Raw genomic sequence first — 52,525 nt, 5'->3', positions numbered from 1 at the left:
CTTAGGAAAGAAAATGGCTAATGAGGCGTACTCCATGGTGCTCTTTTCTCTGCGTATTATACATCACTGTGTGGTACTTGAAGGGAAGAGTTGTATAACCCTTGCCCAGTAATTGCAAGAAAACACTGCAGCTGCACTGCATATGTTCCAGCTGAGCTTGTCATCTTTGCATCCAAGAGCTTTTAATTGTGAGGCCCCTTGATGTAAGCCTCCCCTTATTCCCTCTTAAAACCCATCACAGCGGAAGGTGGCATCTAGAATTAATATCCTCTGAATGCTTCAAATAAAGATTCCTTCGCAAGCTAGCCTGAACTGGCATAATAACAATTGATAGAGCTTGGAGCGGCTGTGCTTCTTTATGCCAGCTGGGATTTTGAGTTCCTGTTTCCTTAGATACGGGATCATCTTTTATCTTTCCAGCAAGGATCTATTATGCAAACTGTGGGCATCATCCAGCCAAAGCGAAGGATTTTTAAGTTCCATTGATTGGAAATAGAGTTTTGAGCATGTGCAGATCTAGAAAAATACCTGTTTTTCAATTCTTGTATATAAAAGGTTGTACATTGCAATGATCCCTAGGGGTACATTCTATACACACTTTGTCAGCTTGCGAGCAACAGTGAAAGCCAGGTTAAACTTATCTTCTGCCTTGGTGATCCCGCATTTGAAAATTGCCAATTCATTTGCACATTCCCTTTCTGAGTTCTATTTCTTGGTCACACTGGAGTGTGACAGTATATTGGAAACATATAGACCTGCAGAATGCTTGTTATTTTAACTGAGACTTCCCATGAAAATGCCACTGCTGCCGAGGTTTTCAGCTGCACGCTTTCCTCTGTTTAGTTGGAAAGTCCTTATCATGCTCCCTCTCAGAGCCTTTATCACAAGTTGTTGCTCTCAAAAGTCTCAGTTGCAAGAACATTTGTTGGCCGCATCTTTGAAGCCATTGCCCGGAGCTCACCATTGCTTATCGGAACTGTTTTGTATCACTCTTCACAGCTTGTAGCACTTGACGATGGCTTCCTGCGAAACACTCTAAGCTTTGCCTTGCGATGGAATGCTTTGTGTTATCACAACTCCAGGAAATAACCCCTCCATATTTTATTTAAAAACCCTCACAGCATAGGGAATCATTCAATTAATGATTCCCATCAAAGCAGTCCACCAGCCCTGAACTGGGGAAATCTGGATGCAAAATCTTGGGCTTCCTGTCTGCACAAGGTGGACACCCATTTGTATCTTCTGGCTCCACGATAGCCCTTGTGGTACAATTGCCTTTCTGATATCACCATGGAGGAGATGACTAATATTCTCATGATATTGTTGACAACCTAGATCTGTGATTGATTGACCCCATCCATTCTCATCATTCCGCTCCCCACCCAGGCTGTTTCCTTTCATGGCAGTTTTAGTTCTTCCTGCCATCAAGACTGGGATTTATTTTTGACTTGAGCATGTAGAGCCTTCATTCTTTAAAGCAGACGCCCAGGGACAATGACAGGAACCATCCCTTTGCCAGAAAGTCATTTTCCTTATCTTTGTCTCTGCTCCTGCTGTGTCTTCTTTCCTTCCAAAGTATATTTCCCCCCAAAATGTCCAGAGTAAGGGAACTCTTTCTGCATCAACTTCTCTGCCAAGCAGAACTTGCATACCTGCAGTGGAACCATTGTGTGCTGCAGAGAGTTCTGGGACATGCCCTAGGATGTACATCCAAACTGTACATCCACTTGCATAGCTCATAGTGGTATATATCAGCTGTGCTGTTGCACAGAAGGGGGGGGGAATGTAACACAGGAAAGTTGCAAACTAGCCAACTCTTCATTATTTTAAAGTCGCCACTCTTATCACTTGATGAATGCAAGCGTTATTGTCATGTGTGAATGTGTCATCACAGATTTAACACCAGAGACAAAGCAGACACTAGTCTGAAGCTTGGCAAAGAAGCGGGTGCCCTGCCTACATGTGTTAATGGCTTATCAGCGGTGGTGGTAGCGCTGTGATCATCACTAGGTGACTATTATTTTATTTATTGAACTTAAATCCCAGAGTTTTCTCTAAGGAGCTGAAGGTGGCATACATGGTTCTCCCCTTCCTCATTTAATCCACACAACAACCCTGTGAGGTAGGTTAGGTGAAAAGACAGCGATGGCCCAAGGTCACCCAGTGAGCTTCATGGTCAAGTGGAGATTTGAACCCTGGTCTCCCAGATTCTAGTTTGACACTCAAACTACTGGTTCTGAGTTTACATTTAAATTTCCCATAATGCCCCTGCAGCAGTGCTGTTCTGGAGCATTGCAGAAAATTTAAATGGTGGCTCACCATCCACTTGGCATGTGGGTTCAGGACAGGTGTCAGTGCATTGGCAGGTCCTATGCAAGTACTGGAGCCCATCAGCTGCCCAAGAGTACAAGATGGGAAAAGCAGGCCTATCATTCCAAAGACAATGTTTTTCAGTTGACACGTGCAGCTACTGGAATGGAAGCCCCCTACTGGTACTAGGGATGGGGGAGAATTTACGGTAAATTCCATTCACATTTATAGGTGAACCTAACTAATTGCCACTTTCCAAAACAATGTTATATTCAAAGCAGCCACCCTCTGAAATTCATCCTTGTGTGTAGTGGATCAGGCCCTAGTGAAGTATACTGTGTAAGTATGCCAGCGGGAATTATCATTTCACTCAATGGTGGTCTGTTATGAAAGCTACCATGAAGATTTGGATGCTGCATCCAACACTTCAAGTGCTAGTCCTGTAGTGGTTGGCAGGATGTGGTCCTTAGGTAGCAATGAAAAACGGTGTGTTGCTGATTATTAGAATTTTCAAAATGGAAACGACCAAAAATGATAAGGGAAGTGATAAATGATGCCTTTATTTGAACCAACCAGTGCTCACAAAGAGATGTGCAATGTTTTGAGAAGCATTTGCGGACTGATGAATTTAATACATTTGTCAAGTACCGCTTGTGACTAATTTAACATCCAGTCTAAGAAACAGTCCTGTGGAGCTCAAAGCTTGATACAGAAAGGTGCCATTGGACCCTGCAATCTATGCAATATCTCATCTTGTAATCCCTTTTTTATGTGGCTCTCTGGAGATTTTATAGATAAAATTCATTTGGAAGATTTATTGGTGCACATCTCTAATAGATGGTCTGTACAAGATCTGAGAGTAGAAAGGAAGACAGTGAAGGGATTTAAGCATGGGAGTCACATGATCTGAGGAAATTTAGTGGCCACAGTGTGCAGCTGTATCTCACATAGGTTCATTCTGTTTTGGAAACAGAATATGCTGCTCACATTCTCTTTTGATTTTCCAGCCCCATTGCTCTCTATTCTCTGAAGAAGACATGAAACTGTTTTTCAGGAACAAATACATTTCCTTGTATTGTATACGCTAGTTATATTTTTACCTTCCTCAAGTGGAATGCTAGACACGTATTTGGCTCAGCCTCTGTGTATAAATAGAATAATAAATCGGCAATCATGTCATGCTCTGAAAATAAAACGTAACCATGATGTGACCTAAGTGTGGGGCATTTGCAGAGGTGCTGCATTACAGACTCAGAGCTCATGTGATCTGAAATGCCCACATTGATAAAACAAGCTATTGCCAATAAACTAAATTTTGGCTATGGATATAGGTTGAGAGGATAGACATCAGAACACACAGGAGATAAGTGTATGAGGCTACAATTCTTGCTAAGTTGAAGCTGGCAGCATTTTCCACGGCTTGTTGCATACATCACTCTTTGTACCATGTCAATGGTTAGTAGATTGCAAGAGATGGTGCCAAAAGGTTGGTCTCCTGCAGGTTGGTCTCTCTACCTTAACTCAGAAGAAGAAGAAGAAGCATTTGGATTTGATATCCCGCTTTATCACTGCCCTAAGGAGTCTCAAAGCGGCCAACATTCTCCTTTCCCTTCCTCCCCCACAACAAACACTCTGTGAGGTGAGTGGGGCTGAGAGACTTCAGAGAAGTGTGACTAGCCCAAGGTCACCCAGCAGCTGCATGTGGAGGAGCGGAGACGCGAACCCAGTTCACCAGATTACGAGTCTACTGCTCTTAACCACTACACCACACTGGCTCTCTCAGGTTAAGCTTGTGGTCCACTAAGGCCTTAGATCCTTTTCACAAGCCAGGTGTCCTCCATCTTATATTTGTGTAGCTCATTCTTCCTGCCTATGTGCAGAAACCTGACATTTGTCCCTATTGAAATTCATTTTGTTAGTTTGGGCCTGGTTCTCCAATTTGTTAAGGTCGTATTGAATCCCAATTCTGTCCTCTACCCCTCTCAGTTTGGTGTCATCTGCAAAATTGGTAAGCATCTCCTCATTCATTTTGAAAGATGTTGAACAACAATGGGCCAAGGACAGAATCCTGTGGCACTCTGCTTGTCACTTTTTCCCAGGATGACCAGCCAGGGCCATTGCTTGGGCTGGTTGTAAGGAAGATGGCAGGCGGACATGGAGGCTGGATGAAGGCTGACTGAGGTTGGTGGAGCGGTGCTCTTTTTGCCCGAATGAACCAACCTTCGCCAGCTATGCTCGTGGCTTGTGGTTTATCTCAAGTGTTACAAAATAATTTAAAGATTCTGTGAGAGGAGCAACTTGGGAAGGAGGGTGGTAGCAGTTGTGATGAGAGTTAGGTGCTTGTCCCTGGTTGCATGCTCTCACACTGACACTTTTAAGCTGTTGAGAATTAGCTGGGTTTCCCTGACCTGTGTCCATATACAACTTTGGGTTCCACCTTAAACAGGAAAGGTGTATGCATAACCCTGAGGTTTTATAGCTATGGAAATTTGGAATGAATCCCAAATGCAAAACAAGAAAAAGGAAATCAAACAAAGGGATCTTAACTGAGGAAGTCTTTTATTCACAGCTAAATGCTAGCATTACAATCTGGCTATCTGTTTTTAGAAGATTAAAGGGGAGGGGAGAAGAAGGTTAAAACAAAACATTTATTAAAAAATTAGAAAGGTTTTTTTTTTTTTTGCAAAGCTTGACTAGAACCAGCTTACTGGGTCTGCACACCAAACTGTACAGATATTCTAGCTGAGCAAGTAAGCAGTTGAGAGAAAGGAGTGAGATTTCCCTCCCCATGCATAAAATGCAATTGAGAAGGTGGGAGAGGCAGCAGCATTGTGTAACGCAGTCACCCTTTCTCTCCTGCCCCTCCAAAGACAGTTACTGTACACAAAATAAATACCTTTTACAAGAGGCTCAGTACAATGCTACAGTCCTTCACTGAAGGGAAACATATATACATATAAATCCTGTATATAACTTATTTTACGTACATCACCATCAATGCTACATGTTTGTTCGTTTGTTTTTATTTGAAAAAAGAAGGGCTAATTCAGGCAGGCATTCCAAATGCAAAAAAGATAATAGCATTACAGGAGTGGGCAGTGCAGAGTCAGGAGGATGGGGTTGAAGACAAACAGCAGAATTTGAATGGAATGATCTCCAAGGAAGCATCTTTATGCTACAGACTTAGGGCCCTTCCAGACTGGTGTTAAGTTTGTTTGCGTTGGTGGGTGGGGGCAGACATGTATTCTACAACATGTCATTGACACAATAACAGTGCATGAGTGGTGGAATTATACTGGGCAGTCCACACATTATTTTGCTTTATTATTTTGTGATACTTCCCCAATGTTACCACATTATTGACTTCTGGAGGAGCACCCTTGTGCTGTAGTGCACCAAAGGCGGGACATTCTACCACATAAAATTTGTGGTGTGAAAAGTTACAAGATTTCAGCAGAAGGCTATGGGACATGCACTGATTGGAAGCAAAGCGGTTATGTCTGTCCCAAAACCTTTATAGGCACAAACAGTATTGGATTTGGATTTGATATCCCGCTTTATCACTACCCGAAGGAGTCTCAAAGTGGCTAACATTCTCCTTTCCCTTCCTCTCCCACAACAAACACTCTGTGAGGTGAATGGGGCTGAGAGACTTCAGAGAAGTGTGACTAGTCCAAGGTCACCCAGCAGCTGCATGTAGAGGAGCGGAGACCCGAACCCGGTTCACCAGATTATGAGTCTACCGCTCTTAACCACTACACCACACTGGCTCTCTTTTCGCCCTCTATTGAAAGCAGAATCATGTATAACTACCCAGATACCACCACCACAAGCACAAATGACCATAAATGCACAATAAAAAAGGACTCTAGAGGGGTCCCTAAACTACCGTATTTTTTGTACCACAACACTCACTTTTTTCCTCCTAGAAAGTAAGGGGAAATGTCTGTGCGTGTTATGGAGGGAATGCCTACGGGTGGCATGCCTATGGATTTTCCTCCTCTAAAAACTATGTGCGTGTTATGGCTGGGTGCGTGTTATAGAGCAAAAAATACGGTAGTTTAAGTTGGGATTGTGTGAAACCCTTTTGAGAAATATTTAATCTTATCGAATTTGTTGGGGTGTGTGTATCCTCTGAGGTTTCTTAGTTGTTTCACCTAAGAAGGAACCTCCAAATTTGCTGTGAACGTCAATTCAGTTGAAATCCAGCAATAACCTCAGGCATATGTGGACTCTCCCAAGTATACATCTTACTGTTTCTTTCTTTTTTTCAGCAAAGCATAACAGTACGAAGAACCAAATTGGGCTTTAAAAGGAGCAGCTTACTGAGTATGGTCTATTTTTCTGTATAAGGGAAAACCAAACAGCGGGCTGCACTGACAGTACTGATAGATGAGATGTTGCTCTCCCCAATTCCAAGACTAGCACAGGCTTTATGACAGCATACATATCTCTAACACAGCCTCAGGAAAATGTCAGGCTAAAATGCCGGGCATATTCCAAAGAAGTGTTACTTACAGCCCGACAGAAAAGACGCACACAGTGACCTTTTGAGTTTTTGGAAGTGCATTGCGAGAGAGAAGAATGAATCGGGGAAAGGACAGCATCCAGCATCATGTTAGAGTGACTGGAATTTCACTTCCGGTAGATGACCTCATACATGGGGTGAAGACACACAGAGGATTTTAAGCATGGTAGATGTGGTATGAATGCACTTTTCCTGCCTTGGAAAAACATGTCACTTCTTCCAGTGAGTTGGGGAGGGAACGGTTTTGCAAGTTTCTGATATGTTGGAGAAAGGCTAGCTTAAGTGGGTACCTCTTGACAAGTGCCCCATTAGCCTGGGCCTGTGACACTGGCCGCATACCTCTTCCCTTTCTCCCAATCTGCTGGGAGTTCATTATTTTTTTTGTAAGGCAAAGGATGGATGCATGGAAGAACAAATATGCATGTGCTGCTTTGATCTAGCATTTGACTTACCAGGCAAGACAAGATGCAAAGTTTGGCTGGCTAACAAAGAACTCACAGATGTTAAGAATGTTTTGACTAACTGGATAGCTCAGTTAGAGTGTGGTGCTGCTAACAGCAAGGTTGCAGGTTTGATCCCCATATGGGATAGCTGCATATACCTGCATTGCAGGGGGTTAGATTATATGATTTTCAGGGTCCCTTCCAATTCTACAATTCTATCTTCAGAATATAGCACAACTCATTTTCACAGTGCTCCTGCTTTTGCCTGATCTCACAATATGTAAATATAAATAGCTAGTAATCTCCCCTTTCTTATCTACCCATTCTATTTCTCAAAAAAGTCCAGATATTCCCCCTGATAAATGAAGTCTTCCTGCAGTTATTAGAGATAGGTCTGATTTGCATACAGCAGGGGTAGAATTTAGCACTATACCAAATTTTGCAGCTGGCCTTGACTTTTTTTTAAAGGGCACATTAGAAAATCTGGTGCTAGTCCTACATATACTAGACACATTAAAGTTAATGGACATGACTAACTTAGGTTCATTAACTTAAGTGGGCCTACTCTGAGTAGAATTTAGTTGTATACAACATCCCAGAAGAAATAGTGTATGGCTTGGATTCATCTTTTGTTTAATGGGAAAGGTATTATACCAGTAAAACGATTTATACTATATTTTTTTTTTAAAAAACTGCAGTTTAATGCAAAACAAGAACAAAAAATAGTGAGAGGAATATAGGTATTATTTCTTACAAACAAAGGAGAACATCCAGGGATATCTGAAAGAATGTGAAGTGCAAGACTTGTGGTTTGGCTCAGGAAAACTAACCCTCGGTCATAAGGAACCCTATCTTCTCTTCAACCTTCTTCATAGGGTAATAAATGTTCTTGGCTTCTATAGGAGCTCTCTGCATCCTGCAAAAAGGGAGAGTGGGACTGTTGTTGCCAAATGTCTTGTGTCTACAAAATTAAGATAGCTGTTTGGCAAGGAAAAGCTTTCTGGCTAAGAGTTCCAGTATTTCCTGTACTGGTCAGGTCTCTCAAACTACTTTTTGTCCTCCTGGTGTTTAGGAATTTCTGCTTCTGGTTGCACCCAGAACCTTGAAATGCAGTGGGAGCATCCAAGGTTTTTTGACCAGACAAAGTTCAAATTGATGGTTAAAGACTGAGGGAACCCTTTTTCTTTCCTATCAAAAGTGGGATCTAAAACTCCAGACCACCTTGCTCCCTGGTTTTTAAATAAACCCTCTACTCCTTTTTTGTCCCTCTAGAGGATTTGCATCGCCTTTTATGGAGAAGGGCTGTAGCATGGGGTTTTTGTGTGCAGGTAGCCCTAGGTTCAACGCCTGGCATATCCTGTTAAAAAAAGCAGGGCTGGGAGCATTGGTGCAGTAGTCCAGGGTCATGGTGGGAAATCAGAGACCCCTTACTCTTTCTGTAGCAGAGTCCCAGTATTCTACAGCCACCCTATTCAGCATGAAAGGGGAGCTTTTTTAGTCACTGTGTACTTCAAAGATAAACATTTAGAAACACTGAAAACAAGATGCTTCAGTTACTATGCATATTAGATAATTAGGTATATTAATTGTATGAAGTAATGTGCATATTAGGAGAAACCTGCACTAAAATGCTGCTGAAGTTTCAGGATTAGAGAGAGAGAGACCATAAACAGATGTGGAATGTGGAGATCTGAACTTAAAATTGGAAAAGTGAGAAAGTGAGAGAAACCTACATTGGCAGATTCACCCATCCCTGATCACTACCAACTATATCTGTTTCAGCCTGCAGCTGTTCCCTCCCTCTGGCCGTTCCAGCGGGAGAGCTTTTAGGCAGTCATTAACTGGCTCCGTTCAAGGGGAACAAAAACAGCTTCCCCTTTATTGTCAAAAAGGTGCTGAGGGTCAGAGCCCTTGCGTAATAGTGGATCCTCTGAGAAAAGTTCTTTTCCTTTTCATGTAAGCAGAATGAAGCTGCAGCCTTCACACAAAGCCGAAGCAGCAACAGCTGAGGAGCCCATCTTAAAACCTGCACCCACTGTGCAGAGTGGCTTTGTTTGAAAGGTTGCCATCCGCAGGAAACAGGGTCATCCTTGCCTTGGACTCACCCGTCTCAAAGCTGCCAGAGCACATTCCGCACTGTTTCAGCCCCGAGAGGGAGCAGCCAAGTAGCACCATGGAATTCCATTGCTTTCCCCCAAGAATGCACCACATCTCCCAATCTCCCAACAGCCAGATGCCGAATGACCTTCAGCGCTGGCATCAAACATTCTGCATGTGCTAGGTACAGAAATCTGCCTGTGCCTTGTTTCCACAAGAAAAAGCAAAGAGGAAACAGGCAGCAGCTTTGATCACACCAACCTTCTGCTGATGGATGTTGCCCAGCAGCAGCAAAGAGTTGTTCCATGCGTTACGCAGAACGAGTTGGCAGACTTCTGGACTGTACCACTGAACAGTAGATGGGGTCATTGCCAATGTTCCCTCATGTAAAGAAACTCTCTGTACACCATGAACTAGCACGTCAGGGAGAAAAGAGTAGGGCAGCCCTCTCTGGGATCCAGGAAGCTTTCCAAGTGAAGCATTTCAGGAAAATATGACCCCTCCATCAACAGTCTGATGTGATTCAGTCTAGCATTCTACCACCTCAAGGTTTGCAATCGGTAGAATGTCTCTAAATCTTTGGCCTCCATCCGCATTATACATTTAAATCCGTATCATAGCACTTGAAACAGTCACATATTCCCTAAAAGACTGCTGGGAACTATAGTTAATTTTAAGGGTGCTGCGAGTTGTTAGGAGGCCCTTGTTCCCTCACAGGGTTATAGTTCCCAGAGTTCCCTGGGAAAAGGAATTGACTACTGAACCACTCTTAAGAATTGTAACTCAGGAGAGTTGAGATCTCATAACAAGCCTCAGTGAGCTTAACAAACCGCAGTTCCCAGGATTCTTGGGGGAATCCATGCCTGTTTAAAGTGGCTTGATACTGCTTTCAGTGTATAGTACAGATGGACCATTTGTCTACATGGGAATGGGCATTACATTTCCAAAGCAGGAAGAGCCAAACTATCCTATTTTTGTCCCCAAATGCCCAGTGCTTTCCTTGGTCTGTTTACATGAAGAGCAGCACGGGGCCTTACTTTGAGCAAAGATGCCAAATGTCATGTTAAGTTACAAGGTGGAGGCATTTAATTGTGCGGAGACTCCATGCTGACCCTTTTGCCAGACGTGTCAAGATGGAACTTTAACAAAGTGAATCTGCCTTTCTTAAGGTTGAATCCAGCCTAGTTTCTCATACAAGTGAATTCTTAAGTAAGAAGATATCCCCCCTCCTCAACACCAAGTTAATTCAGGATATAATTCTGAGTCATTTGGACATTGGGGGCCTTAGAAAAGAAATTCGAGGACCACACAAGTTTTGATGCAGGAGGAAGCTTGTTATAAGCCCATTGTGCACTAAATGTAAAGGAAGGTGTTGGGCCAACCTTCACTAAACTGATGCACTGGATGGTCTGATGGGAGTTGTAGTCTGAAACATCTGGAGGGCACTTGATTGGCAAAGGTGCATTAGACAAACAAGGACTGACCTAATGGTGTACAGACTACTACATGGGTAACCAACACCATGTTGGCTACCCTTGGAGTACTAACTCTTACAGCAGAAATGAGCAGGCTCCAGGACTTGAACGTTCCACTAAAATAGAGACTGGGTTTTTGAGTGCATCGGTGGATAAAGGAATAGGCTGCCCCTATATTGGTTTGCAGGTGGCGCTGTGGGTTAAACCACAGAGCCTAGGGCTTGCCGATCAGAAGGTCAGCAGTTCGAATCCCTGCAACGGGGTGAGCTCCTGTTGCTCGGTCCTTGCTCCTGCCAACCTAGCAGTTTGAAAGCACATCAAAGTGCAAGTAGATAAATAGGAACCGCTCCGGCGGGAAGGTAAACGGCGTTTCCGTGCGCTGCTCTGGTTCACCAGAAGTGGCTTAGTCATGCTGGCCACATGACCTGGAAGCTGTATGCCAGCTCCCTCGGCCAATAAAGCGAGATGAGCACCAAAACCCCAGAGTTGGCCACAACTGGACCTAACCCTCAGAAGTTCCTTTACCTTTACCTTTAAGCACATATTAAGCCCAGGATTTTGTTGTCAGTACCACATCACTCCTTGCAACTACTGCTTGTGTGTTTTTCTGAGTGCATACGGGGTGGAAAGAGGAAAGTATGTTGTATGTTAAAGCCTTCTCTATATAAAAGAATTTTACTGGGAGATAAAATGTTCAGTTGATAGACAGTACATCTCAGGATGGTCCTGATTAAGCAGAAGTGAGGAAGGAACCACATGTTATGGAGGCACACCCTTGTTTCACAAATATGTACACTCCAGTTAACACAAATTCAAGGGTGAGGAGGAGCATGTGCAGGAAAGAAGTGGCAGCTTGGAGGGATGCATAACTCTCCACACCTACTAGCTCTCCACTGTCATCTGCTTCCAACCCCTGGAATATTAGCATGTGTGATCAACATAAGAAGCTGCTTTATAGTACTGCTCCAACTAGTATAGTCCTGTCTGCACTAGCTGAGGGCAGCTCTCCAGGGTTTCAGGTGGGAGTCTTCTTCAGACGTACCTGGAAACTGAACCCTGGGACTGTTCACATGCAAAGAATGCATTCTGCCATTGAGCTATGGCCCTTCCCCAGAGGTCTGAGAACCCAGTATTTGCTCCCCAACACACATGCTTCTCCTACTACATGCTGAATCCCATTAATTTCAGAGGAATCCAACTCTCAATGCTTAGGAGACAGGGTGTAAGTTTACATGTGCCTCCTGCACTAACTTGTTCATTGGCTTCCAGTATTTAACCACTGGAACAACTAGCAGGATCGTGCCTGCTGGTGTAAGATTCAGAAGGAAATGTGATATATAGTTAGGGCTGCCGGATGGTGTTACTGCCAAGCATTGGAGCAAAGTGCGCATTACAATGGATAGCGAGGATAGTTCCTGGAACTCAGTGTAGGTATTTCTGTCCTCTTGAACAGGAACAGTTGACTAGAGTATCCACTAGCAATGCTGCATCCTTCAACCTCCCTTCCTCCTTGCAACTCTATTCTATAGAGCTGAGGTTTGCTTTCTGAAGCAGCTTGTCACGCAAGCTCCACCTGCTGAAATTTCTTCTGCACAACTATTAAAGGTGCAGGAGTCCTGTCCTTTTTTTGCTTCTGGCCATCCTAGTTCTCTTCTCACTGTCCCTGGAAATGCCAGAGATTGAACTCAGAACCTTCCCCATTAAAGCATATGCTCTGCTATAGCCTGGTACGGCTCAGTGCAAACTTGCTCTAGTGAGAGATGGGAAGGTGTCAAGCTTAAGGCTTGGGTGCTCACTTTTTACTACCAGGTAGCATGGGGAACTAGATTCCTCCTGCTTTCGGCAGCAATCTATGTTCTCGAGCATCTCCTTTGCTGCCAGGGAGCATGGGAAATATTGCTCATGATGCATTCCAGTTCAATTCACCAAGACAAGCAAGGACTGGGAACTCCATTTTCCATGTGTCCCAGTGGCAACAATAGCACTGGGGCCTAAGCTTGAGGCCTCTCCAGTGCTTTTTATAAACTATATAGTGATTTGAACTTTAAGGATGGATAAGCCATTATGAAGAATGTAGGGCTTTTAATTGGTGCACAGTAATTAGAGCTACAATCCTAAGCACAAAGTCTTGGGTAGAATTGGAATACAAGGGTGATATGAAAGATTTAGCAAAATAACAACATCTGCTGGATATTCTCTTAGTTTTTTTGGGATGGAAACTTGCAATTATGATTCAGCGGAAATATTTTCTGAAGTTCTACATACTGCCATTATTTTCCCTGGCTGCCCTGGCTTCAGCACCATTCCTGTCCTCCCCACTCTCCGAGTTGCTACTTTTGCTTTCTTGGTTTTTAAGGGATCACATGGTGAAGAGGATGGCACTAGAATGTCATGTATCCAATCAGATTGATGGCAACTAAGAGAGGAAGTGCAAATGGAACATAAGAAGAGGCCCTGCTGGATCAAACCAAAGGACCATCAATATTTTTGCATTCTTTTTCACAAGGAATGCCAAAAAAATACCATAGGGGAGATGTTTTTCAGCTTTTCCAAAAGTGCTTATAGAAACTGTGAGTAGCCAAAGCATGTGAAAATCACCAATATTTTTCTAGAATATATAGATTATACATTCATACCATACGTTTAAAGCACTCACATACCACTTTTAACTGTCATGGACAATCCTGGAAACTGTAGTTTTTAAGGGGTTTGGGAATTGTAGCTCTATGAGTTCAGCATCTTTAACAAACTAAGGTTCCCAGGTTCCTCTGGGGGAAGTAATGATTGTTAAAGTGGTATCATAATGCTTTAAATGTGTGGTGTGGATATGACCCTATCAGCTTTGGGAATGTTAACACTGTCTATGAGCATGATGCCATACACTTAAAGCAGAGACAGTAGAAATTGCTTTAGCTTTGATGCCTAGTTCCTTGATCCAATAGCTGTAATGTGATATTTAATCACTGTTTCCCTGTTTCATGTGCATGAACCTTGAGTCACCTTAGCATGAAAGCCAGTATGAAGACATGGTACGTATAATAAATCCACAAGTAAAGCAAGCTGTTGGGTGGGGAGAAGTACTGGGGAAATATGCGTAAATATAATCACATCCATATTATTATATACACTGAAACTGAGCCAACTATTTACAAGTAATGAAATACACAGTAGGTATTCTGGTTTTTTTCCGGAATAATCGCCTTATCCAAACATGTAGCTGACAAACACATAATGGCCTGGAAGCAACAAAGGTTTCCATAGAAAAGGAAATGCTAAACTGTGCTCAACCCAAGAGACGGCTGAGGTTCCTTTCTTAGGTTGTATTACGCAACTGAGCAAAGGCATCCAAATGTTTTGGATCAATGAGCCTGTGTCAATTTTCAACGTATTTTGTTGTGTCTCAGTTTATAGAGTTTGTTTGCTGAACTCACTTCCTGATTTACAAAGCCTGGATCCAACTGGGAAGGGAGTTTTATTTTCAGGCCATGGCGGGACATTGCTTGGTGACGTTATCACCAAGGAACCGTTTTCAAGGACAATACTCAGAGTAGATCAGTTGAAATTAATTAACCCAAGTTAGTCATGTCCTTGAACTTCAATGGGTCTGCTTTGAATAGGACTAGCACTTCATTGAAGCCCAATTGTGTCTCCCTTCACTAAAATAAGGGGTGGTGGTATACCTTTCATAGAGTTAAACCTATATCATCTTTCTTTGGCTCACAGCATTATTATTAAGCTTAACAAAGCTTCCAAATTGGCAGATGTTGTTGCATGGCAACAAAAAGGAGGATGAGCCACACCTGCCATTTTCAATCCCTAAAAGCCAGGGGTGAGGATTGAATGCTGCATGTCTGTGTCATTCTGCTCACGCTGCTTTTAACCATGACAGGATGCTCTAGTCAGAGAGCAGGTGAAAAGAGAGGCGAAAGAAGCTGCCTTATACTTTGCTAGATCCTTGAACCATCTAGCTGAGACTTATCCACACTGACTGGCCCTCCAGGGTTTCAGATAAGCTTGCATTTGATTGAGCCTGGGGCCTCTTGCATGCAAATGAGATGTTCTACCACTGAGCTACAGCTCTTCCCAGGGTTTCTATGTCCCTCATGCTGCTGTTCCCAATGACACGAGAGTGCAGGTATCAGATCAGTCAGCTGCAGAATTTTGATCTAAAGGAGAACCAGTCTATTGTAGACCATGGCCAACAAATCACTGCAAGAAAAACATCACCATATAATAAACACTGTATATAATAAGCCTTTGACTAATCCTGACGAAAGCCTGCAGAACAGGTTTGAATTGTGTACCTTGTTTTGCAGCTGAGACAACCGTCGGAAATTCAGTTACTCCAGCAGAATCCTTCTGATTAGGAGCTACGAGTATCATGGCCAGCGTGGGATTAAGTGGCCTGCTCATTCATATACAGATATTCAACATGGGGGCTGGGTTAGGGGCCCTACAGTAGATAGTTGCTATACTGATTATAGGAGCTGCATACTACTGAAAAACTGTTTGAGGGTATCCCTGTATTTGAAGAGTGATAGGTTCTTAGATGCCATTTCTGTGATAAGACCCACAAAAAAGTTTGGGGAAAGAGTGAAGAAAATTCAGGTCCAGTTTAGGACCGATTTATAAATTCTCCTAGGTGTAAAATAGTGGCCTGGAAAAAAAGAATATTTTTTTAAAAAATAATTACCATTATTCATCCAATATCCCATGCTATTCCGCGCTCGCGCCCCTGAGGTAGATGCCAATTTGAAGGAAGACAATGCAAGAGAGAGAGAGAGAAAGAAAGAAAGTGGTTGGTATTCAATGCCTGCTATTCTTTCAAACAGGTCTACCCAGCAGGGCCTGTTCAGGTCAAATAGTGCACATTTGCCTTTAAACCTACATCCTTGCTTGGCCATGCCAAGCCTGGTTTGGGTCAGGATAGTAGCCTATGTTACACATGCCTCTGATCATGTGTCGGCCATCCCTCTGCCCTCAGCACTCTTGAAGCATGCAGGCGGTGGTAGCTGCTGGCGGCCGCGGCGAACCACATTTCTCTGAGGCGATAGGTTTCCCTGTGTAGTCAATGCACAAGGGGCTTCGTGTCCGCATTCCCTCTCCACACGTTTGAGAACAGGGGGACCAAGGCCCCATCTGCCAGATGGGGCACGGGAAGTCACTGCAGGGCTTGATGTCCTCAGGCTTGAGGGATTTGTTGCAGGCTGAGGAGGCCTGCCCTTCCACATCCAGACACTCCACCGCTCGTCTCTGCCAGCCAGAGCCACACGATTTCGAGCACTCGGACCAGTCTCCCAGGACCCACTGTGACGTTAGCATGGGCTTGATTACGTTGGCCAAGTTCTTCTCCTTGCTCTTCTGTTTGCTGAAGTGGATGTCCTTGGGGATAAAGAAGGTGTATCTCACCCTCGGGGGGAACAGCTCAGCGGAAACGGTCAACACCTGGACAGTAAGTGGCTCTGGGAGCTTCTGGAAACTTTGGATGCGTTCCAGGGTGGTAAGAGAGCCACTATATCTCAGTACAGTCCCCTTGATGAAAATGTCTTCTTCCATAGCTGAAATGGCAAGGTTTCCATTCAAGACGTATTTGCCATCCAGGGTTTTCAGGGCTAAATAGTTTTGGTCAGGCCACACCCCTCGGCGACCATGTTGCTTGATGTCAATATTGGTTGCTCCTGCGGGGATTGTGACAATGTCGTTATATCCAAATCTGTGGAGACCAAAGAGACGTGTTTGTTTGTTATATTAATACTGTGGTGGCCTCTGGCTTTAAACAATAAAAAGTTTCATTCATTTATTCCTCCATGGACAGATAATTTTGTTACGTCCGTGGTTTTTAAAGACTTGTTTTTATTTCAAATTTCAAATAATTATTTCATACCATTTTATGCAAATGCTTTTAAAAATTAAGTGGCATGAAATAAATATTTCCAAATAAATAATAAAATAAATCATGAATATGTATTCTATCTACCACAGAATGAAATTGGCTTAAGTTGTCATCTCTCCCAAGCTACCCCTAGACACTGTGGCTATGTCAGGGGACAAAGGACCGCTAAGGGAATGCCTAGCACCCTCACCAAACCTGTAAGTCCCAGGATTCGTGGAGGTGGGGGAGAGAGAGGTGATAATTCAGAAGCAGTTAGGGCTGTTGCTGCATCAGGTGCAGCATCCTAGAAATGTAGCAGAAGCCAGAGACACACTTCATTTCCCAAGAAAAGAGGGAATTGGATAGGGCAAAAACAATGAGTTTTGATCATAAATGCAATGCCTTTTTTTTAAAAAACAATTCCTTTATATATTCCTATCTCAAATGCCTGGATGAAGTATTGAAAGAATATTGCTATCTGCCTGAACTTCAAGGTTTGTATCTCACTAGAGAACTAGGCTGACATATCCTTAACAATGGTAGCTGGCAGATCCTTGTTCTTGCTTGCACATCAGAGCTGTTTCTGGATTCCCCAGCTCAGTTACGCAGCCCATGCCCCACTGGTAGGAACATACACTGAATGGCAGCAGCTCTCCTGGGCTTTAGGTAGGGTTCTCTCCCAGCCCTACCTGGAGATACTGGGAAGTGAACCTGGAATCTTCTGCATGCAAAGCAGATGCTGTCACTGAGCTGCTGCTGCTGCTGCTGCTGCTGTTGTTGTTGTTATTATTATTATTATTATTATTATTATTATTATTATTATTATCCTACTTCACAGCAGAAAGCCATCAAAATAGCATACAAAATAAAAGTGGAATAATACACAAGCTCTCAAAACAATAACACCATTCCTACAAACTCCAGAAACAGCACAACAAATTTCTTCAGCTACAAAATTGATATTCCATAAAGGACCATGGCCCCTTCTGCAAAGAGACCCTCCCCTGTCCTCAGCAGGGAAACTGCTTTATACATCGGTTGATCTATCTTATTACTGTTTGCACTGATGGGCAGTGCCTCTCGAGGGATACCGGCAGGGAACATTCCTAGCTGTGCCTGAAGACGCCAGGAACTGAAACTAGGGCCTTCTACATGCAAAGCTACGAGCTTTCCCCTTTGATCTATGATTTTTGTGCTTCTGCAGCACCATCTTTAAATCCAGCTCCAGAACCATATTAAGCAAGGAATCAGGTCAGCCACCGTCTCCTATGCAGTCTTCCTCTGGTCTACCCTGCCATCGCCCAACCATCTCCCTCCTTCGCAATACTAGGATTGGATTGGCTCAGGTTGCCCTGGTCTGCCTCGTACTTAGATTTGTTGAGTGAGCCAGATATTTTCTTGCAAGTTGAGCCGTTGCCACCGCAAATCCCACACTTGTCTAACTTCTTGGGCGAGCCAATGATGTGGTCACAGCCAGCCTTGATGCACTGCCCACTCACACAAACAGAGAGGGTGTCGGGTGCACAGAGGGTCCCATCAGCTACCTGAAACAAAAACAAAGCGAGAGTAAAGTGAGGTTCCGTTGCCCTTCTCTGTGATACCATGATTTAGAACAGGCATTCCCAAACTCGGCCCTCTAGATGTTTTGGGACTACAACTCCCATCATTCCTGACCACTGGTCCTGTTAGCTAGGGATGATGGGAGTTGTAGTCCCAAAAACATCTGGAGGGCCGAGTTTGGTGATGCCTGATTTAGGATAATCCCAGTCTGCTGAAATGTACATACAGTTTGCACATAATTCATTTTTTTGCTTCTTTGTTTAGTTGCAAAAAGAAGCTCAAATGTGCTGTAACTAGAATATTAAGAAAAGTGAATAAGATGGATTATAATTGGAAATTGTTTTAGTTTAATAATGATATTGGAAAGCTGTTACTTTCAACTACAAGGAAACTCAGAAGGGAGGGACTAGAGGAAGTCAACCAAGATGTTTAAAAGGTTGGATTTGTAAAGAATTAAGTTTGTTGTTATTGTTTATTTGTTTATTGTCCCTTTTTTCTTTTTTCGTTCATTGATGTATTTTTCTTTTTTTCTGTTTTTTTCCTGTTTTTGTGTGTCATTCTGCTTTGTGTTTTTTGTTATAATTGTGGAAAATCTAATAATTTTTTTAAAAAAGTGCTGTAACTGCTCGAAGGGATTTTGAGGTTACTCTCAGAGCAAAGAGCAAGTCTTACTTTGGACTCAAACACTTTGAATTGACGGGTTCCCCCTTTAGCCCGGCAGAACAGCTTGCAGCGGTCGCGAGGTGACACCCCTGTGTACATGGGGACCCACTCCAGCAGATTCCCGTTTGTGTCTGTATAGTTGTAATTGTCATACTTTTCACACTGTTGCTCTCGAAAACTCTTGCCTGGAAAGGAAAGGAAAGGCATCTGATTGCACACGAAGGCATGGAAGCCCAGAAAAACAGCCATAGCCATCCTGGCTAGTAGCCATTGATAGCTTTCTCCTCCATGAATTTTCCTAATCCTCTTTTAAAGCCATCTAGGGTTCTCTGTGACATGCTTCTGTAGCAAGTCCTGATCTTGTTCATGTTAAAGGGCATAGCTAGACTGCAGCCATCGGTCATGTTCACATCATACATTGGAAGCACTATGCTATCACGTTAGACCAGAGCTTTCCAAACTTTTCATGTTGGTGACACACATTTTAGACATGCATCATTTCACGACACAGTAATTCAGGTTTACTAGCAAACCAGAGCTTAAACTAACCCCTTTCCAGCCCCAGGAGGAGGACGGGGAGCGCTTGCCCGACACACCTTCACACTGCAGCCAACACACTAATGCATCGCTACACGCAGTTTGGAAAGCTCTGTGTTGGACAGTCGCAGCTTCCCCCAAGGAATTCTGGGAGCTGCAGTTTGTTAAGTGTGTTGAGTGTTATTCGGAGACTCCTATTCTCCTCCCAGAGCTACAATCCTCAGAGTGGCTTAAAAAGCAATCCCTCCTCCCAGGGAACTTTGGGAACTGTAGTTCTGGGAGGGCAATAGGGATCTCCTAACAACTCTTAGCAGTCAATAGCAGACTACAGCTCCCAGAATTCTTTGGGAGAAACCATGATTGTTTAAAGTGATACCATACTGCTTTAATTGTATAGTGTGAATTTGGCCTTAAAGTAAGTTAATAGTCATTCTGTCATTCCAGGGACCCCAAGTATTGTAGTTTTCTGGGGGGGGGGGCAATATTAATGATCTCTAACAGGTCATTCTCTGCATCCTGACTAGACTAAAAATCCCAGGATTGATGACAGATAAAGCAATATAAAACTGACAAATGTCTGCAGTGTAGTTAACCCTTACAATATATTAGCTGATATCTTAACGGCTTCCTGCCCATCCTTACAATGGTTGCATTCTTGTCACAAGCTATTTCCCTTTGGTTGGGGTGGGGTCAGCTCTGCTTCTTCCTTCTGGAGTCAGTGGGAATTAAGGTTTGCCGGGAAACAGCTGATTACCATTCGGTGGGCATTCCTCAGTGTGGCATGATTCATACTTGACTCTTTGGCCTTCGCAGTATTTGCCTCCATTCTTAGGTGTGGGGTTGTCGCACCCTCTTTCGGAGAAATGCACTCCTCCACCACATGTCCTGGAACATGGCCTCCATGGGCTCCAGGGCCCCCAGTTTCCATCCACTGCCGGCTGCAAAATACAAATCCCAGAGTTAAGGCCCTGATTCCAGCCGATTTGCCATTGGGAGGCTGCCCCAACCCCCATCATCATGGCAGACAGAAGACCAGCTTGCCCCCATCCATTGGCTAGCATTGGGGAAGTTGCTCCAATGCTGGCTTTCCCTCTTCCCTCCCTGGTCCTCTTTCCTTTTGTATCATGTCTACTGGATTTGTATAGCAATTAGAAATTTTTGCATGCTTTAGTTAAATATATGATGATGATGATGGTATCAGGCATGAAGGGAAGATACACGATCCCTGTATATTTTTCCATGTGAGTGGGAAGGTGTTCCTGTGTTTATAATTTTGAAATGGCAGGAAGGGAAAGGGGTACACACCCTGTTTGGAGGAGAGGTCATAGAAACTGTGTTATTCAAGTGTTATTTGGCCCTTAGTAAGAGGTGGGCTGCCTGCTTCTCCCTAGATGATTACCTCAGGCATCACTGTGTCTTGGGCCACACAGCGTCCATCCAAACACATCTTCTCTGCCCCACAGGGTGTCCCATCTGCCCAGGGCAAGCTGCCATTCCTGGTGTGGCACAGGCGCTCCCCTGCCTCCAGCTTACACCAGAGCTGGGAACAGATGTCCTCCTGCGTGGTGTTTGGGCAGTGTCGAAACTCCTTGCCAAAGATCTGCTGGCACTGATGATCAAGGTTGTATAGGGGGACTTGGCCTGGAAGGTCTGTGGGGAGGGCAATGGGTTCGGCAGGTTTGTCAAGCAGGCAGTCACCTGGTGAGGGAGAGAGGTAAAGAAGGTCACACCAAAGGCTGCTTTTTATTCATTTCAATAATGAATAATAAGGATTTCAAAGGATGGTTGTATTTTGGCTTGCATATTGTTTAGGAAAGTGTGAATCAGGTAGGTATGCCTTTAAATGTGTACAGAATCAGCTTCCCAGCTACTGCACAGCCAAAGTCAAATCGCATACATAACAAAGTCTGTATTCCAATTGGAAATATCACCAAATCTAGAGAAGCTAAGGATTTCCTTGCATAAGAACAACCTGCTGGATCAGGCCAATGACCCAATGAGTCCAGCATTCTGTTCTCACAGTGGCCAAGCAGATAGATGCCTGTGGGAAACTCACAAGCAGGACTTGAGCACAAGGGCACTTTGCCCCTCCTGTGGTTTCCAGTAACTGTGTTCAGAAGCAGTGATGCCTCTAACCATAATGGCTAATAGCCACCTACTCTCCTCCATAAATTTGCCCAATCCTCTGGTTTTTAATTTTCGATGCAAAATTACAACAAAAAATACAAAGATAAAATCCAGAAAAAACAAACAAAAATAAAGCAAAACAAAACAAACAGAAACAAACGCACACACACACACACACATACCTACAGAGAAAACCATCATAATAATAACCTTTACATACATATACACATATTTACTTCTGTACATAAACACATATTGACTTCCTTCCTCTGTTTTGAGACCTCAAAATTTTTAATCTTTCTGAATTGTTGTGTCTAATGTAAATTACCTATGTCTTTGTACCCTTTGCACCGTTTTTTAACCCTGCAGAGCTTAATTCGTTAACGATATACTTACTCCAGAACAATGTTTTTTTTCATATATTCTTTAACACAATCCCATTCTTTTGCTAATTTTTGGTCTGATTGTCCCCTTAAGAACATAGCTGTCAACCTTTCCCTTTTCTTGCGAGGAATCCTATTTGGAATAAGGGAATTTCCCTTAAAAAAAGGGAAATGTTGACAGCTATGCTTAAGAATGCTGTGAATCTTGCCAAATTTATATATTCACAAAGTTTCATTTGCCATTCTTTTATTGATGGGATTTTTTTTATTGATGGGGGGCGGGAAATGCCCAATCCTCTTTTAAAACCATCGATGCTGGAGGCCATCTCTACCTCCTGTGGGAGCAACCATCACTGTTTAACTATGCACTGCATGAAGAAGTACTTTACCTGTCCTAAAACCACAAAACTGTAGCACATGAAAAGTTGCAAAAGTGTTCAGATTCTGACACATGGCCGATCTTGAGTTTGGCATTGACTAAATGCCTTGTGCAACTGAAGAGGGAGAAACCACAATATTGTCAGAGGAGGGTGTACCCTGAGATGTAATCTTGACATTACTAAGGAGTTTCTAATAGCCATTCTCAAAAGATTGATAGGCATCAATGGGACTGTCCCAGCAGACATCTGAAAAGGATAGCAAGTTTGATACCTACCGTGCCCTCCATCCAGAAATTCTGTGATGTGCATGGCACTGCAAGGGGACCATGGCAGAGTCTTGTTTAAGTGGATGAACAGAGGGGCCATCATGTGATGCTTCCCTAAGGTCCCAAAGTTCTTCTCACAGGCCTTGGAATCGTCATGAGGCATGCTGAGTACATGCCCTGGAATGAAAGAGCATAGAAACAGGAGGTGAATGAGCTATTCCTGCCTTTCTGAACTGATAATTGTCCTTGGAGATGGCTTCATTGCCCTAAATTCCTTTGCAACTGTCTCTCCCATCCCCAAACAGTGCTGTAATACCCTACTAAACTTTTTTCCAAGTCTGCCATCTGAAAGCTGTGCTCACCCTGTACAAAAAAAGCCACTGAAAATAAAAAGTTACCCTAAAACAAAGCTTCGATTTTCAGTGCCATGATCCCCATTAAATGGTAAATGGACCCCTGACCATTAGGTCCAGTCATGATCGACTCTGGGGTTGCGGCGCTCATCTCACTTTATTGGCCGAGGGAGCCGGTGTACAGCTTCCGGGTCATGTGGCCAGCATGACTAAGCCGTTTCTGGCGAACCAGAGCAGCGCACGGAAACGTCGTTTACCTTCCCGCCAGAGAGGTACCTATTTATCTACTTGCACTTTGACGTGCTTTCGAACTGCTAGGTTGGCAGGAGCAGGGACTGAGCAATGGGAGCTCACCCCGTCGCGGGGATTTGAACTGCTGACCTTCTGATCGGCAAGTCCTAGGCTCTGTGGTTTAACCCACAGCACCACCGCGTCCCTATTATCCCCATTATGCAATAAGAAAAGCTGAATTTTGAAACCTGCGTTTTGCAAAGCTGCAGGTTTTCTATTTTTGCAGCAGTGCACATGGCAATGAAAAACTTGTTCAGCAACTACTTGGGAAACAACTGTAGCTCAGTGATTGAGAACATGTCATGCAGGCAGACATGTTCAATTCAGGTTCAATTCTCATCACAGGACTGGGGAAGAATTTTGGCAGCCATTGCCAGTCAGTGCAGACAATATTGAAGCAGATGACCAGTGTTCAGACTCCGTAAAAGACAGCTTCTGAGATTCCATTGGCTTCCTAAATTCCGGCAGTCATTGTTTAAATATATGCAAGTTAATATTTCCAACTATGAGGGCTAGAAAAGGGTGTGGTGTGTTTTTTTTTAAATGGCACTATGATGGGCTTCCTCCCGCCTGCTGTGCACATCAATATGGGCATGGTAACTACCTAGTTCATGGGCCAAGGTGTAGGCTGCCTGGAGACCCTCATCTTCGATCACAGAACAGCTCTTGTTTGGGTTGCACATGGTGCCTGTCTCAGCCACTCCAAGGGTCCTGCAACCCTGGTGTCCACAGAAATCCTGCGAGTGAGAAAATGAAACAGAAACTAGTACACAAAGGAGACAGAGCCACCATCAACCCCAATGGACCTCTCACACAACAATGTAAATGAACAGATCGTTCCACACTTGAAAGGAACTGATGTTTCAGTGGGGCAGCACCTGCCTTCTGGAACTGCCTTCCCCTCAACATCAAGGCCATCAGTATTTTAATGCTGGTTCTAAATGTGCTTTTATTGTATTATAACTATTGTTTTTAACTACATTGTTTTTATTACTTTGTGTTTTAAAATTGTTTTTAAAATGGTAAGTTGCCTTGAATCCCAGATTGGGATTTTTTAAAAAAAAGTTATAGCCCTGAGGTTTTTTTAGGTCAACTTGTTTTTTAACTTCTGGTTTTTACCAATAATTTTAAGGTATATTTCATGTAAACCACTGAGAGTTTTGTTTTTTTAACCCCCCACATAAATTAAGCGGTATACAAATCCTGTTTTTTAAAAGCAAATAGTGAGGAGGCCCACCTAATAGCTATTCTGTTATCTTTTTAGTGCCAGGGAAAGGCCTCGTCATTCTCCAAGGGCTTTTTGAACTTCTTGGAATTTGTTAATTCTTTTAAGCTACTGTGAGGGTTTTTTCATAGAATTGCAGAATTTTAGATTTGGACGGTACCCCCAAGGGTCATCGAGTCCAACTGCCTGGAATGTAGGAATCGCAGCTCAAGAGTTCCTAGCAGATAGCCTCCAGTGAAGGAGAGTCCACCACTCTCTCCCTTCCTATCTTAGCGATTTGTTGTGTGTTTCAGTTCCTGGCTTTGCTATATTATTTTATCAAATGGTATTGTTTTCAATCTTCCTGTTAGTCCAGCCTTCTAAACAAACCCTTATGTCAGGCATCCCCAAACTCGGCCCTCCAGCTGTTTTGGGACTACAACTCCCATCATCCCTAGCTAACAGGACCAGTGGTCAGGGATGATGGGAGTTGTAGTCCCAAAACAGCTGGAGGGCTGAATTTGGGGATGCCTGCCTTATGTATTTGGTGTGTGTGTGTGTCATCCCTAATACAGTGGTACCTCTGGATGCAAACAGGATCCGTTTCGGAGCCCCGTTCGCATCCTGAAGCGAATGCAACCTGCGTCTGCGCATGTCGCAATTCTTCGCTTCCGCGCATGCTCATGATGTCATTTTGAGCATCTGTGCATGCGCGAGCGGTGAAACACGGAAGTAACCTGAAAACGCTCAACCTAAAGCATATTCAACCCGAGGTATGACTTTAGATATTTACTGCAAGTGTACTCTTATCTCAAACATTTTGATATGAATGCAGATGTTGTTTCCCACTCTGCATACAGTTCAGACTTCTAACGGTCATTTTTCTGGTTGCCTGTTGCAAAGAGGAAAAAATGGCAATGTAACAAAGGGTGCTCCCAGATGACCTCTTTACTGAACCTTCACCCTGGTTTGTTTGCAGGGAGATTAGACAACGTTGGCCTCTGAGCAATTCTGCCTACACACCTGGCTGCAAGCGTCTACACACCTGTCTCGTTAACAAGACTGCCGTGTCATAGTGCTCCGGGAGACGGTCACTTGCAGGGTTGAACTGCTGCTGCCACTCGCAGAAGTTCCGTAGCATGAGCCCTCCGTTGTCAGACACTTCTGGCCCAACCTTCTCATCTTCCACCACCACCACCTTCACCACCACCAAACTGATGGAGTTCTTCAGGCTGGGGTGCTTGTAGATCTGAGCAGCCACAGACATCAAGGTGAGGATGTGATTCTGAAACATAGAAGCAGCCAAGGGGGTCAAGGCAGGGGATGATATCTCATTCTTCATTCAGGGGGTGATACTCTGCATTCTACAGAGGGATCTATTTTGTTTTTTGTTTTTTCAGTTTTTTTATTAATTTTGACAAATATAAAACATACAAAAGAAAACACATTACAATACTAAAAAATAAAAATAATAAAAGATATATAAACACATATTCCTTCTAAAGTTCATTTTAATTTCCATTGTTAAATGACTTCCTCGAATCCCCCCTAACTGAATTTCATTATATCCCTTGTAACAGCGCTCCTCTTCTTTCTAAAAATAAAATTAACTCTCAATTTACTATCTTCTAGTCTTTTCTTGATGTACAAAATCCATAATGCTTAACAAACCATTCGTATTTTATTCCTAAGCCTATTTAATATTTTCAAGTGACTTCAAATTATCTTATATTACAATATTTGGCTAAATAGTCTTTAAATTTCATCCAATCTTCTTGATACTCCTTTCTGGTCGCGGATTCTTCCAGTCAGGTTGGCTAGCTCCAAAAAGTCCAACATCTTCATCTGCCATTCTTCTACTGTTGGTATTTCTTGAGATTTCCAATTTTTAGCTAATAGCAGTCTTGCTGCTGTAGTGGCATACAAAAACAATCTAACATCTTTTTTGGGCAATTCCAATCCTATTATTCCAAGTAGAAAGGTTTCTTAAGGTTTCTTAACAACAGAGGGATCTATTTTGAGGGTTTGGTTTGGAAGCCGTGAGCTGGTACAGAAGTATCCAAAATGCATTACAAAAAGAGAGGGGCAAGTTGTGTTTTTGGTTGCTCTTAAATATTCCTTAGAGCAGGGACTGGGAACCTGTGGTGCTCCAGATGTTGCTGGACTGTAACTCCCATCATCCCTGACCATGGACAGCTGCTGATGGGAGTTGGAGTCAGCCATATCTGGAGTAAGAATTGTGCTTTACACAATGAATAGGGAGGTGAAGGAGTTACCACACAGACTGTATTTAAAATATTGATTCCAAGCCATTTTTGCCTCCACTCTAACTGAAAGGTACTGTATTTTTCGCTCTATAAGACGCACCAGACCACAAGACACACCTAGTTTTTGGAGGAGGAAAACAGGAAAAAAAATATTCTGAATCTCAGAAGCCAGAACAGCAAGAGGGATCGCTGCGCAGTGAAAGCAGCAATCCCTCTTGCTGTTCTGGCTTCTGGGATAGCTGCACAGTCTGCATTCGCTCCATAAGACGCACACACATTTCCCCTTACTTTTTAGAAGGGAAAAAGTGAGTCTTATAGAGCAAAAAATACGGTAAGTTAAAGTTTCAAAGAATGTGCGTACTGAGCTGTCAAAGAAAATATGTCCAGAGACATGTAACAGACAGCTTAATCCTGGGTGCAAATAATTTAAGCCACCCTTCTTTTTGTGACTTCCTTCCCACCCCTCCAAAACAATCCGGATAGGATTGTTTGCTTTGCAAAGGCACCGACAGCAAATGTTTGCCTTACAGGATCAATTTGCCTTCAGTAAAGAGGACTATTCACTTTCCAGAAGCTTTTGTATGGCGACCCCCCAGCGAGATGCTCTCTTCTTTAATGACTCAACAAGATGCATTGTCTAGCCTAAGATAACCTGTTGAAACTTCATAAGGTAAAGGATCCCTGAACGGATGGGGTGTGGCACTCATCTCACTTTTCTGGCCGAGGGAGCTGGCGTTTGTTCACAGACAGCTTTCTGGGCCATAGCCAGCATGACTAAAACAGCTACTGGCGCACGGAGGGCTGTGATGAATGCCCGAGCACACAGAAACACCATTTACCTTCCCGCCACAGCGGTACCTATTTATATACTTGCACTGGTGTGCTTTTGAAGTGCTAGGTTGGCAGAAGCTGGGACAGAACAATGGGAGCTCACATGGATTCAAACCACCAACCTTCCAATCGGCAAGCCCAAGAGGCTCAGTGGTTTAGACCACAGTGCCACCCACATCCCTGAAACTTTGTGTCTGATACTAGTTGCGATGGGAAAATCTGGCAATTTCAGTTCTCTTCCTTTCTCGTTTTTCCAATCTTAAGCTTAGTTCTCCACATTTTTATGTTGGTTTGCAATAGCAATAATAATAATAATAATAATAATAATAATAATAATAATAATAATAATAATAATGTCCTCCTGAAAATTAATCTATTTAGGTGCAAATTTCTCTGAATATACACATTTTCAATGCAATTTTGCCTAACTGTATTTTTGCAAAGCCATTCTCCCTAATATGCATTTTGGTACAATATATTCACTAATTTGTGCATTTCATGACATTTTACTCAAATATATGCTGCTTGGCTGGAGAACTGCATTGCAAAATTCAGAAGTGCAAACTTTGAAGGATGTCTCTGTGTTGGGTTGGTCCACACATTGTTTCAGGTGAGTCTTGCATGTGAACCGAATTGAATTTCTCCTTCATCTCTAGCTACTAGTGACATGGTTTTCCCTAGCTTGGCAAATACAGTTGAACACAGCAAGAGAAATGGAAGGCATCAAAAGATAATTGACACCCCAATCCCCCCCCTGATACTGATAATTCTACTGTCTGAACTGCAAGGTACCACAAGTAAGAGAACAGAAGCAGTTAAAAAAGAGAGATGGTTATAAAGGTTGCCAATATTGGGGGGCTGTGGACATATTTGCAAAGCTGGGAAACTGTTGAGGGCACCACACACCCATACACACCCACACACGCACACGCACACACACTGCAACCTGTTCTATTGGCTGCAATAGAATGCTTCATTTGAGTCTAATTTCATTGTGTGGGAGGGGCTCTTATTGATTGGTGTTGACTTCAAGCCAGCATGGGATTAGCTACACTCCAGAGTTTCCAGTCAGGAACTCTGGAGCGTAGCTGATCTCTGCCAAAAAATGGGGCTTGATTGGTGCTGACTTAAAGCCCCACATTCAGCAGGGACAGGCTCCACTCAAGAGCTCCCAAGTGGAAGCAATCTCAGCAGGATTGCCTTTGGTGCCAAACTTCAACAGTGAGAAATACAAGCTTCACTTGCCAAAGAATAATCACAGCACAGCAGAAGAAGGCTGTTGCCTTCATACCCTGCTTGTGAGTTTTCCAGAGGCACCAGGGGCAGAGTATCAACTTAGCATGCAGAAGCTCCCTGGTTCAGTCCTTGGCCTCTCAAGGTAGGGTTGGGAGAGAACCCTGCCTGAAACTCTGGAGACTTGCTGTCAGACATTGTAGACCAGCGATTGCCCATGTGTTCTGAAGACATCACAGTCTACAGTTCCTACTGGCCATGGTGGCTGGGGCTGATGGGCATTGTAGTCCAACACCTCTGGAGGACACCATGTTGGCTACACATGGTGTTGGTTGGCATCCATTTGTCTTGGGAAACAATGGAGGTGTGTGCCTTTGGGGGTGAAATCAAACTGTTGGAAGGTCACAGCGTCTGCTGTGGCTGTAGAGACCAGAGGTCTGCAACCTAAGGCCCACGGGCTGGATATGAGGGGAATCCGTGTTTTTTTCCTCATGGCACGGGCACCGTTCCCCCCTGCTGACATCTCCCCCCTGTTCCCTCACTGTGGCGGAACCTCCCCCTCCTCCAGGTGTAGCAAATCACTGGCCAATCGCCTGCTAAGGTTTGAGACCCTGGCCAATGGGTGAGCAGCGGCTGAGCGTGGCCAAGAGGAGGAAGGGGGCTGGGCTGAGCTGGCCGACCGCATTTCCAGCAGCCCCTTGTGGGAGCAAGCTGTTTGCCCCCACTGCTTGTGCCCCCACTGCTTCTGCCAAGTGCGGCTCCTGTGCCTGCCCTTGCGAGTGGCAGAGGCTGTTGTTGCCGTCGTTGGAGGAATGAGCAGCCCTAAAGCAGCCCTTTTGGGCTGCTCATTCTTCCTCTGCCACTGCTGCCACCAGCCTCTGCCTCTTGGCAGAACACTAGGTAGGCAGGGGGACAAGGAGGGACTGGGGGGGGGGAGAGAGAGAAGCCCCTCCCGTCGTGTGCACGTGTGCACACACATGCACTCCAGCCCACCAGGAGGTTTGTGGTGAAGTGAACCGCCCCCCCCCCGAAAAGCTTGCCGACCCTGGTAGAGACTGATGTGGGAGAGATAGGTTTTGTTGCAGCTGGGGCAGATGAAGCTGCAGATGCACCACAGCATTTCTTCTCTCTGCACTTCTCCTTGTAGTCATTCCTCCTCTGGGCACTGCTATGGATGCACAACCTGACTGCCTGTCTCCAGGCACTGTAGTCGTGTGCAAGGGATTCCCACATGGCGGGGTTGATGTTGCCAGTTGTTGTTATGTTTGCAGACATCTTTGTAACACAGAGTTGATCTGCCAACAGTCCTGGTGCCTGAAGCCAGCTCTCCTAAGGTCATGTCCTTGGGGATCCTGCCATATTCCATTCTGAGGACACGACCAAGCCAGTGTAGATGTCACTGAGACAGGAGTGCAAACATGCTGGGAATGTAGGAGAATGTGGGAGAGCACATCTTTGTATAGAGTGACAATACTTATCTAGAAGGACCATCTATAAGGCAGCTTCCTATGCTCCTATCTGGTTGGCCAATGGATCAGATGGACCTTTGGTCAGATCTTTTCTTCTGCAACTTTTTCAAAGAGGCTGACTCCAATGAGTACTATGGCAAGCCTTGCCTTTGTGAGATGTAGGCGATACACACCAATGACACATTTCTGAATGGGATGTCTTCCTACACAGACCATTTGCGTATGCTCTTGAGACTTCACCCTGCAGCACCTCCTGCTCGGGTAAACGAGACAGTGGGGAAATGACCTCATATATCAGACACTCCAGCTATGTTTAAGTCAGATGTTAACATCTTATCAGAATTCTGGCTTCTTTTGGCACTGGCTCACGGAACCGTCTTCATGATAGAAAAATGCAAGCGTTACACAACGACGCGGCTATTGAGAAACAGCAAACGGCCCCTGCATTCCCAGACGTGCTTCCCTGTGTCAGCTTCTTGCCTTTGTGACTTCACCATAATTGTTCAATTAAGGCACACCAATAATACTTAGAAGCAACTGTGCAGACTGTGTTCTACTCCCTACTCCATGCACCTTCTCTGCCAACTGAAGTTAACACCAAAACAGAAGAGATTAGAACATTGGGCCCAGTTCTTAAATAGCCAGTCTTGCTTTTGAATGAATGGTATCTGCTACCAGTCAGTGGATTATGATTGTGTAGGCCAGGGATGGGGAACCTGTGGCCATCCAGCTGTTGTTGGACTCCATCCCCCATCAGCACAGCCAACAGTCAGAGATGATAGGAGTGTCGGAGCTTCCATACAACCGAGCTGTAATAGCTCTCCTCCTCGTCGTATCTTTGGAATCCATCGACCTCTGTTCCGACAGTGATTAACAACCTAAGACTTTAATGAGGCTTCAGGCATGCTTCCCATTACGCAGAGTACCCGGACAGCAGACGGAGCCAGGAAATATGTGCTACATTGCTACCTTTATTTCTATCTACGCAGGACAGAAAAGAATATGCATCTGTTCTCTGTGAGAGACAGTGAACAACAGGAACAAAGAAACAGTAAACCAGTAACTTCAACATCCGTCTCCCGTGAGACTTCCAGCAGTCTGGAATGTCAACAGAGTCTTGTGACTCCAAAAACTGCATAGTGGCATAACAGAAATCTAACAAGGAGTTGGAGAGCCAAAGGTTAGCCAGCCCTGATGTGGTCTGCGGATGAATGCCTTTTCCTCCTCTGAAGTTCAAGTGCAGCTGGGTCTTTTGGTCAGGAGGCAAGCTGAAGGTGTTCAGAGGAAGGCCCTGACAGCCTCCCTCAGTGACATCATGTCCAGATGAAGGGAAGGCGGGAAGTCTGAGAACTTGACATCAACACATGGCAACAGATTAACCCTGGTTTGCCAGGCCAAGAGGATTCTGGTCTGTGGCCCAAATGCCTGTTATTCCTTTCACTAACCTGGTGAAACAGGAGGAAAGCCAGTGTCTGATCTGGAGGCTCCTGGTCTGAAAAAGTCCTAACATGTATTTCATCAGGCCCTTTTCAGAGGTTATGGCAGTCTGAATGTGGATACCATCTGGAGGAACCCAGACCATGTGGGGCCTCTCCATGTGATGGGCTGCTTGTGCAATGCTGACTATGCCTATGAAACTTTGCATCGTTAAAATGGACCTGAATTGTATGGCTCTTGCTACACACGAAGAGCCAATTTAGCAGCTGCATGGTTTGATTTCCCATAAGCAACCAGAACCCACCCCTAATATTGTATGAAGCTGCCCAAGGTCCCTAATGTATGGAGCAGAAAACAACACAACATATACTCAGGCTGTGTACACAACGTGCATTTAAATCACATGTCTTCTCCCAAATAATCCTGGGGACTCTTAATTTGTTAGGGATGCTGGGAATTGTAGCTATGTAAGAGATAAACTATGGCAGACAGGATTATTTGGGGGAACTCATGTGCTTTAAATGTATGGTGTGTGCACAGCAATAGAGAAAGGGCAAGTGTCCACACAGGCCACTGGTGTGGTTGCTGGTTATGTCCTTCCTGCTCTTTCCAGGCTGACAGTGGATAGCAATCACGTCACTGATGTCTCGTTACATAATCTGAGGCCCCTTTTCTCAGCACAGATCCTTTAATTTTTTTCTCCTCTTCTTATCCCCTGTCCTCCACCCATCCAGCAGCCCTGCATACAAATGCTCTGGCTCCTTATCCCTGCCTTGAATCCACAAACAAATAAAAAAGCTGGAAAGCAAAGATGTAAACTAAACTGAGCAAACAGCTATTTGATGAAGATTATGAGGTCAGGTCCACTTGTTCCGCCATCTGGTGTCTATTTACACCCTTTCCCTCAGCTCTTTTCTCTTTCAGGAGGGGAACAAAGAAGTTCGGCTGGCCCCAGAGTGAGAGAACAGCCACCTGGGTAAAGAAGCCCCTTGGGCTGGTGATGGAAGGGACATTTCACTAGGCTGGACTCTTGAGGAGTTGGATTCAAGACAGGTTGGCCCTGTTTTCTCAACTGAAGACAGATCTGTTGCACAGGCTTTGAGCTTCACCAAAGGCAGGCAGAATTCCTCTTGCTTTCCACAGGTGAAAGCCACTCTTAAGCACTCAGTTGGAGCAGACGGCAATAGGGTTTTCTGTGGATTGCCATTTGTTCCGATTTAGAGCTAAAGAGTGGGTTTTCCCTTGGGAAAGGAGCAGGGTGAGGGGAAAACAGCTTGGACCCGTGCTTAGAAAGCATGGGTCAAGCAGAAAACTGCTCAGCCCCCATGCTTTCTAGGCACAGGACAAGGGGCAGTGTAGACAAGCCCTAACTGTCTCCAGCAACTTCTCCAAAGCTGGTTATTAATGGTCATGACGTCAGCCAGGTTGTCATTCTGCTTGCTAGTCTTGTTCCAGGTATTCTTCATCTGTCTTGCTCCTTACCACTTCCCTGCCTGCCTGCCAGCTTCCCAACCTCTTTGCTGCACCCTTCTTCCCAACCCTTTTGAGCTGACTTTTCCAGATTCATAGACCTCCAGGTTGATCCTGCCAGGATTTAAGGTAGTTGCTCAGGCCTGCAGGCAAAGATCTATGGGCTCATCCAAACTTTGATTTGTGTCGCGATTTGTAAGCACAAGTCTGTGATTTCTACGCACAGGTCTGAGTGGGGTTTTTGTTTTTTGGTCTCCTCAGGAAAACCTGCTGTTCACTGTTGAATCAGAACAAACGTCAATCAGTTTTTCTGTGGATCAGTGTTTGTTCCAATTCAGTGGTAAACAGTGGCAGTGTTTGGCAGAACAACAACCAAACAAAAACAAGAAACCCTGCTCAGACCCGTGTCTGGAAAGCATGGGCCTATGCTTACAAATCATGGCACAAATGGAAGTCTGGATGAGCCCTCTGTCTCTCTTCCCAAGCCACACACCCTTAAGTGGTTTTCCTGCCTAGAATGTATCCTCAAACTCTTGCTTCCCTGGATGGAGGACATAGAGGGGTGTGTGAGTGTGCATAGACTTTGCTTCTGCCCCACCCGCCACTGGCATGTGGGCCCAGGAAAGTTGCCCAGAAGGGAATATGGCTTTCGGGATGAGAAATATTGTGGGTAGGGAACCTATCTAGGCTACTATTGTCTGTTTCAACTGATGGAGTAGAGCTTTTTGCCACCACCTGCTACGTTTAGTTGGAGGTGCCAGAATTTGAACCTGGGACTTCCTACCTGCAAAGCATATGTTTTACCGCTTTCCTTCCTCGGTTGTCCCTCAGCTTCCCATGTGTTCAAACAATTGCAGCTCTTCACTGAAACCACTTAAAAGATGATGGAGGCAAAGGAATTGCAGCTTCCTCAGGACCACCCAAAGAGTGTTTGAGCTGCGTTTGACCTTGAACTTTGGGTCAGAGTCTAATTTAAAATGTCACCATTTGATTCTTTTAACAGAAATCCACTTGTAACAATAATAACGGAACTATTATAGTGACTCAGTTGCACCTGATTAACAATCTACAGTGCAGAGATTCTCCACAAAGCATGACTCACTGAACTGTATTCATATCCTTGGCATTCACTTGGACCCCTGTGTAAAACAGAGTGGAAATAATCCACTTGGCACTTCTGTGTAGCTTAGAGCTTGCTGATGACTCTTGGTTGAAATATTCAGTTAAATATGTCTATTGTTTTGGTCCAGTCAGAGGGCAAATATTTAGCATGAATAAGGTGCCAGGTTCAGCCTCTGATAACTCCAATTAAAGAGTCTAAAGTAGCTAGGGAAGAAGCTAAGCTAGGAAACACTTTTGTTGGTGTGTACAGAAATACATAATCAGAGGTGTCAATCCTGGATAAAGCTGAGGAGGAAATGGGTTCTATTAATTTCCATCCTGCAGAACTGATTGGCTAGACTTTATGACACAACACACAATGGCCAGCTTTTGTGACATCATGGAGCTAGCATATGCTGACTGATTAGTTTTTTCTGATGTCATGGAGCCATCTCTCCCCACGCACGATTCTCTAGAGTAGTTTCTCAAGGAAGAAGAGAAAGGGGAAAGAAGAAATTGAACAAAACCTAGTAGGAGAAACCCAGTTGAGTCTACCCTTGATTGAAAACACAGGCTTGTGTTGGTACATGTCAAGCATGTTCAGGGTACACTTCCAAAGTGTGGCTGCGTCAACATATTTTCAAACCTATCTAAAAGCTCATTAGGGAGTCAGAACTGGCTGCAGCTCCATTGTGTGTACACTCAGAACCATTTCACAACTTGCACAGTATCAAATCCAGGTTTGCCATCAGGTGCACGCTCAGTTGGGAACTGCAGCCAATCTTGGCTCCCCACGGAGTGCATTGTGCTACACATTGCATTTTTGGAGTGTACAACAAATGCATTGTAAGCGCACAAATAAGAAAAGCAAAGTGAGAAGAATCAGCTCCAAGGAGGAAGAATCAACGCTCCGCTGGTGCCTTGCGGTGGAGACACTATCAGGTCAGATTGTGTCTGAGGGAAGGCCTGACCACAGTAGCTGGCCACACAGAACAGACTCAAGAGGCACCGTCCGGGAGCTAGTGGTGCAAAGCTAATAAGAGTCAGCTTGTTGGGAATCATTTGCCTTGGGGAAAGGGGAGTGAAGCCGGCGGCCTGTGCTGTTTACCAGACTATCAGCAGAATTCCTGGTAGTTTCTGCAAGGGCCTTGGCTCCCATCTCAAATATAGCACCTCCGTTGGCGGTTTAAAGTGCGAGCCAGGAATTTCCTTGCACAAAGCCAAGTGGCAGTCAAAGGATGCTGCAGGCAGTGTTTGGGCATTGGATAGCTGGAGAGGGGCTGAATCACCCCACTCCTTGGCTTCCTCCTTCCCTTCTCCCCCATTGGGACTGCACCCACATTTCATTTCCCCAAGATCTTTCTCCACCTCTTTGTCTTGCCTCTTAAAACAAATCCCTTCTCCCTTTCTCTCCTGCATTCTTTCACCTTCTCATTTCATCTTTACAATTTCAATCATTTCAGACCTGCACTGAGGGGCTGTAGCTTTGCATGCAAAAGGTCCCAGGTTCAGTCCTTGGCTTCTTCAGGTAGGACTGGGAGAGAGACTCCTTGTCTTAAGTCCTGGAGCGCCACTGCTAGTCAGTGTAGACCAGGGATAGTCAACCTTTTTATACCTTCCGCCCACTAATGCATCTTTCTGGATGGTAAAATTTCCTTACCGCCCACCAGTGCTCGATGGAAGGAGGATTCAGCTTGTGCCCTTGAACCCCCTGCTGCCCACCTAGAATCCTGAAATGCCCACTAGTGGGTGGTAGGGACCAGGTCGACAACCCCTGGTGTAGATAGTGCTGAGTTAGATGGACCACTGGTCTTATATGGTATAAGATAGATTTCCATTGTCGTGAGTTTGGGCTGTAGATTAGGCTGTACAATGCCCAAGTCCCTTCTAATTCCTGGATCCTGCAAAGGTTAAAATCAAAAGGGTTTAAATCATTATTGAAGGAGCTAGGCAAAGGCCATGATGACCCCTGCATGTGAGTTGCTAGCATAAGAAAGCTAGAAAGCTTCTGGGTGGGCCCTTTCCCTCTCTTGGCTGGTAGTGAGAAGCTCAATAGCCAGTGTGTGAGAGAGAGCTGGGCTCTAAGCAGGCTGCAGGCAGAAGCCTGAGAAGGAGAGTAATGCTTGATTTCTGCTTGAAGCCAAGGCTGTAGCTATGGAAGAAGCAATACTGAACCTTCTAGGGTGTTGATGCTGTGAGCCCCTCCATCTTTGGCTCAGGTTGTATATATGTGTAAATAAGCCATTTACCCGAAGTCCCTACTGTCCCTTATTCCAAGGAAGCTGAACCCTGGGCAAGTGCCTGGAAGCACTGGATCAGCTTTCCATGACAAGTTACTAGGAAGAAAGAAGTGGAGGGAGAAAAGGTAAGATTTAGCAAGGTCCAAAGTCACACTCTTTGATATGTTCAAAGTTCAATTGCAGGAAATTAATGGATTTCTAGGAGCATTTGCTGCATTTAGTTTTGATAATTGGTCTTTTTTGTAATTTTGTTTTGATTTGGTATCACAGTGCTTTAAATGTATGCCATGATTGTGGCCAATGCCCAGTTGTAATCCAAACAACAACCCTGTAGAATATGTCAGCATTGTTATCTCTCAGGTTGCAGATTAGGGCTAGGGGAGTAAGACCAAGGGAGAGTGGCTTGTCTGCAATCACTGAGTAAGTATTTTTAAGTTAATAGCTGAACAAAAACTTTGTTGTTGTTTAGTCGTTTAGTCGTGTCCGACTCTTCGTGACCCCATGGACCAGAGCATGCCAGGCACTCCTGTCTTCTACTGCCTCCCACAGTTTGGACAGACTCATGTTTGTAGCTTCAAGAACACTGTCCAACCATTTCGTCCTCTGTCGTCCCCTTCTCCTTGTGCCCTCCATCTTTCCCAACATCACAGTCTTTTCCATTGAGTCTTCTCTTCTCATGAGGTGGCCAAAGTATTGGAGCCTCAGCTTCACTATCTGTCCTTCAAGTGAGCACTCAGGGCTAATTTCCTTAAGAATGGATGTGTTTGATCTTCTTGCAGTCCATGGGACTCTCAAGAGTCTCCTCCAGCACCATAATTCAAAAGCATCAATTCTTCGGCGATCAGCCTTCTTTATGGTCCAGCTCTCACTTCCATACATCACTAGAACAAAAACTTAATTGATTCTAATTTGCTTCAGTAGTCTCATATAAATCTTCTTTTCTGTGTGTCACTTTGAGACTTTGTTTGTGGGGGAGGAAAGCAATCAAATAATTAAATTTAACACCTGCCCTTCACCATGGCTTTTAGCAATTTAAAATTTAGAATTAAAAACAGTTAAAACAGGTGACAGGTATAGGGTGGGTCCTTAAAACACATTTCAGGTGTCAAACAACAGTATGGATTGAGCCCTCATTCCATCTTGTAGTATTTCGGCTCAAACATAGACCTCCTCATAAGCGAATTCCGTACTTGTGGGAGGAAAGTGGCATCCCTCCCTATGGCTGCTTTTCCATTTCCGGTGTCTGTCCCCTGCGATTGGATTTCATTTTTTAAAAAAGTGTTGGGAGAATCTTACGTGTTTTCCTTCTGCAGTGCCTGAGCTTGGCCCAGAGTCCTAGAAGGGAATTTAAAGCTATCTTATTACAGCAGGAATAAAGGGAGGCACAAAATGGGAAGCATATCTTGGCAAAAATCTCCCGCTGAGCAGGCGAGAGGAGGACCAGTTCCAAAACTTTTTGCTGCAACGATGGTTCCCTGGTTCCTCAAAAAATCTCGCTGGAAATCACCAGTGAGTCTTCAGAAACTGGGGCATACCTGTCCCTCATTCTCCCTGACCTAAATCCGGACTCTACCCTTATTTGCCTATCTGCATTGTATGCAACATGGTCCAGTGGACCTTTGCCATATCCCGTGAGCCACACACAGAAGCTGCTCCCCATAACTCATTTGGGGATTCTGTTCTGACCCTCCACTTAGGCATCCTTCCTCCAGATCATGTTTCCTGCCACAAGCAGAATGCTGGAGTCCCTGACTCTGTCCATTTAAAATATGTAGACCAGCTATTTGTAAGCTGGATGCCATCCAGTTGCTAGTATGGCGTAAAAGAGTAGAACCCTCTTCCCCACAGGGCGGCTGCCTGATTTATCTCTGCACTATCCATTGCTTGGGATTTGCCTCCTGCCATTTGTTGGGAGCGGGCAATTCTGTCCCACTAGGAGGAGACTGGTGTATTCAGTCACTTGAAACAATATTAGGTAGCCCCAGATGGCAGTGGCAAGGGCGTGGGTTGTCAGCACCCGGGGCAAGGCAAGTAATTTGTGCCCCCTAACCCATGGATTTGCACCCCCTACCCCGTGGATTTGCGCCCCTAACCCTAACCCCCAGATGTTGCGCCCGGTGCGGCCGGCCCCCCCTGCACCCCCCATGCTACGCCACTGCCAGATGGGGCTGTGTGCTGTGTGTCTATATGCATGAGTCAGGCACCGAACTGTGTCTGGAAAGCACAGTGCAAAAGGAAGTCTGGATGAGCCCTTACTCGTATGCCGTTTTGGGGTGAGAATGAGGCATGCATCATTAGACCTTATGCAGCACCTTGATGCATCAAATCAAAGGTCTGTCTACATCCAGCATCTTTTCTGCACAATGGCCAACAAGATGTCGCTGGGAAACCCACAAGTGAAAACGGAAAGCGGTATCCCCACTTCCAACAACTGGTTTACCCCTTGGGGCTGACTAGAGCTGCCAGACTCACCTTCTATGAATTTATCTGATCACTTTTTCAAACTAATGGATGGCAGGGAGTTCCATAATTGTGTTTAGTTGGACGTACCTCCTCATTGAACGTATCTCTTCCACCTATCAATCTCCCTGGGTGATTCTGAGTTCTGGTATTATGGCAGAATGAGAAAAAGCTCTCTAATGCACATGCATAATTCTACTAGATTGATTACATCACCTGCTTCTTACCTTTCTTTTTCTGAACTAAAATGTCCCAATTACTGTAGCCTCTCCTCATAGGCCAGACACTGCAGCCCCCTTGATAATCTCAGTTCCCCCTTTCCTGCCCCCTTTTTGAGTATCCTTTTTGAGAGGTTCAATTTTTTTGAGTATCCTTTTTGAGAGGTTCAATTTTTATGGGAGTTGGGGGAAGGAGTGTGTGTCCTCCATCAAAGTCTTAGGAAACACTGACACACAGGGGACATTTCACAATGAATTCTGAAGCAACGTCACCTGTTTCTTTTCAGCGTGGGACATGAGCAATTGTTTGACAACCTGATAACCATAATACTATTCCAGGGCTGGCCTGCTTTCCTCCCAGCCCTTGGAAACCACTCACGCTGGGTCCTCAGCCATCGCCTCCAGAATAACAATGTTCACTTGTGTGGCGCGTTTTTCATACCAGAGTGCTTCATAATCAGCAGTTGTTTTGCCAATGTTTGCTCTAGAGGAGGACTGTGGCAGCTGTTTAGCATTACATAGAAGGTAGAGGAGGAAGTGGAGAAGAATCCTGCAGTCCACTGTGTGTGTGTGTGTGTGTGTGTGTGTGTGTGTGTGTGTTGCAGACTTGGAAAGAGCCCTACAGCTTTTGTGTGGAGATACGTTTCAGAATCTGCATATTAACTCCTCAGGCTTATGGCTCCAAGCAGATACCAAACACAGTTCAAGCTGCTTTGCATGAGAGCAAACATCTAGTCAGGTGCTTTGTTTTTTTTTTTTTTTTTAAATAATTTTTATTAAGATTTTCCAAATTAAAACAAATAACATCCAATTCATAAACTTTTTTCCAATATCCAGGACTTCCCCTCCCCACCCCCTCTTGTGTTCCAAATCTTCCAAAAAAACCAACAAATTCTTATTCCCAAAATACACTCATCCTCATTAACTTAATTTATCCAAATTTCCATCCCCTAAGGTCGATCTATTCCCTTCCACGAGTTCCCCCCTTTCAAATATAATACAAATAATAATAAAATAAAAACAAATAATAGTTTTACAACCTTTGGATTCCAAATTTCCCTCCCCTCTTTCCCTGTTGCATTCCTCCTATCCCTCCACTTCTAACTTCTTCCTGAAGATCCCACATTTCAATAAATCCACATCCCTCTGGTCCTTTACCGGCCTTTTTAAATTGCATGTGTCCAATCATAAAAGGGGTCTATCAATAAAAAGGGGGCCCATTTCTTCTATCCAGATTTTTATAACCAGGAGTAAAAACCCCAAATTTATATCCATAAGCTTGTCAAATCTGGATATCCCAAATGTTCCCACCCCAATTCTGTCCTATTCTTGTTATTTCTTTGTTCTTGCCAGTCCAATCTTAAAAGGGGTCTGTCAAAAAAGGGGCCCATTTCCTCTATCCAGACTTTTATAACCAGGAGTAATAACTCCAAATTTATATCCATAAGCTTGTCAAATCTGGATATCCCAAATGTTCCCACCCCAGTTCTGTCCCATTCTTGTTGTTTCCTTGTTCTTGTCAGTCCAGTCTTAGGAGGAGTCTATCAAAAAGGGGCCCATTTCTTCTATCCAGATTTTTGTAACCAGGAGTAAAAACTCCAAATTTGTAACCATAAGCTTGTCAAATCTGGATATCCCAAATGTTCCCACCCCAACTCTGTCCCATTCTTGTTGCTTCCTTGTTCTTGTCAATCATTCTCTTCCTTTTTACTTCCCTGTTCCCTCACAGAAATGTTCTTTTTCCAAAAGCTTCTAGTGTCTCTACAGAGGCTTGTTGTTCAAGAGCAAAACATTGCGTCATGTTCCTTTCAGTTTTGAACAGATAGATCCATTGTTCCCGGTAGAGTGAAACCCTCTGTAGACAAAATAATGCTCCATTTCTGCAGTTTCCCAGGAGATTAAAAGTTCCCTTCAACTGTTCATGTTTCCCGTCGAAAACACATGCAATATCCCTCAGCTCCTCTAGATGGATTACAATAACAATGTTCCCTTCCGGATCACGTCCACCAGTCCAAGTAACTTATAAATCCTTATTTGAAACAATTTATCTTCAATTTATAGCAAATGTAGCCGGCAAAGTCCTCATAACAAAGTCTCAGTTTTATTATTCCGTTTTGACAGCTCTTGACAGCTGTCAAAACCTCCGTTTCTCTTCTCCAGGCACTTTCACGGATCGCTCCAGGGGTTCGGGGGGGGGGGTTGCTTTTTGATACAAATTCCACTTTTCTCCTCCAGCTCAATCTTATAATTTTCCCTCGCGAAGTTGCAAGTTCAGCAAGATAAAGTTCCGCTCGATCTTAGTTATCCAGTCCTTTGTTTTGGCTCTTCTACAATTTAGGGGGGGGCTGACTTCCTTTTTTCCACCTCCCCCGTTCGCTCCCAATTTTTAAAAAATTTAGTTCTCTTTTTAGTCCATATTCCAATTACTCACGGGTTCTTCTTTTAGGTCCAAATTTTCAATAGAAGAAGTCAGCGCTCTCCGCCGGATGGCTCGCGGCTGCGCTCGGCAGGGATAGCAGAGGACTCAAAGCACCACGCTCCTCCCCGGCACCCGATCCACAGCCTTTAAAAAGGCTCTTCACGAGTCGGGAGGGCGCTAACGGTGCCAGCCGAGTCTCCATGTCCACGGCCTCCGTGGCCGTGGTTTTTACGGGTCCCCGCATCGCCGGTGCGGTAGGACCCAGCCCCTGCCGAGCAGGCTCCCTCCGGAGCTCGGAGGGGGCCCGCCATTCGGCGATGGCGCCGACCCGGAAGTCCTCTAGTCAGGTGCTTTGGAAGAGAGAAGGGCAAATACCTAAATCAGAATTGCAGAACTTGAGGCCTAGGGGCAAAATGTGCCCCCTGACTTCTCTGTTTGGCCATTGGGACTCTCCTCAGGTCACACTCTCTTACCCTGTTTCTTCCTTCCGTTTCCTTCCTGGAGTGTTTCTGCCGCTGTCCTTGAACTCTGATGATGCCTCTTTCTTGCCAGACTGGGACAGAGAGGGGTGTGTGTAGAAAGCAGCCTACTGCACAAAGGTGAAATGTATATTCATTGTTCCGCCCACTCCTGGAACCTTGATGATGGCAGAAGGTTGCCCAGGAGGGAGTGGTTCGGAAAAGGTTCCCCACCCCTGACCAAATGGAACTAGACCCTCATTTTGCTTATCCTTTGGGTTTCTTCCAAGGATGTAGTCAGACTCCAGATGCGGCCTGAGCTGAGCCTTGCAGATTGTGCCCCTCTCCATTATCTGTCTAAGCAGCTTGACCCCTCTGGGAGCCACATGTCAGTGGTGGGCAGGGCCAGAAGCCAAAGTGGGGGCAATGACAAACATACGTTTTCCCTTTGTGCAATGGATTATTGGGTCCTCTCTGAGTGTAGCTAGCGTATGACTCACTCTATCCAGAGCAGGGGACAGAGCAGCCTAGGCAACGATACAGAGCAGGAAGACACCATCTTTTTCGCTCTATAAGACGCACCAGCCCATAAGACACACCTAGTTTTTGGAGGAGGAAAACAAGGAAAAAAATATTCTGAATCTCAGAAGCCAGAACAGCCAGAGGGATCATTGTGCAGCGCAAGCAGCGATCCCTCTTGCTGTTCTGGCTTCTGGGATAGCTGCACGGCCTGCATTCGCTCCATAGGACGCACACACATTTCCCTTTACTTTTTAGGAGGGAAAAAGTGAGTCTTATAGAGCAAAAAATACGGTATCTTGTGATGGTTATTTGGGAGGTAAAACAGAAGCCACTCCCTCTTTGTCCATCTGTGTGAATCTGAGCTATTTCGGGGGCCTCCTCTACCACAATTAATGTCGGAAAACAACTTGCAAAGGACGCGCCTGACCTTTTAATGTTTAGTGATGAAAATGCGGCTGCAAGGATTGTAAGGAAGCCGAGTAAACATGGACCCTTCTGACTCAATGTTTCTGCGACATGTGTGTACCTTTTCAGGCAGACCAGACCGACACACACGTATTTCCCCTCCATCTAACCCCACCACCAGTGCCTTCAGAAACAGCTGTGGGCAAGTGATATACATGGATGTTTTTGTTTGGTTAGTCTTCCACAGGAGATTGGAATGATGTACTGCTGCTAATATAGGCCTCCTGAAATGTGAGGAAGATGGCAAAGGGCTTTCATTTAACACTATAGACTAGGGGAAGCCAATGTGGAGCCCTTCAGATGTTTGCTGCATTTCAGCTCCCATCATCCCTGACCACCGGCCATGATGGCTGGGGCTGGTGAGCGATAGAGCCCAACATCTGAAGGGCACAGCGTTGGCTATCCCTGCTTAGCTTTAAATGTGCTTAGCTATCATGGATTCCCTTCATGGAAGTCTGGAAAATATATCCCTGTAGCTGTTGTAGGCTAGCCCTCCACAGCCTGATGGGGAGCTACACAGCATTGCTTTCTCAGCTGTTATGACTTCTCCACAAAGCAGTCTTGGAAATTGTAGTTTGAGAGAGAGATAAGCCTTCTCCATTTGACATCTGTAGCCTGGAACAGCCTTCCCTGACCTGATGCGTTCCAGATGCCACCCAGCAGCGGCTGATGAGAGTAATAGTCCCAGGCATCTGGAGAGCATCAGGCCCTGCAGACCTGCACTCCATAGGTCAACCGCTTAGCACAGTATTTGAGTGTAGAGGGTGGTAGAGGGAGCAAGACTGGGGGCAGGTACCCAGCACCTGTTGCAAATGCCTAACCAATCCACACTATAAAGTTAAAGCACATCCAGTGCAGGGGTGTAGGAAGGGGGGTGCAGTACGCCCCGGGTGCCACCCTGATGAGGGGTGACAAAAGGGCCGGCGGCACTCACCACGGGGCCTGCAGCACGCATGAGCCACATGTCTTGGCACCTGCAGGCTCCGCACTGTCTGCTGGCTGCCTCCCCCTGTTAGGTACTGAAGTTCTCACCCTGGGCCAGCAGGGGGATACTGTAGATAGTTTTCACTCAAGTCCACATATGCAAATAGGGGATTGAAAGTGACGTTCAGTGATTGGATAGTTATAGAAAGTTGTTACAGTTGTGTTGTAGTGGAGCTCTATATAAGCAGGCTGGCTGAACCCCTCAGTTCAGTTCTGGCCTATGAATAAATAAGAGCTGTTTGAAGAATCGCTGTGTCGTCTGATATGTTCACCCACAACTTAACACCCCCCATCTGTAGGGTGGCTGAGGCCCCACGGCATGCCCAGTCCCTCCCTAAGGGCACCCCACACTCTGTGCCGTCCCTATGGATGCTGCGCGGCACCCATAGGGACAGGGCATGTGGTGCCCATAGGGAAGGTACAGGCCATGCTGTCCCTATGGGCAGTTCGCCTGGCTCCTATGGATGGTTCTCACTACCCCTGGGCACGCCGCCCCAGGTGCCCGAGATCCAGTGCACATTTAAAACACATGACTTTCCTCCAAAGAATCCTGGGAGCTGCTATTCTAACCTCACAGGACTACAATTCCCAGCACCCTTAACAAACTACAGTTCCCAGGGTTCATTGGGGGAAGTCATGTGTTTTAAATGTGTGTCTTTAAGTGTGTGATGTGGATCTGCCCCAAGGCTGTCTCTAACATCATCCCAAGTCTTTAAGGTCCAACAGGTGGAAACACACCTGAGCAAGATCCAAAATTCCCAGTGTGCAGAGGATTCCTATGACTATGTATGGACTGTGAAGGACTGTAAGGGTGGGGGGAGCTTCCAGATGGACATACTGTTCCCATTTGTTGCTTTGAGATCAGAATCCCAGGCTAGGAATACTGTGAAGCACATGGGTTTGGCCACTGCTTGGATGTGCAGCTGCATGGGACGTGATGTAAGCTGCTCTGAAAGGCAATCATAGCTGTCAACGTTTCCCTTTTTATAAGGGAAATTCCCTTATTCCGAATAGGAAAAGGAAAAAGTTGACAGCTATGAAGGCAATACTGTTAAGAAATTTAAGAAATCAGCACACTTGTGCCCAGCCCTGCTCAGGGATTCTAAGAAACAAAACAAAAACCAAAAACAAGTGCAGTTTTGAAACCAGAAGTTTAAATCAGTGCAGCTTTGAAAGGTTCAGCCCGCCATCTTGATTCAAAATGGCAAACAATTGTACCCAAACAGAGACAAAAACCTGATGCTTGTTCTCAGCAGTCATCATCCAAATATGGTTACAATATCTTAAGAAGTGTCTAAAGGCATAGCAAACAGACAAACAACTATCCAAAATAAATCACTTCTAGGGAAAAACAATTGTCGCTCAATGTCTTCCTATTTTGGGAAATCCATTGTATTTCTTTACTACTGTACAGATTTACGATTCATATTTTACCCAGTTTAGACATTCTACTGCTGTTGGCGAGATTCCCAGATCCGCATGACGTCTGGATATACGGGGGTTATTAGTATTACAGAGGTTTGGCACTGTAGCAGGGAGTCTATCGTCTGAGCCAGAGTTCAGCCTAGTGAGATGTCTACTGAAGCATTATGTATTCGTATAACACCATCCAACGTCCACCATTTTTCAAAGCGACATGGCAATTTTATATATTTATTTACTTACTTACTTTGCAAAATTAATATATCGCTTTCGTTTGTCACGAAACCTCCCAGCGGTTGACAAAAAATATTAAAATAAACAATGAAAGCAGATAAAATAAGTAAAACGCAAAAAAATTAAACCAGCAGTTAACTAAAAACTGATTAAAAGCACAGCAACATAGACACATCTCGATAGGCCTAATAAAAAATGTGTTAAGCAGGCACACAAACAAAGGAAAAATAGTAGAAGTGTCTGCCTGATATCAATAGGCAGGGAGTTCCAAAGTGCAAGTTATGGCAAGCTAAAGGAAGAATTTCTGAAATGTTTGGAATGGGTATTGTGCGTAAGACTGCCAGTTCTACAGATTGAAACTGCCGAGTAGGCACATAGGGGGTAAAGTGATTACATTAGTAAATAATAATAATAATAATAATAATAATAATAATAATAATAATAATAATATAGGTCCCTACCCTTAAGGATCCTGCAATTTTAACTCCAGTAATGGAGGACACAGCAGAGGGAAAAGGATGGGAGAAGGTGAAGAAGCAAGAGCAGCAGGACGACTGAAGAAAATGCAGTTCTGTGTACATAGCCTTCTTTGCAATTGGGGATAAGGATTAAAGGGTTAAGCCAAAGGCTTGAAATAAATCCTTTCTATAGGGAGATGATGGATGTAATTGACTCAGCTCTAGTCTTTCTCCAGACAAAGGACTAGAGTGTTATTTTTATCCCCACAGAATTGAAATCGTTTTGAAAAAGTGATAGCTGCTTGTGTCATATGTACAGCCATGCGGTTTTCACCTCAGGTAAATAGAGCTGGAAAGTTTTTTTCATTGTTTTAAAAAATCTGCAAAATCTGTTTGATCGAGAGCAAAAGTAGGATAAAGGAAAGTTACACTTGTACGTATGCTGTGTGTGTGTGTGTGTGGACACCATAGGAAGCAAAGTCTCTAACCGTTACAAACTTTTCTCTCTTCCTGCCCTAAGAGCCGAGGTTTCCTTAGTTCAGCAGTTCCATGTCATTTCTGCCAGCTGTTCATTGAGCACACATTCAGATTTGTTTGTTAGAAGGGTATATCGACCTGTGCCAAGCAACTATTATCCCTCGCTTTCCAAGGGTGCGTTTCCCAATCATTTCCCTCATCACAAAATGTCTGATTTGAGTGCAGTGGCGTAGCGTGGGGGGTGCAGGGGGGGCTGGCCGCACCGGACGCACATCTGGGGGTTAGGGTTAGGGGGCGCAAATCCACGAGTTAGGGGGTGCAAATCCACGGGTTAGGGGGTGCAAATGACTTGCCTTGCCCCGGGTGCTGACAACCCACGCTACGCCACTGGGGGAGGGTGGTTTGTTGCACAGAGCAATAACCAGCTTTATATGTGCAATCTGAGTTTGCTGGCATGTGGTTGAATCCCACCCCAAAAGAGCAAAAGTCTGGAAGAGACCAAAGTGCGATTCCACATGCACCCTGCCTATCATGGAAATGTTTCATACATCTTACTGGGTAATAAATATTCACATTTAACATTTCTGAAGTTCCACCTGCTATGCGCTGAAAGAAGGAGGTCTCCCGAATAAACCTGACTTGTACTGAGCCCATTCCTGCTATTAGCACCTCAGATAAAATGCTGTAACTTCCCCACTAGAAATGCAGGGACTGACGATGAACATGGCCCCCCGCAAATACTCTGTTAGCAGAACCTTTTGTAATGGCCCATGCACCTCTGTTCCCCTCTCCTTTTAATAGAACGTCCTTCATATAATTTCTGCTTAATTTCACCACTGTGAAAGCCACTGTCCTAGCAGAAGTTAGGATTTTCCTTGCACACAAGTTCCAGGGTAGAAACTTCCCTTTTAGAGCTAACAAAGCTGAGTAAGACTTTCACATGGTGAACATAAATTTACTGATGTAAATGGTACTTGTGAAATCTGTGGGTCTCCTGGTTCAAGTGGTTCTCTTCAACCACGGCTTGGGGGTGGGGGTGGGATGCAGCCCAAGAGAGAGGGAGGCTCCCACCAAAACATGACTTCTAGAACTTTTACTAATCTTATGTGGCTACTAATAGAAGACTGTGCCTCTTCCCCTTCTCCTACTAAACAAAGCCCCAACTCCCCCCCCCATTAGTCTCCAAAAGGTAGTATCAGGTACCAAATTAGTATACCAAAGAGGCAGACCTTACAATAATGAGGAACACAGATTAGCTTAATGGCTGTAATATCAAATTGCTTTACAGTTCTCATGTCATCAGCTGAGCATAGGCAAAGTATGCTGTGCTTGTTTCCCACAATAATTTTTTTTAAAAAAAATCCACAAAATACGTAGTTCAATTTTGCCTCTCTCTGGGCAAAATAATGCTTTGAAAAATAAATTTTCAAGCTTTCAAGTTCTGCAGCACACTTTACCAGGTACAAAGAAAACAATGAGTTAAAATACAGACGTTTCATCTCCACCGGACAAGGTGCAACTACATGTTACTGCAGACTCAGGCAGCTGCCAGAAATGTCATCTGGGTGTCAAGTTCCCTACCCCAAAGCCATAACATCTAGGAACATCCATGAACATGACTTCATCACACTGTGCAATATTCGATGATGTGAAGCTGGGGCGGGGAAATGCAGAACGTGATGACATCACATTGCGAGGGATGTGTTAATTGTGTGTTATGGGTGTGGGGCGGTGAGCAGGGGATAACTCTACCCAGAGATGCTGTTTAGCGGAAGTTCCTTGTTAACAAGTCTGCCCTTCTTTAGCAGTCTCAAAGAAGTGCGTTGTCCCACAACGACCCCGTGCATGGAGCATCATTCCCCCAGATGTTTTCCACTATGATCATTTTTGCTATCATGTGCCTTAAAGTGTTCACAGTGCTTCACAAGTGTTCTTCCCAGTAAGTAGCCCTGCAAAGTGGATCAGAATTATTATGGCCCTTACCCCGTAAAATTACAGACAGGAGGCTGAAAGACAGCAATGAACAAACCACACATTTAAAGCACATCACGCACACCCTGCAAGAATTCTGGGAAGGGTAGTTTGCTGGGGATTGTATCTGTGTGGGGTGAACCACAGTTCTCAAGATTCTTAGGGTATGTGTGTGCTTTAAATGTGCTTTGTATGTGTTGTGTGAACGCAACCAGAAGTTAATGTGCATTAAATGTATGTTGTCTACGCAGCCAGAAGTTGAAGGCAAGCGAGATTTGGAGAAGTACTGCTCAAGGTTCATGCTTTTACCATAACCTGCCCCTGACTGCATCACCCCAGATCTACCACCCCACCCACAGCTCGAAGATTCCCACTATTGGCATGCACTGCCCAACCTGCACCTGCTCTGAGCATCTAAAAGGAAGAGAAGGAGAGTTGAAGCGCTGCTTACCGTCAGGTCTTCCCCATAGAACTGGAGCATGGAGGCATCAGCCACCAGCAGGGTCTCCACATAGCGGGCTTCTGAGATGAACCTCTTGGTTCTGCTGGTGCCGTTGGACTCTGCTACCCGGGATTCCTCTTCTGGGATGTCCTCTCCAGCTTCTTTTGCCCACCCCCTCTTCTGGAGCTGGTGGGCCTGCAGCAGAGGATCTCCATTCTCATGACCTTGTGGGTGGATGACATATTTGTCTCCATCCACCAAGAAGGAGCCACGGATGCCCTGGCACAGGCTGACAGCCACCAGGGAGTCTGGCTGGGAGTTCACAGTCCCCGAGTAGAAGCAGCTCCGGAGCCCCACGTCCTCCTTAGCAAGGAGCTCCTTCCTACCCACGTGCTGGATCTTCAGCCCAGGTGCCAAGAAGCTGGCATCTGGCTCCAACTGCAGGACAAACTCCTTCCTGAAGGCTCGGATGGAGAAGGAAACCTGCCCTTCGCTTCCCGGAGGGACCATCCAGACTGGCACCACCCCCTGGGAGTCGCTGTCCTGGGTGGGCAGTGCCCAGGCATTGCCCAGCAGTCGCAAGACCAGCAGCAGAGGGAAGAAGAGCGTGCGGCCAGCGGCCAGCCTGCCAGCCGAGGGCTGCGGTGCTTGCAGAGAAAGGGGCATTGATGCTATCAGGGAGCCAGTGACGCGATGGGAAGAGCAGGCTCGGTTGAAGAAAGAGCAAAGTCCCCAGCTGTGTATGCTGCAAATTGGCAAGCCGCGATCCCCAGGGGAAAACTTGTGGCTTGAAATTGATAGGAGAGAGTGAACGAATTTGGGGTTTTAATGCCAGGTTTAGTCAGCAACAACTTGCCCAGCGTAGAGGGAGAATTGAGGGGGCGGGCGGGAAAATCCTTTTTCTCCCCAAAGGCTGGTTTGTGGGGTTCCTTCTGTTAATAGCTTCCAAAGGAGCTCTTGCACCTTTCCGGGCTAAAGATGCAGCAGCAAAGCGGGCTGTCCACTTGGAAAAAAGTGTGTCGAGTTGAAAGAGGCTGGGGCTGGGTGGGTGTTGGAATCCTGATTTCTCTCTCTCTCTCTGCCTGAGTTTCCCTCCCTTCCCTTCCTAAGAAGCTCTCTAGCTCTCTCCCTAGGCTGCTCCGCTCTCTCCCTGGGCTGCTTCTCCCCAAAGCCTTTGAAGCACCAAATCTGGCTGCAGAGTGCTCGGTATTTATACTTTTCTTCCCCCCTTGCTTTGACATAAGAGGTTTATTTTTGATCTCTCTCACTATTCCACATTCTCCCCTGAGACCTAGAGAGCAGCAGGAGGAGGAGGAATGAAAAGGGGGGGGGAGGGGAGGTTTTTGGATAGAACTTGAAGCCAATCAGGAGCTAGGAGGACACGCCTCTCTTGTTTAAGTGTCAACTCAAACATCCCCCCCCTTTTCTTATTCCCTTTGTGTTAACTCTTTCCAGGACTTTGATCACCCTTTGGCAATCAGACATTCTTCTTAAAATTTACTTTTAAAAGGCTGCATTCCAAGAGATTTGTCATCATTTGCATTAATTCTGCACTGTACGGGGTAAAAGAAGAAGAAGAGGACTTTCACTTGTTCCTTCCTTTCTTAGGGGCTCTTGGGGAGGGGGGAATAAGTCTGCCATGGGAAAAAGTTCCAAATCCTAAAGAGATAAAACTCCATTTTATCAGATGCTAGCATACATCCGGGTCCTCCCAAACGAGATCTTCATCATCCCTAAAGGAGCTGCTGCTATCTAAAATCAGGAATCTTATCATTGTGCTGGGAAGTTGGGCGTTTCATCTGAGAATGTTCTTCAGAGGATACAGAAGGAAGCATAGGGAGGTTTCCTAATTGAAAGCATTAACAGGGCCATTTGGAAAATTAGAAAAGCAATGCATTCAGTTCTTCCACACAAGTGTAGCTGGTCATGTTTTCTTTCCTTTTTTAAAAAAAGGAATGTTTTAATCAGAATTCAGTTCCGTCCCCCTTCTCCAAGTACGTGATAAACTTGGAAAGGAAAAATAAAAATAAAAGGAAACATAGAGAATGGATTTTGTGCTTATTTGGTTTTTTAAAAACAAAAAACAAGCACCCCAAACATAAACCATTTTTTTGTCTTATGACTGTCTTTATTTATAACATGTCTTTTATTACTCACAAACCACCCACTGCACAAAAGTCTCCGTTTTTTATTCCGGTGTATTGTTGATGTAGCTGCTAGATACGCTTTATTTTAAGCAGCCTCGCTTCCTGTATACATCATGACACTGCAGAACACCAAGAGTGGCCTTTCATTTCATTCAGTGGACTTTTGCTTCTCTACATAGCTCTCCACATTCCAAACACTTCAGCTCTGGGCAGAATGAAATAGTCGTGTGTATAATCCTCCATCCCTTCATTTCATTTTAGTAAATATTCTTAAAAAACAACAACCCCAAAACTTTCTGAACTTCCCCATGCATAGGCCCCTCAAGGCAGTTTACAATGAACTTGTTTATAAAAATCGCATAAAACAAACTTTCTAAACTATCCTCTAATTAATGAGCAGCAACAACAAAGAAAGTTCAAGAACCAGCACCTTAGCCAAGTACAGGGTTCTTTTAAAAGCCCATATTGATGGGGCCGTGCCTATTATTCCCTAGGGGAGAGAAGTCTAATGATGTGGGGCCATCACTAAAAAGCCCCTGTCTGTGATAACTGTCAATATAATAGATCATGACAGCAGCACAAACAGAGAACAAGGGCCTCTGAGGCCCAGCTTAAACTGGGCAGGCTTATATGTATGGATGCAGACAGTTTGGAAACATTTGAGCTGGTATCTCTTCTTAACTGTAGAGGACATATGATGCATTACACTCACCATGATTGGTCTAGATTCTGGAAATCCCATTGTGCTTGACCAAAAGGAACTGATTGATAATGGAGAAAAATCTTTGAATAAGGAGCAGCTAATTGTGGGGAAAGGAGAAATCTTTTTAAAAGGTCCATATGCCATGCACACTGGAAGTAACTTCCACAATGGAATTCTGCCAAGCCTCGTCCAAGTCCCACACACCCAAAGTGATGCATTTTGCATGGTGGAAAGGGACCCACAGTTGCCCCATTAGTTCTTAGGGGAGTTGTAGGTTATCAGGGATCAGAGTAATTTCCTTTTTCTCAAAGCGCCACAGAGGAATCCCCTTTCCTCCCCCTTAAAACGTGCTGTTCGAAAGCTTTAATCCTCAAACTATTTGAAAGGATAATGTAAGCAGTGTTTTGAGGTTCCAGATACCTTCCTCCCGGGAACCTGGGAAATCAGCTTTATGTTAAATGATTGAGGACGAGGGTCAGTGTTTAAAGGCTGTTTACTCTGGACAAATATCTGTGCATCGTTTGAGGGGGATTATTTACATCTGCTTGGCTCTGTTGAAAAGCCACCTCCTTCTACTCAGACACACACTAGCTGTGTCTCTAAATAAC

At 44.7% G+C, this 52,525-nt stretch overlaps 1 protein-coding gene and 1 long non-coding RNA gene across 2 annotated transcripts; both read right to left on the bottom strand.

Annotated features, from left to right (window-relative positions):
* Nucleotides 1-4,852: 4,852 nt before the first annotated feature.
* LOC309357713 lies at nt 4,853-13,488 on the bottom strand. Its single transcript, XR_014163185.1, has 2 exons — nt 6,366-13,488; nt 4,853-6,195 (listed from the first exon to the last, which is right to left on the bottom strand). It is a non-coding gene; the product is annotated as an uncharacterized lncRNA (long non-coding RNA).
* Nucleotides 13,489-15,634: 2,146 nt separating this feature from the next.
* ADAMTS8 (ADAM metallopeptidase with thrombospondin type 1 motif 8) lies at nt 15,635-50,254 on the bottom strand. Its single transcript, XM_081889779.1, has 9 exons — nt 49,077-50,254; nt 25,535-25,774; nt 23,890-24,022; nt 22,651-22,818; nt 20,885-21,183; nt 20,240-20,423; nt 18,958-19,133; nt 18,094-18,269; nt 15,635-16,566 (listed from the first exon to the last, which is right to left on the bottom strand). The coding sequence occupies exons 1-9, from the start codon at nt 49,731-49,733 to the stop codon at nt 15,834-15,836; spliced, it is 2,766 nt and encodes a 921-aa protein (XP_081745905.1). The 5' UTR covers nt 49,734-50,254; the 3' UTR covers nt 15,635-15,833.
* Between the last annotated feature and the right edge of the window lie 2,271 nt (nt 50,255-52,525).

The sequence above is a fragment of the Podarcis melisellensis genome (genome assembly GCF_964234715.1).
Source record: "Podarcis melisellensis genome assembly, chromosome: 15".
NCBI classification, from domain to species: domain Eukaryota; kingdom Metazoa; phylum Chordata; class Lepidosauria; order Squamata; family Lacertidae; genus Podarcis; species Podarcis melisellensis.
Note: the sequence above shows the minus strand (reverse complement) of the source record. Positions and strands in the feature narration are given on the sequence as shown.

Coding starts and splice junctions, on each gene's coding strand:
- ADAMTS8 (XM_081889779.1), bottom strand. CDS start 49,733: ATGCCCCTTTCTCTGCAAGCACCGCAGCCCTCGGCTGGCAGGCTGGCC. Junction 24,023..25,534: donor CAGTCTTGTTAACGAGACAG/GTGTGTAGACGC, acceptor TCTCACTCGCAG/GATTTCTGTGGACACCAGGG. Junction 20,424..20,884: donor AAGACACAGTGATGCCTGAG/GTAATCATCTAG, acceptor TGTATTTTGCAG/CCGGCAGTGGATGGAAACTG.